This window comes from Triticum urartu, chromosome 1A, assembly GCF_056163025.1.
Source record: "Triticum urartu cultivar PI428250 chromosome 1A, HENAU_Tu73, whole genome shotgun sequence".
In the NCBI taxonomy this organism is placed as follows: domain Eukaryota; kingdom Viridiplantae; phylum Streptophyta; class Magnoliopsida; order Poales; family Poaceae; genus Triticum; species Triticum urartu.
This window is the reverse complement of record NC_141873.1, coordinates 12,466,133-12,526,047: the sequence shown is the minus strand read 5'-3', so window position 1 is coordinate 12,526,047 and position 59,915 is coordinate 12,466,133. Positions and strand designations below refer to the sequence as shown.

At 43.7% G+C, this 59,915-nt stretch overlaps 2 protein-coding genes, 1 long non-coding RNA gene and 1 pseudogene across 21 annotated transcripts; all 4 read left to right on the top strand.

Moving 5' to 3' along the window:
* Positions 1-36,779: 36,779 nt before the first annotated feature.
* On the top strand, positions 36,780-37,509 carry LOC125534903 (defensin Tk-AMP-D1). Its single transcript, XM_048697979.2, has 2 exons — positions 36,780-37,063; positions 37,165-37,509. Exons 1-2 carry the CDS (start codon positions 36,991-36,993, stop codon positions 37,341-37,343), a joined length of 252 nt encoding a protein of 83 aa, XP_048553936.1. The 5' UTR covers positions 36,780-36,990; the 3' UTR covers positions 37,344-37,509.
* A 2,596-nt stretch (positions 37,510-40,105) lies between these two features.
* On the top strand, positions 40,106-45,458 carry LOC147988362 (uncharacterized). 18 transcript variants are annotated; one of them, XR_015616572.1, is made up of 9 exons: positions 40,108-40,573; positions 40,667-40,729; positions 40,807-40,994; positions 41,503-42,832; positions 42,972-43,017; positions 43,318-43,455; positions 43,685-43,786; positions 44,725-44,816; positions 45,182-45,458. It is a non-coding gene; the product is annotated as an uncharacterized LOC147988362 (long non-coding RNA). The 18 variants fall into 18 exon arrangements; XR_015616582.1 differs by lacking the exon at positions 42,972-43,017 and having other exon boundaries at positions 40,111-40,573; positions 41,503-41,576; positions 42,396-42,486; XR_015616580.1 differs by lacking the exon at positions 42,972-43,017 and having other exon boundaries at positions 40,111-40,573; positions 41,503-41,662; positions 42,396-42,486.
* A 3,225-nt stretch (positions 45,459-48,683) lies between these two features.
* LOC125534795 (defensin Tm-AMP-D1.2-like) lies at positions 48,684-49,397 on the top strand (annotated as a pseudogene). The gene is made up of 2 exons (XR_015616544.1): positions 48,684-48,916; positions 49,015-49,397. The product of XR_015616544.1 is annotated as a defensin Tm-AMP-D1.2-like (transcript).
* An 8,086-nt stretch (positions 49,398-57,483) lies between these two features.
* Positions 57,484-59,129, top strand: LOC125534690 (glutathione S-transferase 1). The gene is made up of 3 exons (XM_048697860.2): positions 57,484-57,734; positions 57,908-57,956; positions 58,487-59,129. The coding sequence occupies exons 1-3, from the start codon at positions 57,492-57,494 to the stop codon at positions 58,933-58,935; spliced, it is 741 nt and encodes a 246-aa protein (XP_048553817.2). The 5' UTR covers positions 57,484-57,491; the 3' UTR covers positions 58,936-59,129.
* Positions 59,130-59,915: the final 786 nt, after the last annotated feature.

Here is a 59,915-nt window from a genome sequence, read left to right as displayed (position 1 = left end):
AATACCTTGTTCAATCTCGTTACCGGCAAGTCACTTTACTCATACCGTAATGCATGATCCCATGACCAGACACTTGGTCACTTTGAGCTCATTATGATGATGCATTACCGAGTGGGCCCGGAGATACCTCTCCGTCATATGGAGTGACAAATCCCAGTATTGATCCGTGTCAACCCAACAGACACTTTCGGAGATACCCGTAGTATACCTTTATAGTCACCCAGTTACGTTGTGACGTTTGGTATACCCAGAGCACTCCTACGGTATCCGGGAGTTACACGATCTCATGGTCTAAGGAAAAGATACTTGACATTGGAAAAACGCTAGCAAATGAACTATACGATCTTGTGCTATGTTTAGGATTGGGTCTTGTCCATCACATCATTCTCCTAATGATGTGATCCCGTTATCAATGACATCCCCATGTCCATAGTCAGGAAACCATGACTATCTGTTGATCAACGAGCTAGTCGACTAGAGGCTTACTAGGGACATGTTGGTGTCTGTGTATTCACACATGTATTACGATTTCCGGATAACAAAATTATAGCATGAATAAAAGACAATTATCATGAACAAGGAAATATAATAATAATCCTTTTATTATTGCCTCTAGGGCATATTTCCAATAGTCTCCCACTTGCACTAGAGTCAATAATCTAGTTACATTGTGATGAATCGAACACCCATGGAATGCTGGTGTTGATCATGTTTTGCTCTAGGGAGAGGTTTAGTCAATGGATCTGCTACATTTCAGGTCCGTATGCACTTCACAAATATCTATGTCTCCATCTTGAACATTTTCACGAATGGAGTTGAAGCGACGCTTGATGTGCCTGGTCTTCTTGTGAAACCTGGGCTCCTTGGCAAGTGCAATAGCTCCAGTGTTGTCACAGAAGAGTTTGATCGGCCCTGACGCATTAGGTATGACTCCTAGGTCGGTGATGAACTCCTTGACCCAAATTGCTTCATGCGCTGCCTCCGAGGCTGCCATGTACTCCGCTTCACATGTAGATCCCGCCACGACGCTCTGCTTGCAACTGCACCAGCTTACTGCCCCACCATTCAAAATATACACGTATCCGGTTTGTGACTTAGAGTCATCCAGATCTGTGTCGAAGCTAGCGTCGACGTAACCCTTTACGACGAGCTCTTCGTCACCTCCATAAACGAGAAACATTTCCTTAGTCCTTTTCAGGTACATCAGGATATTCTTGACCGTTGTCCAGTGTTCCTTGCCGGGATTACTTTGGTACCTTCCTACCAAACTTACGGCAAGGTTTACATCAGGTCGGGTACACAGCATGGCATACATAATAGAACCTATGGCTGAGGCATAGGGGATGACACTCATCTCTTCTATATCTTCTGCCGTGGTCGGACATTGAGCTGAGCTCAATTTCACACCTTGCAACACAGGCAAGAACCCCTTCTTAGACTGATCCATATTGAACTTCTTCAATATCTTATCAAGGTATGTGCTTTGTGAAAGACCTATGAGGCGTCTTGATCTATCTCTATAGATCTTGATGCCTAATATATAAGCAGCTTCTCCAAGGTCCTTCATTGAAAAACTCTTATTCAAGTAGGCCTTAATGCTGTCCAAAAGCTCTATATCATTTCCCATCAAAAGTATGTCATCCACATATAATATGAGAAATGCTACAGAGCTGCCACTCACTTTCTTGTAAACGCAGGCTTCTCCATAAGTCTGCATAAACCCAAACGCTTTGATCATCTCATCAAAGCGAATGTTCCAACTCCGAGATTCTTGCACCAACCCATAAATCGAGCGTTGGAGCTTGCACACCTTGTCAGCATTCTTAGGATCGACAAAACCTTCCGGCTGCATCATATACAGTTCTTCCTTAAGATAACCGTTAAGGAATTCCGTTTTGATGTCCATTTGCCATATCTCAGAATCATAGTATGCGGCAATTGCTAACATGATTCGGACGGACTTCAGCTTTGCTACGGGAGAGAATGTCTCATCGTAGTCAACCCCTTGAACTTGTCGATAACCCTTAGCGACAAGCCTAGCTTTATAGATGGTCACATTACCATCTGCGTCTGTCTTCTTCTTAAAGATCCATTTATTTTCTATGGATCGCCGATCATCGGGCAAGTCAGTCAAAGTCCATACTTCGTTTTCATACATGGATCCTATCTCGGATTTCATGGCTTCCAGCCATTTGTCGGAATCCGGGCCCGCCATCGCTTCTTCATAGTTCGAAGGTTCACCGTTGTCTAACAACATGATTTCCAAGACAGGGTTGCCGTACCACTCTGGTGCGGAACGTGTCCTTGTGGACCTTCGAAGTTCAGTAGGAGTTTGATCAGAAGTATCTTGATCATCATCATTAACTTCCTCTCTAATTGGTGCAGGCACCACAGGAACATTTTCCTGAGTTGCGCCACTTTCCGGTTCAAGAGGCAATACTTCATCAAGTTCTACTTTCCTCCCACTTACTTCTTTCAAGAGAAACTCTTTCTCTAGAAAGGATCCATTCTTGGCAACAAAGATCTTACCTTCGGATCTGAGGTAGAAGGTATATCCAATAGTTTCTTTAGGGTATCCTATGAAGACGCATTTTTTTGACTTGGGTTCGAGCTTTTCAGGTTGAAGTTTCTTGACATAAGCATCGCATCCCCAAACTTTTAGAAACGACAGCTTAGGCTTCTTCCCAAACCATAATTCATACGGTGTCGTCTCAACGAATTTCGACGGAGCCCTATTTAAAGTGAATGCGGCAGTCTCTAAAGCATAGCCCCAAAATGACAGCGGTAAATCGGTAAGAGACATCATAGATTGCACCATATCCAATAGAGTGCGATTACGACGTTCGTACACACCATTACGCTAAGGTGTTCCAGGCGGCGTGAGTTGTGAAACTATTCCACATTTTCTTAAGTGTGTACCAAATTCGTGACTCAAGTATTCTCCTCCACGATCTGATCGCAAAAACTTGATTTTTCTGTCACGTTGATTCTCAACCTCACTCTGAAATTCCTTAAACTTTTCAAAGGTTTCAGACTTGTGTTTCATTAAGTAGATATACCCATATCTACTCAAGTCATCAGTGAGGGTGAGAACATAACGATAGCCACCGCGAGCCTCAACACTCATTGGACCGCACACATCAGTATGTATGATTTCCAATAGGTTGGTTGCTCGCTCCATTGTTCCTGAGAACGGAGTCTTGGTCATCTTACCCATGAGGCATGGTTCACATGTGTCAAATGATTCATAATCAAGAGACTCTAAAAGTCCATCTGCATGGAGCTTCTTCATGCGTTTGACACCTATGTGACCAAGGCGGTAGTGCCACAAGTATGTGGGACTATCATTATCAACCTTACATCTTTTGGTACTCACACTATGAATATGTGTAGCATTACGCTCGAGATTTATTAAGAATAAACCATTCACCATAGGAGCATGACCATAAAACATATCTCTCATATAAATAGAACAACCATTATTCTCGGATTTAAATGAGTAGCCATCTCGTATTAAACGAGATCCTGATACGATGTTCATGCTCAAAGCTGGTACTAAATAACAATTATTGAGGTTTAAAACTAATCCCGTGGGTAAATGTAGAGGTAGCGTGCCGACGGCGATCACATCGACCTTGGAACCATTCCCGACGCGCATCGTCACCTCGTTCTTCGCCAGTCTCCGTTTATTCCGCAGCTCCTGCTTTGAGTTACAAATGTGAGCAACCGCACCGGTATCAAATACCCAGGAGCTACTACGAGTACTGGTAAGGTACACATCAATTACGTGTATATCACATATACCTTTCGTTTTGTCGGCCTTCTTGTCCGCTAAGTATTTGGGGCAGTTCCGCTTCCAGTGACCACTTCCTTTGCAATAAAAGCACTCAGTCTCGGGCTTGGGTCCATTCTTTGGCTTCTTCCCGGCAGCTTGCTTACCGGGCGTGGCAACTCCCTTGCCGTCCTTCTTGAAGTTCTTCTTACCCTTGCCTTCCTTGAACTTAGTGGTTTTATTCACCATCAACACTTGATGGTCCTTTTTGACTTCTACCTCTGCTGATTTCAGCATTGCAAATACTTCAGGAATGGTCTTTTCCATCCCCTGCATATTGAAGTTCATCACAAAGCTCTTGTAGCTTGGTGGAAGCGACTGGAGGATTCTGTCAATGACCGCGTCATCCGGGAGATTAACTCCCAGCTGAGTCAAGCGGTTATGTAACCCAGACATTGTGAGTATGTGCTCACTGACAGAACTATTTTCCTCCATCTTACAGCTGAAGAACTTGTCGGAGACCTCATATCTCTCGACCCGGGCATGAGCTTGGAAAACCATTTTCAGCTCTTCGAACATCTCATATGCTCTGTGTCGCTCAAAACGCTTTTGGAGCCCCGGTTCTAAGCTGTAAAGCATGCCGCACTGAACGAGGGAGTAATCATCAGCACGTGCCTGCCAAGCGTTCATAACGTCTTGGTTCTGTGGGACGGGTGCGTCACCTAGCGGTGCTAGTAGGACATAATCTTTCTTGGCAGCTATGAAGATGATCCTCAGGTTCCGGACCCAGTCCGTATAGTTGCTGCCATCGTCTTTCAGCTTGGTTTTCTCTAGGAACGCGTTGAAGTTGAGGACAACGTTGGCCATTTGATCTACAAGACATATTGTAAAGATTTTAGACTAATTTCATGATAATTAAGTTCATCTAATCAAATTATATACTGAACTCCCACTTAGATAGACATCCCTCCAGTCATCTAAGTATAACATGATCCGAGTTAACTAGGCCGTGTCCGATCATCACGTGAGACGGACTAGTCAACATCGGTGAACATCTTCATGTTGATCGTATCTTCTATACGACTCATGCTCGACCTTTCGGTCTTCTGTGTTCCGAGGCCATGTCTGTACATGCTAGGCTTGTCAAGTCAACCTAAGTGTTTGCATGTGTAAATCTGTCTTACACCCATTGTATGTGAACGTTGGAATCTATCACACCCGATCATCACGTGGTGCTTCGAAACAACGAACTGTCGCAACAGTGCACAGTTAGGGGGAACACTTTCTTGAAATTATTATGAGGGATCATCTTATTTACTACCGCCGTTCTAAGTAAACAAGATGAAAAAACATGATAAACATCACATGCAATCAAATAATAATAGTGACATGATATGGCCAATATCACATAGCTCCTTTGATCTCCATCTTGGGGCTCCATGATCATCTTGTCACCGGCATGACACCATGATCTCCATCATCGTGTCTCCATGAAGTTGCTCGCCAACTATTACTTCTACTACTATGGCTAACGCGTTTAGCAATAAAGTAAAATAATTTACATGGCGTTTCTCAATGACACGCAGGTCATACAAAAAATAAAGACAACTCCTATGGCTCCTGCCGGTTGTCATACTCATCGACATGCAAGTCGTGATTCCTATTACAAGAACATGATCTCATACATCACATATATATCATTCATCATTCAGCACAACTTTGGCCATATCACATCACAAATCACTTGCTGCAAAAACAAGTTAGACGTCCTCTAATTGTTTGTTGCAAGTTTTACGTGGCTGCAAAAGGGTTCTAGCAAGAACGTTTTCTTACCTACGTAATAGCCACAACGTGATTTGTCAACTTCTATTTACCCTTCATAAGGACCCTTTTCATCGAATCCGCTCCAACTAAAGTGGGAGAGACAAACACCCGCTAGCCACCTTATGCAACTAGTGCATGTCAGTCGGTGGAACCAGTCTCACGTAAGCGTACGTGTAAGGTCGGTCCGGGCCGCTTCATCCCACAATACCGCTGAAGCAAGATAAGACTAGTAGCGGCAAGAAAGTAGACAACACCTACGCCCACAACAAATTGTGTTCTACTCGTGCAAGGAGAACTACGCATAGACCTAGCTCACGATGCCACTGTTGGGGAACGTTCCAGAAAACAAAAAATTTCCTACGGTTTCACAAAGATCCATCTATGAGTTCATCTAGCAACGAGTGATTGGATTGCATCTACATACCTTTGTAGATCACGCGCAGAAGCGTTCAAAGAACGGGGATGAGGAAGACGTACTCGACGTGATCCAAATCACCGGAGATCCTAGCGCCGAACGGACGGCACCTCCGTGTTCAACACACGTACGGTCAGCGTGACGTCTCCTCCTTCTTGATCCAGTAAGGGGGGAAGGAGAGGTTGATGAAGATCCAGCAGCACGACGGCGTGGTGGTGGATGCAGGGCGTCACAGCAGCAGGGCTTCGCCGTATACTGCGAGAGAGAGAGAGAGAGAGAGAGAGAGAGAGATGTAGCAGGGGAGAGGGAGGCGCCAAGACTCAAGGTGTGGCTGCCCCCTCCCTCCCCCCCTTTATATGGGCTCCCCTAGGGGGGGTGCCGGCCCTAGGAGATGGGATCTCCTAGGGGGGCGGCCTGGCCAAGGGTGGAGTAGCCCCCAAGGCAAGGTGGGGCGCCCCCCACCCCTAGGGTTTCAACCCTAGGCGCATGGGGTGAGCCTAGGGGGCGCACCAGCCCACTATGGGCTGGTTCCCCTCCCCACTTTGGCCCATGGGGTCCTCCGGGATGGGTGGCCCCACTCGGTGGACCCCCAGGACCCTTCCGGTGGTCCCGGTACAATACCGGTGACCCCGAAACTCTCCCGATGGCCGAAACTGCACTTCCTATATATAATTCTTTACCTCAAGACCATTCCGAAACTCCTCGTGACGTCTAGGATGTCATACTGGACTCCGAACAACTTTCGGGTTACTGCATATTCATATCTCTACAACCCTAGCGTCACCGAACCTTAAGTGTGTAGACCCTATGGGTTCGGGAGACATGTAGACATGACCGAGATGGCTCTCCGGTCAATAACCAACAGCGGGATCTGGATACCCATGTTGGCTCCCACATGCTCCTCGATGATCTCATCAGATGAACCACGATGTCGAGGATTCAAGCAACCCCGTATACAATTCCCTTTGTCAATCGGTACGTTACTTGCCCGAGATTCGATTGTCGGTATCCCAATACCTCGTTCAATCTTGTTACCGGCAAGTCACTTTACTCGTACCGTAATGCATGCTCCCGTGACCAGACACTTGGTCACTTTGAGCTCATTATGATGATGCATTACCGAGTGGGCCTAGAGATACCTCTCCGTCATACGGAGTGACAAATCCCAGTCTTGATCCGTGTCAACCCAACAGACACTTTCAGAGATACCCGTAGTATACCTTTATAGTCACCCAGTTACGTTGTGACGTTTTGTATACCCAGAGCACTCCTACGGTATCCGGGAGTTACACGATCTCATGGTCTAAGGAAAAGATACTTGACATTGGAAAAACTCTAGCAAATGAACTTTACGATCTTGTGCTATGTTTAGGATTGGGTCTTGTCCATCACATCATTCTCCTAATGATGTGATCCCGTTATCAATGACATCCCCATGTCCATAGTCAGGAAACCATGACTATCTGTTGACCAACGAGCTAGTCGACTAGAAATGTTGGTGTCTGTGTATTCACACATGTATTACGATTTCCGGATAACACAATTATAGCATGAATAAAAGACAATTATCATGAACAAGGAAATATAATAATAATCCTTTTATTATTGCCTCTAGGGCATATTTCCAACACTCCCCCTAGTCCAATTCGGACTAGGCCTTGGGGGGCGCCCAACCTCTCCTCTCTCTTTCCCATAAAGCCCAATAAGGCCCATATACTCCCTGGCAAATTCCCGTAACTCTCCGGTACTCCGAAAAATACCCGAATCACTCGGAACCTTTCCGATGTCCGAATATAGTCGTCCAATATATTGATCTTTACGTCTCGACCATTTGGAGACTCCTCGTCATGTCCCTGATCTCATCCGGGACTCCGAACTACCTTCGGTACATCAATACACATAAACTCATAATATAACCGTCATCGAACTTTAAGCGTGCGGACCATACGGGTTCGAGAACTATGTAGAAATGACCGAGACACGTCTCCGGTCAATAACCAATAGCGGAACTTGGATGCTCATATTAGCTCCCACATATTCTACGAAGATCTTTATCGGTCAAACCGCATAACAACATACGTTGTTCCCTTTGTCATCGGTATGTTACTTGCCCGAGATTTGATCGTCGGTATCTCAATACCTAGTTCAATCTCGTTACCGGAAAGTCTCTTTACTCGTTTTGTAATACATCATCTCGCAACTAACTCATTAGTCACAATGCTTGCAAGGCTTATAGTGATGTGCATTACCAAGAGGGCTCAGAGATACCTCTCCGACAATCGGAGTGACAAATCCTAACCTCGAAATACGCCAACCCAACAAGTACCTTCAGAGACACCTGTAGAGCACCTTTATAATTGTAAGTGCATCTAGTGCCACCCCTAGTTGGTTTTGGAGTATTGACGACAAACCTAGTTGAGGGACTAATGTGTTTGTGAGAATTGCAGGATAGCACAGGTAGAAGTCCCTCATTGATTCGGTTTTACTACCAGAGATGACCCCTAAAAATGTATGAAGACATTGAAGTCAAAGGTGGTATATGAAGATATTCACATTGAAGACTATGACAAGAGAAGACACGATATGAAGCCTATGGAGCTCGAAGACTTAGATCTTTCGTAGTTCTTTTTCTTTTGTGTTGAGTCATAGGAACCACCGTACTGTTAAGTGGGGTCCAGGAGAACCAGTCAGAATGACTGAAGTGATGCCTAAACCAAAAACCTATGTCTTCGAGTGAAGACAATGAGAGCGAATCTTGTCCAGAGCCGGACAAGTCATCTTTGCTTGTAGCCCAAGTAAAGTTGCCATGAGAGTTTGAAATCTGACCGTTGAGACACGTGTCAGTTCCTTAGTGACCCAGGGTCATTTCGGACAAATCAGGTCGGGTTGCCAAGTGGCTATAAATACCCACCCCCTACAACCATAAATGGTTGGCTGCTCAGATTGAGAGTACGGCTTTTGTCGTTTGAGAGCAACCCACCTCGAAGCCTTTGAGAGAGAGAATCCCTTGCAAGGATAAAGCCCTAACCACCCAGAGCCAGAGAACATTGGGCATCACTTAAGTCTTCTTGTCTGTGTGATCTGAAGACTTATTACACTTGAGGACTGTGCATCCCCAGACGGTTAGGCGTCGCGTTCAGAGCATCCAAGAGACATTGTGGATTGCCAGTGAACGAAGTCTGTGAAGGTTTGGGAGTCTACCTTGAAGACTTACCAGAGTGATTGGGCGAGGACTATGTGACCTTAGCTCAAGGAGAATACAGTGAGGACTTGGTGTCCTGAGCTGCGTGTTCAGGACTGGGTGTCCGGGACTGTGTGTCCTAAGGTTTAAATACCTAGCCGCTCCAACCAAACGTACAGTTGTCACAGCAACTGGAACTGGTCCAACACATCATTGTCTTCAACGAGTAACTGGTTTCATCTTCACTTCCTTTTACTTACTGATCACTCATTGTAAAGTCATTGTGTGTCTGTTCTATCTTTTGTCTTCACAACGTGAGTGTATGATCTGTTTGGCTTCATAGTATCTTCCTACCTGATCCTAATTACACTACAGCTATTTGTCACTGTGCTTTCACTCTGATGATACTTGACCATGGCTTGCCTAGTGTAGTCTAACTTCCGCTGCATAGTAATAGGCATATCTCTACTGTTTGTCTTCATAACTTCCACGTTTTGAAGACTTTCATAAAAATCGCCTATTCACCCCCCCTCTAGTCGGTATAACGCACTTTCAATTGGTATCAGAGTAAGGTGCTCCCTTGTTCTGTGTGATTCGGTTTAACCACCTGGAGTTTTAGCTATGTCGACTGCAGGGATAATTAAAGTCTCCGCTGCGTGCCCCGTCTTTGATGGAACTAAATATCCCTACTGGAAGAATAAGATGCGTATGCATCTTGAAGCCACTGACGTCGACCTATGGTATGTCGTCGAGAACGGCGTTCCCAAGGCTGGAGAAGGTGTCACTGCTGCTGATGTCAAGAAATTCGTTCAACTGGACTCTACTGCCAAGAACATCATCTGTGGTCATCTGACCAAAGGACAGTATGGCCGTGTGAGTGCTTTGAAGACATCCAAGCTGGTCTGGGACTGGCTCTCCAAGGTCAATGAAGGCATCTCAACCCAGAGAGATCAAAGAATCAGTGTCCTTCGCAATCTCTTCAACCGCTTCAAGCGAAATGACAATGAGAATGTCCAGCACACATTTGACAGACTCACTGACATCACAAATGAGCTTTAAGCCCTCGGCGCCACTGAGATCACCAAACACGAAATAGTCAAGACGCTGCTGAGATCACTTGATAGTTCGTTTGACATCCTGGCCCTGATGATCCAAGAACGTCCTGATTTCAAGACACTCGATCCATCTGACATACTTGAGAGGCTCAATACACATGAGTTTCAGCTTTCGAAGAAAAGAGATATCTACGGTCCAAACTATGGGCGAACTCGTGCCTTGAAGGCAAAAGCTATCTCCTTATCTGAAGAAGAATCTGATAGCAGTTCTGATGATCCTGAAGACATTGGAAGGGAACTTGCTATGCTTGTCAAGAAGTTCCAAAAATTCACGAAGAAGAAAGGTTTCAGAAAGTCTTCCCGATCAAGTTCAAGGAATGATGAAGCTCCTGCTCATGACTACAAGAAGAAAACATGTCACAAGTGCAAGAAACTTGGCCACTTCATCTCTGAGTGTCCACAGTGGGACAATGAGAACAAAAAGAAGAAGAAGAGCAAGGAATATGACTCTGACGACAAGAAGAAGAAGAAGAAATACTCAAAGTCTTCTTCCAAGTCTTCCTCAAAGTCTTCATCACACAAGAAGAGCTCATCTAGCAAGGCACGTGCGTTTGTTGGCAAGGAAATGGATTCAGAGGAGGAGTCTGCTTCTGAGGAGGCAGAGGTGGAGTCTGAAGAGGAATCCGACTCAGGCATCGCAAGTCTGGCTACAGCATACATTGCCAAGTCCATCTTCAACATTGAAGACAATGACTTCATCACCGACACCGATGCAAATGACAAGGACTGCTCCGCTTCTACCTACTGCTTCATGGCACGCGGTGCCAAGGTAAACACATGCACTACTCACTATCAAACATCTAGTGACGATGACTCTGATTGTGTTTCAAAACCTAGCTACAAAACACTTGCTAAAATTGCAACTGAACAACAGAAAGCTATGGAACATATTCAAAAACTGTTAGGCAGAAGCGATGATCTGTTGGGTGCTGAAATGGCTCGATCTGAATCCTTAATTGAAGACATAAAAAATCTTCACGTTAAATATCAGGAACTTGAAAATCGTCATGAAACTCTCTCAACAACTCATGAAAAACTTTCCTATGATTATCTTCAAAGGAAGCAAGATCTTGAGAAATTGAGAGCGGTTCATGAAGATCTTCAAACGGAAAACGAGTCACTTCGCGCCAAACAGATCAGTCCCGCTCAGGAAGGATTTGAACCACCATGTCTAAAATGCATTGAGCGTGATAATGCTACTTCTGTTGCTGAATGTTCTACTGCTACTGCTGTTGCGATATCTTCAATTGTTGATGCGGTAACTAACCCCTCTGTTGAGGATACCACCGCTATTGCTGATGAGAATGCTAGGTTGAAGACATTTCTTGAAACAGGGATGTACAAAAGTCTTCAAGGGCATCAGACACTATGTGATGTCCTCAAAAAGAAGATTCTGAACCGAAACCCTAGGAAAGAGGGTGTTGGGTTCGTAAGGAAAATGAATGCAGATGACTCTTACTAGAAACCTGAGCAGTACCCTAAGACCATGTGGGTTGCTGCAAAGGAACCTTCAGCAGATCCATCCAATCTAACTGGCTTCACTTGTGCTAACCCCATTATCATTGATGAATCCTTTGATGCAAACTATATACTATTTAAGAATCAGAATGGTGAAGTGTTTGCCAGGTACATTGGTACTAACTGCAGGAATGGACCGCCTATGAAGAAGATCTGGGTTCCGAAAAAGTGTTTGGAAAATCTTCCTGTGAATGTCTTCATGACACCTCACTTGAAGAAGACAAACCTCAGACCAAAGGCTTCATACGGTCTAAAGGCTTCATACAAACAGAGGACTCACCTGAGTCGCACTAACGCAAATGTTTTGCAGGGAGACGATACTCAGTCATATGAATATGAGAGTGGTTCATCAAACCGCTATGTTCATAAGACCAAGAACTATTCTGCTTATTCTTATGAGTACTATTGTCCACCTGCAAGACTGTTTGCTAAGGCTTCAAAGCCAAAATTCTCAGATGCTGCACTTAGACTTATTGCTTCTAAGCCACCCTTGAAGATGTGGGTGGTTAAGAAGGCTTAACTCTCTTTTGCAGGGAATGGTCTCCAGCAGAAAACCAAAATCGTCTGACGCTATTGCTGGGGACCTTAAACATCTTGTAGGGCGCAAGATCAAATGCCCAAATGGTCTTACTATGTACTTCGTACCTGAATCGCTTGCTACTCTCCCTATTAGTCCTAACCTGGATCTAAGCTTTCATAACCCACTGGTTCGTCAAATGTTTTTGCTTCACAATGCTCTTGGTGAAGCCTATCCCCCTAACTGCACTGTAGGGTACGACACCAGCGTCTTCAGAATGGATTATTGACAGTGGGTGTACAAATCACATGACTGGCAAAAGAAGTCTTCTTATGGACTCAACCTTACGTCCATCCGACAAGAGTCACATCACATTTGCTGACACTGGTAAAAGTAAGGTATTGGGTCTAGGTAGAGTTGCAATCTCAAGGGATCAACACATGGATAAAGTCATGCTTGTTGAATCCTTTGGCTTCAACTTAATGTCTGTCTCAATGCTTTGCGATTTGAACATGATCATAATGTTTGGAAAATATCATTGCCTTGTACTAATGGAATCTGACAAGTCTCTAGTGTTTGAAGGGTATCGAAAAGATGATCTGTACGTGGTAGATTTCTCAGCAGGGCCACAGCTTGCAGTATGTCTTCTAGCAAAGGCTTCAGAATGCTGGCTATGGCATCGGAGGCTTGGACATGCTGGCATGAGGAACCTCCACACCCTCGCGAAGAAGAAGCATGTCATAGGCATCGAGGGCGTCAAGTTCAAGAAAGACCATTTATGCGGTGCCTGTGAAGCAGGGAAAATGACGAGGGCCAAACATCCCTCGAAGACAATCATGACTACTACTCAACCCTTCAAAATGCTCCACATGGATCTTTTCGGTCCCACTCATTACTCAACTCTAACTACTACTGCTTGCCTCTATGGCTTCGTTATTGTTGATGATTATTCTAGATATACTTGGGTGCACATAATCCTTTACAAGACTGAAGTGCAGGATGTCTTCAGACGCTTCGCCAATCGTGCTATGAACAATTTTGGCACCAAGATAAAGCACATCAGAAGTGAAAATGGCACTGAATTCAAGAACACTGGCCTTGATACATATCTTGATACCTTGGGCATCACACATGAATTCTCACCCCCGTACACGCCACAGCAGAATGGCGTCGTCGAACGCAAGAACAGAACACTAATTGAGATGGCCAGAACGATGCTAGATGAATACAAGACTCCAAGAAAATTCTGGCCTGAAGCCATTGATACTGCATGTCATACAATCAATCGTGTTTATCTTCACAGGCTACTGAACAAGACATCTTATGAGCTCCTTACTGGCAAAAAGCCAAATGTCAGTTACTTCAGAGTATTTGGCGCAAGGTGCTGGATCAAGGACCCACATCACACCTCAAAATTTGCACCAAAAGCACATGAAGGTTTTATGCTTGGATATGGAAAGGATTAGCACTCCTACAGAGTCTTCAATCTCTTTCATTACAAAGTGGTTGAAACAGTGGATGTGCGGTTCGATGAGACCAACGGATCACAAAGAGAGCAGCTGCCAAGTGTGCTAGATGAAGTTCCATCTAGTGAATCAATCAAGCTAATGGGAACTGGAGAGATTATACCTTCTGAAGCTCATCCTGAAGAAGAACTTATCATTTCAGCACCTGATCAACATGAAGACATTGCTCAGCCTGAAGACATTCCTTCCAACAACGACAGTGAACAGCAAGAGCAAAGTCTTCGCCCTGTACATCCTCGTGTTGCCAATGAAGTGCAGATTGAAAGAATAATTGATAGCATCAATGCACCTGGTCCACTCACTCGTTCAAGGGCAACTCAGCTAGCAAATTTCTGTGGGCACTTCGCATTCGTCTCAATATCAGAACCCAAGAAAGTTGAAGAAGCCTTCATGGAACCTGAATGGATTCAAGCTATGCAAGAAGAGCTTCAACAGTTTGAGTTGAATAATGTATGGGAACTGGTTAAGCGTCTTGATCCACGGAAGCACAACATAATAGGCACCAAATGGATATACCGCAACAAGCAAGATGAGCATGGTCAAGTTGTCAGAAACAAAGCTCGTCTCGTTGCTCAAGGATATACTCAAGTGGAAGGCATTGACTTCGATGAAACATTTGCTCCTGCGGCTAGGCTTGAAGCCATACGCATACTGCTGGCCTATGCAAATCATCATAACATACTTCTATATCAAATGGATGTGAAGAGTGCCTTTCTCAATGTCAAGATTGAAGAAGAAGTGTATGTTGCACAACCGCCTGGCTTTGAAAATCCAAAACATCCTGACATGGTATACAAGCTCAACAAGGCACTATATGGCCTCAAACAAGCCCCTAGGGCCTGGTATGACACACTCAAATACTTCCTGAAGAGCAAAGGCTTCATACCTGGTTCCCTAGATCCCACTCTTTTCACGAAGACATGTGATGGTGAACTGTTTGTGTGCCAAATATATGTGGATGACATTATCTTCGGCTGCACCAATCAGAAGTACAGTGAAGAGTTTGGATATATGATGCAAGAGCAATATCAGATGTCCATGATGGGGGAGTTGAAGTTCTTCCTTGGTCTTCAAATACGACAACAACGCAATGGCATCTTCATATCTCAAGAGAAGTATCTCAAAGATTGCCTGAAGAAGTTCGGTATGCAAGACTGCAAAGGCTTCACAACACCAATGCCAGCCAAACATCATCTAGGTCCTGACGACAATGGTAAAGAGTTCGATCAAAAGGTATACCGCTCCATGATTGGTTCTTTACTTTATCTATGTGCATCTAGGCCAGATATTATGCTTAGTGTCTGCATGTGTGCTCGATTTCAAGCGGCACCAAAGGAGTCGCATCACTTAGCTGTGAAGCGAATTCTTCGATATTTGGCTCACACCCCAACTCTAGGATTATGGTATCCAAAGGGCTCAGAGTTTGATTTGGTTGGATTCTCGGATGCTGATTATGCTGGTGACAAAGTTGATCGCAAGTCTACATCAGGCACATGTCACTTTCTGGGACGATCACTTGTATGTTGGTCTTCAAAGAAGTAGAACTGTGTATCTCTCTCCACTGCTGAATCTGAATACATTGCTGCTGGATCTTGCTGCGCTCAGCTTTTGTGGATGAAGCAAACACTCAAGGACTATGGCATTCATCTGAAGCAAGTGCCACTTTACTGCAACAACGAAAGCGCCATCAAGATTGCCAACAACCCAGTTCAGCACTCGAAGACAAAGCACATTGAAATTCGTCATCACTTTCTCAGAGATCATGTTGTGAAGGAAGACATTGATATCATACACGTCAACACTGAAGAGCAATTGGCAGATATCTTCACCAAGCCCTTGGATGAGAAGAGGTTTTGCAAGTTACGGTGTGAGCTAAATATCCTGGAATCCTCAAATGTCCTGTGATCAGGCACACATCCTAACACTTATGCATATGATGACTTAGATGTGCAACACACAAAGTAAAGTATATCTTCAATCAATGAAGGCATACATTCTAAGTGTGAATACATTAATGTGGAATTTGACTTCGGAGCGCCACGATAATTGTGCGCCGTGTCTAGGTCTAATACTTCCTATACGGTGGGTAACGCCACCACCAAACGTTCTATTTTGAAGTGTTTCACTCATGGCGTTACCTTGCAATGTCTTCACATTTGGTTTGGCTTCGAACTCAACATATTTTCATGATTATCTTCACTATGTTGATTATATATATATATATATATATATATATATATATATATGCTAGTGTTCTGTCCTCTACAGCATTCACTTATAGCTATATCTTCGTGTTGAATCTTTTGAACTAAGTGAATGTGATCGGACCCCAACTTCTCTATGCTTTCTATCTCAAACTCTATCTCTCCAAGTCATATGCATTCTATTGAAACTGTCGAATGTCTTCACTGCGTCCTTGTCAGCAGAAGATATAGAGACAACCATAAAGTCCGTTTTCAATGCTCATTCCTCCACATAAAATCTGGAGAAGCAGGAACGACCACCCAACAATCCAGGCGTGCATGGGACGTGGAACAAACCCCAAACTTTCGCAAACTGGCCACGCGTTCCTCAGATGCGAATCGCCAGGGGCACCTGTGTAATAGCACAGTGCCGCCCCTGTGCCTATAAATACACACTCACGGCGGTAACTATCTCTTCTTCCACCCTCGCACGAACCCTAGCGCCACCGCTAGCTCTCAACGACGCCGGCGACGAAGCGCTTCGCTGCCGCAACCTCTCCGACGCCGTCTTCACGCCGACCGCGGACATCGTCCTCTCTGCTGTCGCCGTAGGTCTCCTCTGTCGCCAAGTTAGGGCACGGACGAGTGAACTGCTCGGCCTCATCTCTCGCTCCGTCTAGCAGTTCTCAGTGTGGTAAATAAAACTGCCTTTTTACAGCACCATTGATCCTATTGATCTGTCACTTTCTACCACAAGCAGTTTCTGCTCACACAAACTAGATCTCTCTCAAACTGCATCTCATAACATGCCTAGAATATTCACTTGTGCTTCAAAAAGTAGTTAGATTCCTCACTTGTACTGATCTATGGATTCGTACAAATCTGGAACCAACTTCTTATCTATGAGTGAATGTCTTCGAACGATGAGGTCAATGTCTTCTAAACTGATTTATCTTCAAAATCTTCTGAGAATGCATATGACCTCTTCCCCTTCCCTCGCACCTTAATGCTGTCACAGGTACATGTCCGTGGGAGAATCCTTTGGTTCTCATAGTCTGCATTCATTTGCAGAGTTCTTACGGCATCACATAAATTCTCCTGAAGCCAGTTCCTGTTGGTCCAGCAAAAGAAAGCCCTTGAAGCCTTTGAACGTCTTGAAGCCTTCCAAGTTAAGGTTTATGGCTTCAGAAACAGCAGCAAGGAAGGGGGGCAGACAGCGACGTGGAGGAACATCCAAAGATCTGCCTGATGAACTGGCAGAAATGTATAAAACAGATCCTGAAGAGAATTATGGTCAGCGTAAGACCCGAATCCAATGGATTCGACGCTATTGGGCAGAACAATGGTTCAAATACCGCTTCACAACCCAAGAGTATGCTGAGAAAAGTGCCATAAAAAGACCGTGGGGAGACATCTTATACAAGAATCTTGTACCCAGGTCCAGAGATGAAGCTATTGCCCAAAGCTTCTATCCATGCATGGTCCGTGGGCCACAGCCAGATGATGCACATCCGTCGTCACTACTCTGGTGTCGTGACGACAATCTGTTCAAGCGCAACTTCCAGTTTGCTCAAAACTCAGTGAAGCAGAACAAGAAGAAATTTGGGTTAGACTTCAACCCTGGTCCCTCAGCACCAAGGGCAGATGGCACATGAGAAGCAGAACCCAATGTCATCGGTCCGTATGCCAACCTTGAAGGCCTCATCACCTACATCTTGGTTCAAGGGACTGCAGTGAATGAGCCTGCAGCTGACACTGAGTCTGATGAAGCGCCTGCAGTGCCTGCAGTGCCGAAGCCGAAGCAGTTGAAGAAGCCAAAAGCTTCAAAGCCAGCCCGATCACCAAAAATCTCAAAGGCGAAGCCATTGGCGACTGCACCTCCTGAAGACAGTGTGCAGTCTGAAGACTTATCACGCGTCTCAAGGCACCAGAAGGCCAAGATGCCTCTGTCTCACACTGACAAAGAGCTCACAGCTGCTGCCATCCTGCGCAGTGAAGCCATTGATCTGTCAAGTGATGAAGATCTTGGAGATGACGCTCTTGAGCAACTCATCAAGAGCAAAGAAGAAGCGGAAATCTTCAACAATCTGCCTCTCTTTGATGTTGCCATCATCCACAACTTCATTGACGAGTGGTTTGCCACACCAAACATCAGCTTTGAAGATCTACAACTGCCCGTTGGCCTCAGCGTCGCCTTCCAAGGCGCTATTGCTTCAGAACTTGCTATTGCACAGCGCATTGTTGAACTGAAGCAGAAAATTGATCATGAAAAGGCTCAGTTCAAGAAGAATATGGCCAAGCTCAGCGTGCAAGAAGTGAAGAGCTTCAAGATCATGTTGCATGAGCTAAAGGAAAACTTTCTGAAGAAGCGTGCAGAAGCTCAGGGTTCACGTGAGCGGATGAAGTCTCTGGCTGACATATGTGTGCAAGCCTACAATGAGGCTGAGAAGTGCAAGGCACTTGGGCGTCCTGGCATCGACCCCAAGATGGCCGCAAAGAAAAAGAAGAAGACTGTTCCAGCTGAACCAGAGGCACCAAGGGAGGAAGCAGTTCCGCTTGTCTTCCCAACTGCAACGACTGGCTCGAAGCCAAAGAGCCGATCAACAGCTTCAGAGCTCAAGAAGACAAGAACTGCTGAGGCTGAAGCCAGAAAGAGGAAAAGCTCTGATGCCTCTCCTACTGCCCCCAGCAAGAAAAAGAGAAAGACCAAGAAATCTCGGGCTGCTCCCACAGAGCCCTTGATAGTTGAACCAATTTCTATGGTTCACCCTGACGCAGAACGTCAACTGACGGTTCATGAGCCTGCTTACACAGAGGCTCCTGAAGCTGAAGACATTCCAGCAGCTGATCCCATCGTTGTTGAAGACATTGGTCATCGTGACAATGTCGAAGATGATGCAGCCCTTCCTCAGTTAGAACACAGCGAACTCATCAGCATTGGTCGTCCACTGACGTCAATTGCACAGGATGCTTCATGGGCGGATCGCCCTCAAGAGGAAGAAGACTATGAGGCCCAGCCCACTCCAACCCCACAGGCATCATCTGCATTCCGCAAGCTTCGCAAAGGTCCAAGGCCTCAAGTCTATGCTGAAGACATTCTGGCTGCATCAGCCGCAGAAGAAGCACCACAAGAGCCCACTCCTCTGCTCCACCACGAAGCAGTTCTCTAGGAGAACGTGCTTGTGACCGACCCTCCAGCTAGTCAAGCGGAGGATGAAAATCTTGAGGCTGCCACAACCAACAACGAAGCTAATGTGGAGCCCTCCCCAGCAAAAGCTTCAGAAGACAGCGAAGCCACTGAACCCACAACCTCTGTTCCTGAGTCTGTTGCAGGTCCCCAATTCAACTATCATGTTGAGCACAGGCCTCAGGTCCAGAAGCCCATCCCCAGACTGCCAAGGTTTCCAGGTCCTGCATCAGCACCTGGCTCCTTCAACATCAATGGCTTTAGGGCAGATAATACTTTCTTCAATAGCTCCAAGAACCCCTATTCAAGGGAAAGGATTTCATCAGATAGGTTCTGGAGCTATCCTCAGCGCAGCTACTACTCTTGCATACTGTACAACCAAGGTCGCATTTTCCCGCACAAGCGCCTTGATGTTGAAGCTATTGCTGGTCTGCCCTGTCTAGAGGAAGCGTTGGATTGCTTCAAACAAGTGGGTCTGCTACAGTTCATTACTGATGAAGAGCATTGGAATGAAGAGCTCCTGCTACAATTCTATGCCACACTGCACATCAAAGGATACAACAGAGATCCGAAGACTTGGGTCCTAGAGTGGATGACCGGCAACGTTCATCACGAAGCCAATGCATTTGATATCATTGAGCTCACTGGCCTGCCCACTCCAGGCGAATTCTTCGAGCAAGGCTGTCGGCTACACACTGAAGCTATTGAAAGCATATTTCAGAGGCCTGAACCGAATATGAGTCAGATGCTCTCCATGATGAAGCCATTGCCCCATGATGCTCCTTATCCCACAGAGTTCTTCGTTGAAGACCTTGAGTACCTGCCCAGGACCATCTATCACATCATCCGGTGGACTCTCTGGCCCATTAAAGGACACTCTCCAAATGCCAAGATCGAGGGTGCAATCAAGACTCTGATATTCTGTATCCTTCATGGCAAATGCTTCAACGCACAGGATTTCTTCATACGCCAACTAGCTGCATCAGGCTCAGATCTGTTTGGTTTAAAGATCTATGCTCCTTGGGTAATGAGGCTGATCAAACTTCACTCTGCCATCTCGTATCAGCCCTCAGCCCGCAACCATCGGATCTTCTTGCCTGATGTGGATACCTCTGCTGAAGCCATCTATCCTGAACCTGCCAAGCAACCTCTGAGTCTTCAGAATGCAGAACACCAGAGCTTCACTCAAAACGTTGAAGGTGTTGAAGCCATCTCCAGGGTGTATCCTTTGGCTGGCACTACACGTACACCACACCCTGCTTCAACTGAAGCCACTGACAGTGCCACTACTTCAAGACCCAAGAAGCGCACTCGTGTTCTCAATGACCAAGAGCTTCTTGTGGCCCTTCATCAAAAGCAGGATAGGCATCATGACTGGTTGAAGAGACCGATGAAAAGCCTCTTGGTGGATGTAAATCGCATCCGAAATCTTGCCACCAAGAACGCTTTCGTTGCCCATGAAACCTGTCGCCGCACATGGAAAGGGCTAACGATGATGCTTTCTGAAGCTGATCTTCAAGAGGATGGCTTCACTGAGAGATTCAAATTTGACTCCACACCTCCTCGAAGAGCTATGCTACTGGGGACTCCATCTCTTGAAGACTCTGAGTTTTCTTCCTCTGCTGCCACAGTCACTGCCAGAATCATTGAGGAAGAAGACGATGCTACCTCACCGCCACCTGCTTCAGCACCTCCAAGCTCTTCTGCACCGCCAAACAACGCCAACAACCCTGCTACTTCATCTACTCCTCATAGGAACGAGTAGAGGCTCTATGTCTTCAAACCTTTTTGGTCATTACTGACAAAAGGGGGAGAAGCATATGAGATTGATAGTCTTAAAGCGGGTTCATATGGGCGGGTGCCTTATATTTTGCTTCGTGCTTACAACTCTCGTTTTTGCTACATTTGGTTCTTATGAGTTGTAACACTTAAACCCTGTTTTGCGAAGATAAATTCCGCATGTGCGACGATAAATTCCGCACTTATCTCATTCTGCAGACGTCCATTTTCCATTATGCATGTCATTATCTTCATATACTTTCACATGCATAGTGGATTGTCATCATAAGCTGAAGTGGATCTCCACAAGTACAACCTGCCATGTGCATTTGCATTCCAAAAGCAAATTAACTTATATGCACATCTTCAGGGGGAACCCTTGCAACTTATGAAGACAATTCCTTATCCTTTACAATTTCACAGACTATATTCCCCATTGAAAACCTCAACTAGTTTGTCATCAATCACCAAAAAGGGGGAGATTGTAAGTGCATCTAGTGCCACCCCTAGTTGGTTTTGGAGTATTGACGACAAACCTAGTTGAGGGACTAATGTGTTTGTGAGAATTGCAGGATAACACAGGTAGAAGTCCCTCATTGATTCGGTTTTACTACCAGAGATGACCCCTAAAAATGTATGAAGACATTGAAGTCAAAGGTGGTATATGAAGATATTCACATTGAAGACTATGACAAGAGAAGACACGATATGAAGCTTATGGAGCTCGAAGACTTAGATCTTTCGTAGTTCTTTTTCTTTTGTGTTGAGTCATAGGAACCACCGTACTGTTAAGTGGGGTCTAGGAGAACCAGTCAGAATGACTGAAGTGATGCCTAAACCAAAAACCTATGTCTTCGAGTGAAGACAATGAGAGCGAATCTTGTCCAGAGCCGGACAAGTCATCTTTGCTTGTAGCCCAAGTAAAGTTGCCATGAGAGTTTGAAATCTGACCGTTGAGACACGTGTCAGTTCCTTAGTGACCCAGGGTCATTTCGGACAAATCAGGTCGGGTTGCCAAGTGGCTATAAATAGCCCACCCCCTACAACCATAAATGGTTGGCTGCTCAGATTGAGAGTACGGCTTTTGTCGTTTGAGAGCAACCCACCTCGAAGCCTTTGAGAGAGAGAATCCCTTGCGAGGATAAAGCCCTAACCACCCAGAGCCAGAGAACATTGGGCATCACTTAAGTCTTCTTGTCTGTGTGATCTGAAGACTTATTACACTTGAGGACTGTGCATCCCCAGACGGTTAGGCGTCGCGTTCAGAGCATCCAAGAGACATTGTGGATTGCCAGTGAACGAAGTCTGTGAAGGTTTGGGAGTCTACCTTGAAGACTTACCAGAGTGATTGGGCGAGGACTATGTGACCTTAGCTCAAGGAGAATACGGTGAGGACTTGGTGTCCTGAGCTGCGTGTTCAGGACTGGGTGTCCGGGACTGTGTGTCCTAAGGTTTAAATACCTAGCCACTCCAACCAGATGTATAGTTGTCACAGCAACTGGAACTGGTCCAACACATCATTGTCTTCAACGAGTAACTGGTTTCATCTTCACTTCCTTTTACTTACTGATCACTCATTGTGAAGTCATTGTGTGTCTGTTCTATCTTTTGTCTTCACAACGTGAGTGTATGATCTGTTTGGCTTCATAGTATCTTCCTACCTGATCCTAATTACACTACAGCTATTTGTCACTGTGCTTTCACTCTGATGATACTTGACCATGGCTTGCCTAGTGTAGTCTAACTTCCGCTGCATAGTAATAGGCATATCTCTACTGTTTGTCTTCATAACTTCCACGTTTTGAAGACTTTCATAAAAATCGCCTATTCACCCCCCCCCCCTCTAGTCGATATAACGCACTTCCAATAATCACCCAGTTACGTTGTGACGTTTGGTGGCACACAAAGTGTTCCTCCGGTAAATGGGAGTTGCATAATCTCATAGTCATAGGAACATGTATAAGTCATGAAGAAAGCAATAGCAAGAAACTAAACGATCAAGTGCTAAGCTAACGGAATGGGTCAAGTCAATCACATCATTCTCCTAATGGTGTGATCCCGTTAATCAAATGACAACTCTTTGTCTATGGCTAGGAAACATAACCATCTTTGATCAACGAGCTAGTCAAGTAGAGGCATACTAGTGACACTCTGTTTGTCTATGTATTCACACATGTATCATGTTTCCGGTTAATACAATTCTAGCATGAATAATAAACATTTATCATGATATAAGGAAATAAATAATAACTTTATTATTGCCTCTAGGGCATATTTCCTTCAGAGCCGCACACCCCCTCTGCTTCACGGACGAAGTAATGGAACAAGAATTTCTAGACGGGTTTAAACCCATTAACATCGAATCATATGATGGGACAACAAACCCCGCGGTATGGATCGAGGATTACCTCCTCCATATTCACATGGCCCGCAGAGACGACCTCCATGGCATTAAATACCTACCTCTCAAGCTTAAAGGGCCAGCTCGGTACTGGCTAAACATTTTGCCAAAAAATTCTATTGGCAACCGGGAATATTTGGAAGATGCCTTTCGAGGCAACTTCCAGGGAACATATGTCCGGCCATTATGCGCTGATGACTTAAGTCACATTGTCCAGGAGCCCGGTGAGTCGGCTAGGGAGCTCTGGACCAGGTTCTTAGTCAAAAAGAACCAAATTGTCGACTGTCCGGACGCAGAAGCCCTCGCGACCTTCAAACATAGCATCCGGGATGAATGGCTCGCGCGTCACCTCGGCCAGGAAGGACCCAAATCCATGACATCCCTCACCGCTCTAATGAACCGCTTCTGCGTGGGAGAAGACAACTGGCTTGCTCGTAAAAGCAACAATGCCAGTGGCCCGGGCACTTCCAAAATCCGAGATGGCAACGGCAAGCCACGACGAACCGAACATAACAACATACGCGACACAGCGTTGAATGCCGGATTTCACAATCCGAAGCCCGGTCAACGGAAGAAGACACTAAAGGCAAACCAGGATGGACCATCCACCCTTGACAGGATATTGGACTGACCTTGTCAGATTCACGGTCTCCCTGATAGGCCAGCTAATCATATGAACCGTAACTGTTGGGTCTTCCAGCAGGCAGCCAAGCTTAACACTGATCACAAGGGGAGGAGGCCACCGGGTGACAAAGACGACGGATCGGCTCGCCAGCAGAACACCAGGGGCCAGAAAAAGTTCCCCTCCGACGTTCGACCACTCCCGGAACATAAATAGCAGTTCGGCTCCCGCCACCCACCCACCGTACTAGTGAAATTTGCACCACGTGCACATCACTGCGCACTCAAGATACCATGGGCATCGGCGGAAGCACAACAAGGACAACCTTACAAGCATTCCCGTAACGTTTTTTATATGTTTTTCTCATTTTTTTTCTGTATCATGTTTAAAGAACAGGTGACCAACTGGAAAGCATCTACAGCGGAATCTATCGGAGTTCGGATCCATACACTCACCTAAGGGGTTACTTACGTTAAGGATCCCCCCCCCCCCGAGGATGGGCTACACAGACGTGCGACAGGAGGTCCAAAATTACCTTTTGTAGACCGCACTCTTTACTCCGAGCCTATACTATGCCCATTTTCCTCTGATCGCGACCACAAGCATGCCAAATAGCCGGGTCCATGGTTTCAACAATAAAGTACGCTATAAATTTATCATTGGCACATCGCTCTGTTCTCAGTAAGCCTCACCCGAGCCAAACTCTCATACCCTTTCAACAATAAAGTACGGCCTCAACGGCTGCTTTGCAGATGCACCTCGGCACACCCTGCCAGGGGCTCGGCATGGGAACAAATGAGTTGCCAGTAAAAGTCCGAACAGCTCTATAGCGTACTTCGGCGTCACAAGTTTGGCCTTATATGCATCAGCTCCGAATCATTGTCTTGGGTCAATAGTTGGGTTGCCCGGCTCCTATGTTTGCTACCCTACGTTCCACTCTATCGGCTAGGGTAGTAAAGGGAGAACTACTGCGATTGTGCCCTGGCCTAGACTGGATGAGCACCTCAGTAGAGAAAGCCAAAAACTGGCTGTCATGATGCGGCGAGAGCTGGTCAACCACTTGACGACTTATTGGAATCTTTAGCGATTCTCTGTGTAATACGAGGGATCTTTTTCAGATCAGATATGTAAGGCACCACACGCCGCATACATACCAAGGGCTATGTCATAGCCCCATCATAAAACTCCTATGGTTAAGTGAAAGTGTTAACGCCTTATAGTCCGATTGCCTGATTCGCCGCATTATCACCTCCTTCATGGACCAAGACATTGGATAAAAAGTGATTAAATGCTTTTCCGAACACCCCCGTACTTCCCACGAGGGGGCTGAAGCCGACGACTGGAAAACTTCCAGATTATATTAAAACGACCGCGTAGGAGGAATTCAAGCTTTTCGAGCAAAACATAAATAGATTAACTATAAAGTTGTCTTTTACAATCATCATACACCTCACTCGAACATTATTTTCTTCGAGCATTGGCCCTCAATCAAGCGAGCGGCCTCCAGGACGTCTTCAAAATAATGCTCTGGGTGTGGACTGTCCTCGCCTTTGGGCGGACCCTTCGTTGCGACATCGATGGCCTTCATCTTCCCCTAGAATGACTTGACTCAGGCAAGGGCCATTCGTGCACCTTCAATGCATGCCGATCGCTTCACAGCATCGACAAGCTTCTGCACCAAACCAAAATAGTTATTCGACACAGGATCGGTCGGCCATAGCCGGACTATGACATCCTTCATGGCAGCGCCAGATACCCTATGAAATTCAGCCCATTGGGACATCTGTTCATTGAGCAGCAGCGGGCACTTTGACACACCAAACTGTGACCAAAAAAACTTCTCTGTTGCATATCCAGCTTGCGCTTGGTAATACCATGCTGCATCGGAAGAACTCTTCGGCAAGTCCAAATACTCGTCTGAAGAACTCCACACTTGGTTCAGCTGAGCATAGTTCGGGTCACTGAACTTAGTCTGCAGCAGAAAAGGCTTTCCAGCCAATATCTCTTTCGCCTGTCGAACCTCCTCACGGAGTGCTCTGGACTCTGATCGCGCTTCTCTCGCCCCTGTCGGGCCTTGTCCAGTTCAGCCGTTAAGGCTTTATTCTCCTTCTCAAGAAATTTGCAGCGGCCAGTAGCATTCTCCAAAGCGAGTGTCATCGTGGATATCTTCTCCTCGCCCTGGCATCACGCAACTTGTTCGGCCTGCAGTTCAACCGATGCTCCTTCAGCAGCAGCATCACTAAACTGGGCCCGCTCCTTGGCCAGGATTAGCTCCACCCGAAGAGCTTCCATGGTGGCAGCACCATCTGCATTTCATGCACATTTCATATAAAGCTCTTTCCCGCATCAAGCACACTGGTGTAAAGAATGCTCGAAATACATAACTTGCGAGTCATCAAGACACCTGTTGATCAACGCAACATCATCCTCCGCAATATCCAGCTTACGCTGCAGTTCGGCCACTTCCGTATTCCGGGCAGCCACGGGAGGGGAAGCAGCCTGTATTTCAAATTAAACCAAGGTTATTACCTGAGCATATCTCTTTGATCCTCTGATCGCTCCCTTCGGAAGACAATCCGAGTCTCAGGGGCTACTGCGTATACAACAGGTGCATTCTGTCAATGAAATTCAATTGACAAAGCTACATCACAAACCTCAAACCTCTTAGAAGGCTCGTGAAGGCCTCGTTCAATCCACTCTTCGCGGATAGAACCCTTTCGACCACCATAAACATCAAGGAACGGTGCTCTTCTGAAATGGACGCTCGTCGTAGCATGTCCGTCAGCATTTCCGGCACTCCTGGATCTTCGGAAACCACCGTCGAAGTACGGCATTCCATTGAAGGAACCCGCTTGCTTGCCTCCAGAACCGCCTCCGGCTGTAAACCGGACGGTTCGGGGACGCCAGTCTCGATCCCGGAACCTCGAGTGACAGAGGCACCGCCTTCGGGCGCCCTTCGGGACGATACCTCAGTATCATCTCCTCTGTTGGGTGATGAGGCCGGAGGAGCGTGTCACTCTCCATCATCTCTGGAAGAAGATCTCCCGAGGAGGAGGACGATTGAGAAACACCAGGCGTTAACCTGCGTGGATGAACATACGATCACTTCACTAGTGGGAAAAGAACGAGGTACGTTCAAAATGCCCCAGCTTCACTTACGGTTTGCCTCGAGGTTCGTCCTCGTCATCAAGCACTATGGCAACCTTACTCGCCCGGCCCAAGCCGCTCGACGATGGCTTTTTCCTCTCTTGGAAGGCTTCCCCTCCTGATCTTCGGAAGCAACCCTTTTCTTGCCATGGAGGACTCCCTCTGCACCCTTTCCCTTGGGAAAAAGGATTTCGGTTTCCCCGAACGCAGCCACTTGGTACGATGCCGGATTCAACATTCTCGTCGGCAGGGCGGTCGCAGGGTCTTTGGGAAGAGGCGCCGGACACTAGATTAGCACTGCTTTCTTTATCCAGTCCTGAACAGGGACGGGTTGTTCAATATCTCGTTAAAAGATGCTTGAATGGAAGGTGCTCGAGTACTTACCGAAGTAGCTGGACGATTGCAGTCAAGGCCAACATCTTCGGTAGTGTCCGACCATTGCCCTCGTTCCCAAAAATACAATTTCCAGATTCCTTCGTGCGTAGTGCCGAAGAAGTGTTGTAGGGTCCGCCGCCCTTCTAGGTTAAACTCCCACATACGAAGAGGCCGCCGCTGACATGGCAGGATCCGGTGGACCAGCATTACTTGGACAACGTTCACAAGATCGATGCCCTTCTCGGTAAGGCTTCGGATGCGACCTTGCAGAGTCTGCACTTCATCAACGGATGCCCAGTCCAATCCCTTATTGACCCATGAAGCGAGCTGAGTTGGAGGGCCGTGTCGGAACGCAGGTGTGGCCGCCCACTTGGGGCCCCGCGGCTCGTTGATATAAAACCACCCCTGCTGCCATAAGATTGGAAGATTTGGCGAACGATCCTTCGGGCCAAACCGCGCCGGCCACCTCGCCTATTGTGACGCTGCCGCACTCTTCCTGCTCCTTCTCTGCCACCTGCAGCCTCACATCAAAGGTCTTGAGCCACAAACCAAAGTGCGGAGGAGTCCGGAGTAAGGCCTCACACGTGACGATAAATGTCGAGATGAGGAGAACAGTCCGAGGCCATATCGTGGAAATCTAGCCCATAGTAGAACATGAGCCCCCGGACAAAGGGGTTAAGCGAGAACCCTAGCCCGTGAAGGAAGTGGGATACAAATACTACCCTCTCACCAGTTCTGGGGGTCGGTATGACTTGCCCTTGTGCCGGAAGCCGATGAAAGATTTTTGGGGTCAGATACCTCGCTATGCGGAGCTTCGCAATATCCTCCTCTGTGACAGAAGAAGCCACCCACCGGCCCTGACGGCTGGATCCAGACATGACTAAGGCTGGTGGCGATTGGAACCCGAGGGTTGGAACTTGGGGTGGTCGGGGTTGAGGAAGCAGCGAGCGCAAGGGAAGAAGACGAGACTAGGATCTCTATATAAAGGTCCCGAATACCGAACGTTTCCCCCTGGGTCTCTAAACTTACCTGTCGCCAAGGAGTTGTACCCAGGGGACGGTTGGGTTACCTACGCCCGCATTAATGAGCATCCCGCAATAAGGGGGCACGATCTCTGTTTTGACAAGACGTGCTAGTAGCAACCATGCCTCGTAGCGTGGATTGGCTGAAGAAAAACGGTTCGAAATTATAACCGGACAGACGCGATGTCGTGTTGGAAAAAAGCTGTCAACAGATTAGATTCATGCGAATATTATATTCTCTCTGCGGTTGTGTGTGTGATAGGTGTAGGAGATATGCCCTAGAGGCAGTAATATCAGTTATTTTGTATCTCCTGGTTTGTAATGAAGGTTTATGTTCCATGCTATAACTGCAATGATTCTCGAGTCTGCAAATAAACGAGGCTTGGAGGGAAACTCATGTGCACGTGTGGGATAATAAACGGTAAAATGTATTCCTAGTCAAGCCTCTATGACTGGCTCAAGTATTGCATGATGATCCTGTTTTCCTGATCATGGGCATGACTATGCCGGCAATTTTGAGGGCACAATTATTAGTAGAACACTTGTGTTGTATCGACCCAATTTGATGTTATGCTATGAGATACATTCGTCACAAGTTAATGGTTAATAACACAGAGAAGTCAATGTTTGCATAATTCCTTAGACCATGAGAGTATCGAGTTCCTTCATACTTGCTTCGTGAACTTTGGGGTATGTTAAACGTCATCCGTAACTGGGTGGCTATTACGGCGGCTTACGGGTTCACGGAAAAGTATGGCAAGTAACGAGATAGCTCAAGATTGGGATTTTCTCCTCCGACGATGGAGAGATATACTCGGGCCCTCTCGGTGTAACGGTATCCATCATCGTCTGGCCAGACACATTGTGATTTGATCACTGGGATGCCGGAACACGGAAACGAGAAAAGAGAACAAAACCGGTAACGAGGTAACTTGCATGGTGGACAAATTGTTGATCCACAGGAATGCAATAAATCTCACCTCGGGTGTTTGTGACATATCGCGAAGCAACAGGAATAGCTCAAGGCAACTGGAGGTTCACTCGAATATTCATTCATGTGGGTATAGGGGTCAATACGGGTGTCCACGGCTCCGATGTTGATCATTGATCGGAAGAGGTTCCAGGTCATGTCTATACTTCACCGAACCTATAGGGTCACACGCTTAAGGGTCATCTATCTGCTGAATACTAGACAGGGAGTCTGAGAGAAAATCACCGAAAAAGTTTCGGACACCGGAAAAGTTTCGGACAGCGGAATCGTACCGCAGAGAGAGGTCATCGGATGAGTTTCAATGATACCGAAAAGTTGTTTCGGGATATACCATTAAGTCAAATTGGTTTCGGCAAATGCCTGATAATTCTTGGAGGGTGCCAGAATCATTCTGGAAGCTTTTTGGAATTTTCTGAGATAAAAACCGGAAATGTTCCGGAGCTGCCGGAGCCACTTCAGATGCGTTTCGCAGATGAAAATCACTAAAACCGGAATTGTTTCGGAACGCATTGAAAATTATTATGGTGGGTACTGGAAATGTTCTAAGCCCACATAAATATTTTCAGTTCGAACGGACGCTGAAAAATGTCGTCGTGAATAGTGAAAGTGCTTTTTGGGATATTTTATGGTGAGTCACCTTTTGGGATATTTCCAAAAGGCTTCTAGAAGGGCTTGGGGCCAAGCATGCTCCTCATGGGGCCCCCCAAGGGGGTTGGCCGGCCACATGTGTGGGGCTCCATGGAGCTCCACTTCCCTCCCCATTATGCCCTTCATGTGTGACATTTGCATGGGCATTTTGGGTTTTTGTGGGCCATCCCTACCCCTTGGCTTTCCTATAAATAGAGGAGGAGTGGGCAGCCCAAAGCTCATCCCCTTGCTCTCATACACATGCCATGCATTATCTGGCTTCTTCTCTCCCTCCCATGAAAAGAGTTTCGTAGAGCCGTAAGGCTGTCTGGGTTCCGGTAGGAACTAGTTCTGGACGGCGAAGCCCTACCGGATAGCTGGCACCGTATGTGTGCAACCCCGTAGAGAGGTCGTAGTATCGGTCTTTTGCCCGAGGGGCTGTTCGAGTGTCCTCCCGAAGGGCTGTCCGAGTCTCCGTTCGAGTTTCGAGGGTCCTCCCGGAGGGCTGTCCGCGACATCGTCCGGGGGACTGTCCGACCGCCTCCCGAAGGGCTGTCCGGCGAGGGAGTACATCCTTGCGGTTGGGAGGTTGTAAATCCTAGCTGCGGGGATCTACACCAACGATCTCCACCGACTCTTCTTCCGCTGCACTTCGAGTCGGTACGGAACAGATCAAACCTTGTATGCAGTCTCCATAGTGGTCCTGGGCGTGCTCGCTATACCGAAATTTTTCGTTTTCTGTCGCGTTCCCCAACAGTGGCATCAAGAGTCGTGCTATGCGTAGATGCAGGTTACGATCTAGAATACATGGAGATGTATGGGTATTGCATAATATAATTTTGGAATAGATGAGATCTATTGCCGAAAATTATTTATGTGGGTGACAGATGAAATCAGTTACCCGACGTTCTTGTTGCTTCCCTAGAATTTGCGTTTGCTCAATCTCGAGACAGCATGGTAGAATTTGACAAAGTTCTGGCAATCCGTGATCCTGATTGATCATGGAAGCGCTATCAGTTCTTTGGGTTCTGCCATAGTCAAAAGAAAGATGAAATTCGCAGATGAAAGGGCATTGCAGATATGATATGCACGGGGGTCATGCGTATGACGAAGTTTAGTATGGGGCTCGAGATTTAATTATCTCGTGTTTCATACACCCCGAGATGTTAATATAGCAACTTGAATAATCATACTTGATGATAAAGCGTTGGTAGCTGCGGTTTAAGTCAAAACCTTAGAAGCCACGTAAAATAAAATTTTGCATAAACCGATTAGAGGCGTCTAACTTGGTTTTGCAGGATGTGCATATGATGTGGTATAGCAATGCTCATATTCAATTTGATTATGTATGAGATGACTATATGATGTAATTAACATGACCTGCGTGTCATGATTCGGCATGATGGCTGGAGCCATATGATTGCACTTTAATGACATGCGTGTCAACCTTAAGTAATGCACTTATTTTATTAGCTATAGAGATAGCAATATTATCTGGTGCATCGACAAGGTGGTGGCAATCTTCGCGAAGGTGAACACCGACGCAAATGTCGAAGACGAAGAATTGAAAGACTTCTCCGTCAGAAAGGGCTATACCATATCATGCTAATTATGAATTGCCTGAGATGTTTATCCCCTATGATGCACCCTTCTTGATTGCGCGGTAGTCGCTTTTATTAGGGTGATCTCTCACTTAAAGATATCAAGTAGATAGTGTTCTCCCAAGTGTAGCACCGTCACGGCACCTATCTTTTCGGGGTGCGCCGTGTCACTGAAGGAAATATGCCCTAGAGGCAATAATAAAGTTATTATTTATTTCCTTATATCATGATAAATGTTTATTATTCATGCTAGAATTGTATTAACCAGAAACATAATACATGTGTGAATACATAGACAAACAGAGTGTCACTAGTATGCCTCTACTTGACTAGCTCGTTAATCAAAGATGGTTATGTTTCCTAACCATGAACAAGGAGTTGTTATTTGATTAACGGGATCACATCATTAGGTGAATGATCTGATTGACATGACCCATTCCATTAGCTTAGCACCCGATCGTTTAGTATGTTGCTATTGCTTTCTTCATGACTTATACATGTTCCTATGACTATGAGATTATGCAACTCCCGTTTGCCGGAGGAACACTTTGTGTGCTACCAAACGTCACAACGTAAATGGGTGATTATAAAGGTGCTCTACAGGTGTCTCCAAAGGTACATGTTGGGTTGGCGTATTTCAAGATTAGGATTTGTCAATCCGATTGTCGGAGAGGTATCTCTGGGCCCTCTCGGTAATACACATCACATAAGCCTTGCAAGCATTGCAACTAATGAGTTAGTTGCGAGATGATGTATTACGGAACGAGTAAAGGGACTTGCCGGTAACGAGATTGAACTAGGTATTGAGATACTGACGATCGAATCTCGGGCAAGTAACATACCGATGACAAAGAGAACAACGTATGTTGTTATGCGGTCTGACCGATAAAGATCTTCGTAGAATATGTAGGAGCCAATATGAGCATCCAGGTTCTGCTATTGGTTATTGACCGGAGACGTGTCTCGGTCATGTCTACATTGTTCTCGAACCCGTAGGGTCCGCACGCTTAAGGTTTCGATGACAGTTATATTATGAGTTTATGAGTTTTGATGTACCGAAGTTAGTTCGGAGTCCCGGATGTGATCACGAACATGACGAGGAGTCTCGAAATGGTCGAGACATAAAGATTGATATATTGGACGGCTATATTCGGACACCGGAAGTGTTCCGGGTGATTTCGGAGAAAACCGGAGAGCCGGAGGGTTACCGGAACCCCCCCGGGAGAAGTAATGGGCCATATGGGCCTTAGTGGAGAGAGAGAGGGGCAGCCAAAGGTGGGCCGCGCGCCTCCTCACCCTGGTCCGAATTGGACTAGGAGAGGGGGGGCGGCGCCCCCCTTTCCCTCTCCCTCCCCACTTCTTTCCCCCTCGGGCCCTCTCGGTGTAACGGTATCCATCATCGTCTGGCCAGACACATTGTGATTTGATCACTGGGATGCTGAAACATGGAAACGAGAAAAGAGAACAAAACCGGTAACGAGGTAACTTGCATGGTGGACAAATTGTTGATCCACAGGAATGCAATAAATCTCACCTCGGGTGTTTGTGACATATCGCGAAGCAACAGGAATAGCTCAAGGTAACTGGAGGTTCACTCGAATATTCATTCGTGTGGGTATAGGGGTCAATACGGGTGTCCACGGCTCCGATGTTGATCATTGATCGGAAGAGGTTCCAGGTCATGTCTATACTTCACCGAACCTATAGGGTCACACGCTTAAGGGTCATCTATCTGCTGAATACTAGACAGGGAGTCTGAGAGAAAATCACCGAAAAAGTTTCGGACACCGGAAAAGTTTCGGACAGCGGAATCGTACCGTAGAGAGAGGTCATCGGATGAGTTTCAATGATACCGAAAAGTTGTTTCGGGATATACCATTAAGTCAAATTGGTTTCGGCAAATGCCTGATAATTCTTGGAGGGTGCCAGAATCATTCTGGAAGCTTTTTGGAATTTTCTGAGATAAAAACCGGAAATGTTCCGGAGCTGCCGGAGCCACTTCAGATGTGTTTCGCAGATGAAAATCACTAAAACCGGAATTGTTTCGGAACGCGTTGAAAATTATTATGGTGGGTACAGGAAATGTTCTAAGCCCACATAAATATTTTCAGTTCGAACGGACGCTGAAAAATGTCGTCGTGAATAGTGAAAGTGCTTTTTGGGATATTTTATGGTGAGTCACCTTTTGGGATATTTCCAAAAGGCTTCTAGAAGGGCTTGGGGGCCAAGCATGCTCCTCATGGGGGCCCCCCAAGGGGGTTGACCGGCCACATGTGTGGGGCTCCATGGAGCTCCACTTCCCTCCCCATTATGCCCTTCATGTGTGACATTTGCATGGGCATTTTGGGTTTTTGTGGGCCATCCCTACCCCTTGGCTTTCCTATAAATAGAGGAGGAGTGGGCAGCCCAAAGCTCATCCCCTTGCTCTCATACACATTCCATGCATTATCTGGCTTCTTCTCTCCCTCCCACGAAAAGAGTTTCGTAGAGCCGTAAGGCTGTCTGGGTTCTGGCAGGAACTAGTTCTAGACGGCGAAGCCCTACCGGATAGCTGGCACCGTATGTGTGCAACCCCGTAGAGAGGTCGTAGTATCGGTCTTTTGCCCGAGGGGCTGTTCGAGTGTCCTCCCGAAGGGCTGTCCGAGTCTCCGTTCGAGTTTCGAGGGTCCTCCCGAAGGGCTGTCCGCAACATCGTCCGGGGGACTGTCCGACCACCTCCCGAAGGGCTGTCCGGCGAGGGAGTACATCCTTGCGGTTGGGAGGTTGTAAATCCTAGCTGCGGGGATCTGCACCAACGATCTCCACCGACTCTTCTTCCGCTGCGCTTCGAGTCGGTACGGAACAGATCAAACCTTGTATGCAGTCTCCATAGTGGTCCTGGGCGTGCTCGCTATACCGAAAATTTTCGTTTTCTGTCGCGTTCCCCAACAATAGGCCCGGATACTATCATTGCATCCGAAGACTATCTTGGAGTTCGGAGAAAGGGGAGCCCGCCTTGCAATGTCGAAGACAAATCTGCGTGCCGGACTCCTTGTCATTGAAGCCAGGTTCAGGGGCTACTGAGGGAGTCCTGGACTAAGGGGTCCTCGGGCTTCCGGCCTGTTATCTATGGGCCGGACTGATGGGCTGTGAAGACATGAAGGCCGAAGACTGCACCGTGTCCGGATTGGACTCCACTTGGCGTGGAAGGCAAGCTTGGCAACCGAAGATTCCTTCTTATGTAACCGACTCCTTGTAAACCCTAAATCCTCTCGGTGTCTATATAAACCGAAGGGGATAGTCTGGAAAGGACACCACATATACTCATTACCATACGCACATAGGCTAGACTTCTAGGGTTTAGCCATTACGATCTCGTGGCAGATCAACTCTTGTAACAGCCATATTCATCAATATCAATCAAGCAGGACATAGGGTTTTACCTCCATAGAGAGGGCCCGAACCTGGGTAAACATCGTGTCCCCCGCCTGCTGTTACCATCGATCCTAGACGCACAGTTCGGGACCCCTACCCGAAATCCGCTGGTTTTGACACCGACAGAGATATCTAGACATTTGACCCCTTTATGAATTGGACTATATCCAAGAGAAGCACATTGCTTCGAATGAAAGGCAAGTTTGCAGGCATTGATCTAAGATTGGGCCAACATGCACAACCAAATGCAAGAAGTGATTTATAATCAGGAGTAATGCCAAAAAGTCGTGGAATGGGAGTTTCAAACTTGATGACTCTGCTAGGAAGCAAATTTATGAGGTATGTGGGAGTCAAGAATGCTTCATCCAAAATTTTAGTGGCATGGATGGATTTGCTGGTAGGGCTAGCCCTACCTCAACAATGTAGCGAGATGTTTCCTTTCTGCAGAACCATTCTGTTATGTGAGATACCAAGTTGCTGAAAGAAAAAGAATTGAGTTTCTTGTATGCACCACCCCAGTTAGTTTGCATGGCGATGATCTTACTGTTTGGTTTTCGTTCAACAAGATTTTGAAAATTCTTGAAAACTTGAAACACTTTAGATCATTTTTTAAAGAGATAGATGCAAGTAAATTTACTAATCAATGAAGCTTACATAATATGAATGTCTACCAACTGAAACAGGAGCTGGCCCCTAAACATCTGAGAATACAAGTTGTAAGGGTGCGGTGGAGATACTGATAGAAATATGATATGGTAGCTGATGACTTTTACCTTGCTGACATGGATCACAAATTCACTCAATACTAGACTCATGAGTGTGAGGAAGCTTATTTCTACTAAGAATAAGTTTAATAATAACTGATGAGGGGTGACCTAATCTACTATGCCACTTTGAAGAGGATGCCTTGATGACAACAAAAGCTTGTTTATTCAGCGATGATGACGATGATATGAGTTGGTAAAGACCTCCCACGCACTCGCCCTTAAGAAGTATTCTTCTCGTGTCCAAGTCCTTAACAAAAAGAAGTAAGGATAAAATTCAATTAGAATACGGTTATCACGAGTAAATCTATGAACTGAGACAAGATTTTTTTGAAGTTTCAGGCTTATGTAGAATTTGATTTAGATGCAAATTTTGCATGGGGGTTCTAACAATTGAAGGACCAATATGATTGATTTCCATACCAGAACTGCTTGCAGTGTGAATTTGATCCGGTCCATGGTATTTGTTTCTTATTGTCAATTTGTCTAGCTCACCGGTGATATGATTTGTAGCTCTGGTATCCGCATACACGTTGGTGTCGATGCCATAGCCGTGATCTGCGTCTCTCGTCGCAACAAGTGAAGTGAGCAGGCGGCGGGCAAGTAAAGTAAAGCTGGCACAAACCGTCGATCCTGCACGCAGCGCCGCAGGCAAAAGCGTCGTCTCCTGCCGACACCTCCACTCACTCACTCACGTACCACATGTCGCCATGCATGCATGCATGGAGGGGATTCTTGACACCTGCCATGGCAACGTGGAAGTATATATTGGCCACCGCTCCTCTACTGCCAGCACGTAGCCGCGCCACCACCCAAAGCATAAAGCACCTCTCAACACCCATCGACCACCAACACCAATATGCACTGATCTCTCTCTGCCTGCCTATATAAACTCCTCCTTCTCTTTGCTTGGCTAATTAACACAGCCAGGCCCCGCAGCAGCAGCAGCAGCAGCAGAGAGCTCGGATTTGACACTCGGGTGAAGCAAAAGAGAAAGTGCAGAAGAGAGATGGCGTCCCCTCGTCGCATGGCCGCCGCGCCGGCCGCCGCCCTCCTCATCGTGCTCCTCCTCGTCGCCACAGGTGCGTCCGCCGAGCTTTCTTCCTTCCTCCCAGCGAGCATCTGTAAACTGTAATCAATCACCGGCGCTGGCTTAATTACTCGTACCGTGGCTGGATTGCAGAGATGGGGACGACGAAGACGGCGGAGGCCCGGACGTGCCAGTCGCAGAGCCACAAGTTCAAGGGCGCCTGCTTCAGCGACACCAACTGCGACAGCGTGTGCCGCACCGAGAACTTCCCCCGCGGGCAGTGCAACCAGCACCACGTCGAGCGCAAGTGCTACTGCGAGCGGGACTGCTGAGCTTAGGATGGCCAGAAATAAAGTACTCCGACTCCATCGGTGTTGCCTCTTCATCTTCATGCATGCATCCATGCATGCTGTTTAGGTGAAGATCGGTTTGCGGTTAATGTGTACTGGTGATGCATGTGGCTTCTCCTTGTTGTGAACTTGTGTTGTGTTGGATTCAGTCAGTTAGTTGGCTTGTCTCTTTTTTCTTTCCAAAAGGATTACAAAGCACCTCTAAAATACGGAAATTGCATTTGGTGACCGAGCTCGCTGGAGGCCTTCAGATTCAAAATTCAAATTTCATCAAAATTCATATTTTTACATTTAAAAAAAATTGAAAAAAAAAACTACAGATATACATGAAGGCATAACACACATGTGTGTACAATTTCAGGGCAAAACATGTTGAAATGAGGGCTGTGTAAAACAGACAAATCTAGGGTTGTTTAACACATGATAATATTCATCCTCTCAGGCCATGAATTTGTTTTTATTTTTTTACAGGTCACATTTCAATGTATTTCATCATGAAAATTTACACACATGTGGGTTTCATTCTTACATACACGCATATTTTTCAGAATTTTTTGGAATATATAGTTTCAATTTGAATTTTTAAAAAATAAGTTTTGAAATATATAATTTGAATTTGAATTTTTTTTAAATTAAAGACCTCCATGAAGCTCGGCCACCAAAACGCCATTCTCCTCTAAAATAATAATAATAAATAGACCATCGAATCAAACGCACTATTGCTGCCGCTAGAACGAGAGACACTGACGCGACGCTGGCCTAAACTTGTCGAGGGAAGCCTTCATGCAAGTGTCTCGAATTATCATCGCTATGTTGCCGTCGTTGATTGACTAAACGAATCTAGCCCACTTGTCTATTAAGCGGAGCAAATAATTTCTTTTTTATTATCTTTTATACTAGAGGCCACTTCGCCCCGCCATTCTTCATTCGTGGAATTTATTCATTCGTGGAATTTATTCTTTTATATCTAGTAGAGTGCCTCACTCGTGCCTAGTAGAGTGTCACGGTCGGTTGTTTAGATTTTATCAATGTTGTCTTATGTTTTAATTACATTATGAAGGTGTTTTTTCATTTGTATATCGTGTCGGGTTTTTCAGAATTTTACATATATATATTACATTCTTACATACATGCATATTTTTTTTTAGAATTTGATATTCTTACATCAAGAAATAAGAGATCCAGTGAACCTCCCGGCTCCTCACCGCTCGCGATCCCTGGCCGTCAGATCTGGTGGCTTGATCGGATCTGGGCCGTCGGATCAAGCCTTCGGACGACCTCGCCCGTCGGATCAAGGAGGAGCTCCTGTAGCAATGAACAGTTACCCCGCCGTAAAGATCTCGTGCCACTGCGTGTAATTCCCGTGTCCATGTCGAGGGCATTTTCGTAATTTCACTACTCTGTATAAAAATGCACCACCCATAGGGTTAAGATATGACTATGTACGAGTTACCCCTCCCCCTCCCCCGCGCCGCCCCTAGCGGGCGTCTCGGGGGTTGATTCCCCTTCCGCCGGCGTAACCTCCCTCTCTCTCCATCTCTCCTTGCCGCCGCACGAGGCTGCCGCCGGGCCATGCCTGGGGCGCGGTCTGGGACTGTGGCGGCGGGGCCGGCTTCGCTCCGATCTGCATCGGAGGGTCTCGAATCCGGGCGGCGGCCCCTGGCGAAGCCCCCTGTCTCCTGCGGCGGGCAGTGGGGTTGGCGTGGTGCCGGCGATCTGGTCGGGTGGCCGACGGATCTCCGGTGGCCTGGGGCCTCGCGTGGCTGCCTTGGCGGTTGGCGGCGCCAGATCTGGCTGCTGGCCTTCTTCCCTGCTCGGTGCGCTTCTCCTGCGAGGGTCCCTGGGTGTGTTGTATGGCCTGCCTATGGGATGCGGGCGATTTTGGTGGTCAGGATCCAGATCGGGGGAAACCCGGGTCGGCTCCGGCCGGCCGCGACGACGACGACACCCGCGGGCGCCGATTTCTTCATGGAGACGTCTGTCAAGGTCTGCCCTTCCACTCCCCACCACCTAGCTTCTCGGGTGAAAACCTAACTCCGGTGGGCGGCGGCGGCGTCTTTGGCGCCGCGACCTTCTTGAAGGCGCCGCCTTAAGGGCTGGGTGGTGGCGGGCACTGTTTGGGGGCGGTGACAGCTGCCGACGGCGTGTCCTTCTTCGCCCAAACTTCCGCTTTTCCTTCGACGCGTTCTGGTTCTCCTGGGGGCGTCGTTTTGGAGTAAGTGTTGGCTGGGAGGATGGTGGAGCGGTGCTCCATCTCACACATTGATGGCGGCGGATGTCGGCGGCATGGCGCTGTGGAGGCTCGACGTCCGATGCACGGAGATGGACTCGCGCAGGAGGAGGTTGCTGTTTGGCGTCATGGTGGCGTCAATGGCAGAGTGGCCAGACAAGGTAGAAGCCTCAATTTGATCTGAAGACGGACATATGGAAGATGGCAGTGACGACACACGAGTGCGTCTGACCGGATTATGCCCCAGACCCGGTATGTGGCTCGGCTGGGGTTTCCGAATGTGTTTCGGCTTCCGGCTTTTGATGTTAGGCTTACGTGAGTGGTCTGGATAGTGGCCCGGCTACCACCCCTTCATCATATTGGATAGAAGTAGTGACATATGTTGTCAAAATGGTGGATTCAGGCACATTGGTGTAATACTCTGTAAGGTCCTTGAGAATAATCAATAAAGTGACCGTATGCATCTTCCAGATGCAGAGGCCGGGGGTAATGCTTCTTTTCTAAAGAAAAAATAGGGTTTCTCCCCAATCGGCTTCCTCCTCTCGTCCTGTACACGCGAGGGAGAGCCGCCGCCTCCTTCCCTTCCAAACCCTCTTCCCCGGCTCCCCTCGCGCTGCCGCCACCGACCAGCCGCTGTGGCCGACGTCGGGAAGCGCCGCCGCTTTGGCGCTACCACCACCCGTCCCCTCTCGGCGCTGCCCCTCTGCCTCCTCCCCTCTCGTCGCCGCCCCTCTGCCTCCTCCCCTCCCGTCACACGACCTCGCCGCCCGGAAGACCACCCATGGTGAGCCGCCGCCGATCCACCCGCGCGAGGCGCCATCGACTATCCCTCGGACACGCTGTTGTGCGCAGACACGCCCCCGACTCCCCGGCTCATGCGCCGTCACGCCGACCACCTCCGGCCCTGACCTAGGGTTTGGTGGCCGAGCTCTTGAGAGCCGACCTCACGCCGACCCGAGGTGAACCGCGTCCCATCCATCACGTGAGCATCCTCTTCACTTGCCCCATTTCCTCCGTGTGTGTTCATCCACTCTGCTCGATAATTGATTAAATACGTCAGTTTGTTCATTTGCAGGGGGGCTGGATCCTAAGGGGCAGAGGTGCAATCCTGCAGAGCTGCTGGATCCGAAAATTAAAGGTAATTTAAGGCATGCTTTAGGTGATTTTTGCTGCGTCTCAGATTCATTGGTGACATTTTCAGTTACTGTTGTTCAGGTGTGATTGGCCTGACGGCAACTCGGGCTTGCTGAGAACTAAGAGGCAGCAGCAGGGGGGAGAGGGAAATGGGGAAGCCCCTATGCCGGCGTGAGCGACGGTTCCCCAACGAGCTGGTGGCTCATTACCTATGACTCGGAGGATGGCCGAGGCGGGGTTGTTCGACAACACGTCACCACCGAGCTGCTGTAAGTAAGGAATTTTTCCGGGTGGTATTTTGGTGGCCTTTCTTTGCTTGCTCCATCCTTTCTACATTATAAATTGATTGTATTGGCTGCTGCAGCGACAATGGATTTTGTTCTATCCCTTGTGATTAACTGATGTCTGAATCATGGTATAAATGCCACGATCCAGTCAGGATTTACATACAGCACTAACAGTGGAAGCATTATCTTTGTTCAGTTATGTACCTAAGAAAGCTCATGTAGGAATCTGAGGTAGATATGTAGGCGCACTCTCACACAAAGGAAGAGAGATGATAATTTGATGTCAAGGACTCATGGATGGAAATAAAAACACAAGCGGAAATTATTTACTCTTTTACGTAGTTTAAGTTATTGCTTTAGATGAAATTTCATCCTGCTATCTAATATTATACCCCTATGTTCTTTGCAAGAAATACATTATTTGGTTCTTAGCTTGCTTAAACTCGGTGGTACTTTATCTTCCTCATACATTTTAATTGATTTTGTGCAGGCCGAGATAATGCCGATGCTCAATCCGGATCTGGATGTCTCATCTCTGAACGTTAGAAACGCTGAGAAGTCCATGTAAGCTTGCCCATGCTGGTTCCGCGCAACATTATATCTCTGGACTTTCATACTTCCACAGCTCTAGACATGAACTTCCTGATATGGTAACAAAATTCTGGTGGAGAGACCTCCCATATTTATTAGACTTGCTTGCTTTGGCATGTTACTTCCCCTAAATTTTAAATAGGATATTCTTGGGAATGAGATGTAATTTTAGGAAATAATTAGTATTCAGCACTTTATTTTATCCTGAAACTATTGATCTCTCTCTCTCTCTCTCTCTCTCTCTCTCTCTCTCTCTCTACGTACATCTACATATATCGCACCAGCTGTTCCAGGTAGAGTAGTAGTGGCCACAAAATTTTACTGAAATAATCATGCGAGATTACCAACGAAGAAAATTCTCATAGAAGGATAGAATGCGGGTATAGATATAATAATATTTGGTGTCAGATATGTTTACTCAGATGATCCAAGAACTGAATGAACCATTGGAATATTTGGTGTCAGATATCTTTTTTTGTATAAGATAACTGGTTTATCTGTTTAGTTGATCCTTACTGTCGGTTGTCCATGACGGAAGTTTAAGTTACTGTCGAAATTGATTAAGTTGAGTTTTCTAATGTTTGCCTCTTTCTAATGTCAATTATCAGGTAAGGACTCCAGTCTAAATGTAATCTATAGTTCTAGGCTATGCAAATAAAATGAAGTACCTGCCTATTTTTAGTGAATGCCCTTGGTGGCTTTGTAGTACATTCGGTTGATCCATCTTCTGCTTTGCCATGGGCTCAATAGTTAACATATGTTCGTGATCTGGTAATGCTTTTATTTTTGTAGGCCGCAAAGGCCGTGCGTTGTGTGAATACGTGTCATAGTGGTCAGCAGTGGCAAGCCTCGCCGCGTCCAAACCAATGTTATTCGGCCTCATGTAACATATTCCCTTTTTAGTTTTCAGTCTCCTACTATTACTAATGAAATTTTAGTTATCAAGGGTGTATAATATCTTGGAAGCTTAGTGTCGTATTTGAATGTTCTTCTGCATTTAAGCTAAAATATGTTAATCTGCATTGATTTATTTTCAGTTGAGTATGAAGGAGCAAAGAGCTACATAATTCTTATTCTTTAGTATCCATGTGAATTAGTTTTCACCTCGGTTTGTGTGCTGAAAGCTATTGAAACATATCCATTGTATTGTCAAATGTTGTATTGTGTGAGTCATTTCTTTGTTGTGGATGTCCTCGGCAAGAATGAAGCATGGACCTTAACGTCCCTAGGTATAGCAGATCATCATCCCTTCCTTTTCTAATTTATTTTCGTAGAATAGGATCAACACCCACAGTACAGTCTGGGTTCATAAAGTGTGTGCATTTATCTCCAATGCATTTCTCACGATCTGAAACTTCTTGCTTACAGTTTGTTAAGGTGAAGAAATCTGCTTAGGCCACTGCTTCTTTTTTGAGTATGAGTTCATTTTCCTTTTCCATAGGATGGCTACGATTGAAAAACTCTCTTCAGCTTCTTTTCTCTCTCTATACAATTCCTTTTCACTCTGAACCGAATGAAAAATCTGACGGGACTGCACATATATCTTGCACTGAATCTGGCCATATGTTTAAGTAAAATAGTTCAGGTTATAAGCTTGGAAAGAAATTGAATATAAGATGTGCTTTTGAATTGCTGACGACCAAAGTCCGCAAGTAGGCTATAGTCTTCTGATCTTTCGGCTTATTGCAGTAATATTATTCCTTCTTTTCTCCAGGCAGAAAAGACATACTGATTTGAAGACCACCTCAATTGTTTGGGATCTGGATTGTCTATACATATTTTTTTGGTAGTTGGCAGATCTGGCCCATCATAATTTTGTCCTACTACCATGCAGTTCTATCCTCGACTACCGGTATAATTTGCTTTTGGTGTATCATCCTATCTTTGAACAGAGGGCTGCTGTTCTTACTCAAATTCTGCCTAATTTATATGTATAACTGATTTATATGGTTATTTTATGGCATAGCAGATTGGTTCTGCTATGAGCCAATCCCTAATTTATATGGTTCTTCTATGCCATCTTTTGAACTAGACGTAGGCGTTTGTCTGAAAAGAAGTGTTATGCTTTGGTGTTGTTGTAGGTTCCAGAGGGGGCAGAAGAGGAAGCCATTTGCACTCACCAGTAAGTTGGGCAAGGCTACAACCTTCCTTGGTGAGTACTGCCTCGGCTACAACCTCCCTCGGTGAGCTCCATCTTCCTCATGCTCCTCTGCTTCGGCTACTGTATGGGACATGGTCGTGGCTGTGTTGATGTGGTGCTCGTCTGGTTGATGCTCTGTCCTGCTCATGCATCGGTTCCTACACATAAATCCCCAAGACCAACTCTGGTTGATGCTAAAATGTGATGAGGTGGGGGTGCGGTCTGCATCCACGTGCTGCTCGGCGTCACGAGGTCGTTGGCACAGATCCTCGTGCCCATGCCGTTCAACACACCGCAGCTCTTGCCCACAGATCCTCGCGTATTGATTGGCATGCCTTTGGTAGCAGTAGCCCCCATTGGATAGTTTTCTATTCATAAACAGAGAAGCTTTCTTTTACTTGAGAACTGAAGGGATCATGTTACCTGGCGCAAAGGGAATTTTCTTTGTACATATTGATTTATTTACATGTATATGAGATCCACGATTTATGGCTCATACCTGATCCTTATGAACTGGAAGTTTTCTTTTCTTCTTAGACATATATCTATCCATTGATATGGCTTCTCCTTTTTCTTATTATTTAACATAGTGTTTTGCTAGCAGTTAAAATAATCCTAAACAATCTGGAAACATATAGTTTTGAATAGACATATTATTTTGCTGAAGAGTTCAGTCCATGCATGTTTGGTTCCTGTCAGTTTAGTTAGTGGCCTATATGAATTTGATTTGGCCCATGATATTTTTGTACAGTTATTGATTTGCTAGCATATATTCTAAACTTAATTTCGTTAGCTCTTATCTGGTGTTCTTTCTTATATTATCTTTTTATCTGACGCAAGCTTACTCTATTCACGAGAGTTTCTCCATGTGTATGAATAAAAGATTTGGGTTCAGAGCACCTTCGGATATATGAAGTTGTTTTCTAATTCTTGTTGGTCAGTCGCAAAGCATTAATTTTTGTTTGCTTTACAATTTTTCAGGAGTAATGGAATGTTAATTGGATGGTGGTTGCATGTTCAAGTATGGGAAATGATGAGCTCCTGCTTCTTTTTATGCCAGCTCTATGCCGTAGGTGAGTTGCGACCTTCTTCCCTGCAAGTTTGTGATAATCAATTATCCTCCAGAGGGAATTGTGATTGTGATTAGTATCTTTAGACATTGGCCATATTTGTCGGTACTCACCGTTTCTTTCATTTCTCCTCATTTTGTAAATGTATTGGACTCTGGTATATACAACTGAAATCGATGTGCCAAACAACGAGTAGTTCTGAAATGATGCCTCATCTTTTTTCCATTCGTGTTGTTTCTCATAGTTTTAAACTAAAAGGAGCTATAAAAATTGTCATGTATCTTTCATATTTTTTATGTTGAAGCGGCTACGTAATATCTATGCTACTCACTCTTTGATTGCCTGACCCACTTCATCCTCCCCTGTAGGTCTCAGACATAAAGAATCATCCAAGGACCATTTATGACGCATTCTGGTGCAAATAGTGGAAGTCTTTTAGTAAATATATATTCATGTGAAACTGAAATTCAGACAACCTTAGATGAACATTATTTCCTGTCAGTGGATTGATAGTTGTACTAAATCTTGCCCGAGGTACATGCCTACCCTGAAACATGTTATTAAGGAATGTATAAGTGTATATACAATGCTTGTGGTTATGGTTGCTATCTATTATGTTCTTAATTGTGTTTAACTGATGATTTTGATTTTGGTGTACTTCAAACATATATATTAGGTATTATCGGGTGAGCATACGTGTATATATATTCAATATGAGTATTATTCGGCTGGATACAATTGGATCAGGTGGGGCGCGGCAAGCTGCACTTGCTATCCTTTTTTAGTAATGCATCATAGCATCCGATCTTTACCCACTTGGCCACGTCGTTGGGACCGGCACCCTCGCGCCAAGGCGCGATCTTGATCTAGTATACGCATATTCTTAGAGAAGAATGAAGTTTTTTGGAAAGTTGTTGTGGTGTTTGTACACATGTCGGTCTCAGTGCCAATGGTGGTGGTCGTTTGAGCCTTTTGAGAGGTCCTATCCATGTTAAAATCATGGAATTGCTACTATAACACACATGGGTCGGCCCACGAGCTATCTGTCGCTTGCTTAGTTTGACTCCCTATTCCTCTTAGTCGGTTAGCTTTTTTTCGCTCACCTCACTGCGCGCTCAAAAAATGCACTATTTTTTAAAATAAATAGGTTAGTTTAAATTAAATATGTTTAAGGATTTTAAAAAATATGTGAACTTACAAAGGCCATGAATTGTAGAAAATGTTTATGAGTTTAAAATATATTCATGGATCAAAAAATATTTACAAATTAAACAAGTTTCAAATTTTAAAAATGTCCACGAACTTTAAAAACACCCGTGAACTTCAAAATGCTCATGAATGTAATAAATATTAATGAAGCTAAAAAATAAAAAAATGTTTGCAAATTTTAATAAACACTCATAATTAAAACATGTAAGAAAATAAAGAGAAAAAGAGAAATGAAACTAAGCAACAAACAACCTAACATGCAGGTCCCATAACGACCCCATAAACCCCGAAGCATCAGAGCGTTTCAAATCGTGAGACCTTAGTATCTCTATAGATGTTCGGAGTTTAGGACTATACCTGATCTAATTGTAGTATTTGTTTCATCTTCACGTGTTCTTAGTTTTGGAAATGAAAAGGGAAAGAAAACGAGATGTTTCTTAAGAAATACTAGTGTCGGGGGCTAGAGAATGCAATTTATTCGGGCCGTCTATTCTCCTTTTGTTATTTACTACTAGGACAATGCCAGTAGGGTTTTTTTTTGGGGGGGGGGGGGGGGGGGGGGTAAAGGGAGTTATATTTCTATGTAATAGTATTACAGTCAAGAGACCACAAATCCTCAATACAACATGGAGCCAAGACCAACCACACAACAGTTGTGCTCTCGGCTATAATTGGCCAACCGATCTACAACTAAAAGAATTTTCTAAGGATAAAACTCTACTGCACATTTAACTCTTTGCTCTACAAAGAATTTCCTGAGGATAAAATTCCCTAATGCACATTACCTCTTTGATCTCCCGAACCAAAGGGCCATATGCAGAACGCTCCAGACAAGCAAGATAGTGCTTTCGATGAGTCCGACTAAATGATAACCGGAAGTATAAATATTGCCAGTAGGTTACAACGGATATAAATAATCTATTATGTCAGATCGTGATTTACCTGTCTATAATACAATTGTTTTCTTAGGGGAGGCCATTAATACAATTGTGTAAATAAATTTTTGGGGTATAAATAATCTATTACGTTAAATTGTGATTTACCTACATATGTTAGTACAATTATGTAATAAATGTTTATCAAATCTTTTTTGTGATTTACCTTATTTTGATAAGAAGTTTTCTAAGTAAACTAAAGTTAAATTGGTTCAGAAGATAAGTAAATTAAAATGATTAATTATCGTACGGGAAGGTTAGACGAAGGGGTCAGGAAAAGAGAAGTGAAACATGAAACCTTTAGATTTAGATAGGTAGATATAGGCTAATTTTTTTTAAATAATACATTTCTTTATTAATTTTCATAAATATTACGCTGGGTAAATTTTTTTCAAAAATAATACACCGTCGGCCCGCTGCAGGCCAACTGGGCCTAGTCAGCCCACAGCAGGCCGATTGGATTCCAGTCGGCCTACAGCTGGCCGACTAGCCCCTGTCGGCCCACTGTGGGCTGATTGGGTTCTGTCGGCCCACTGTGGGCCGACTGGAGCTAATTGGCTCGCTGTGGGCTATTTGTTTTTGCAAAAAAAGTAGGCATAAAAAATATATGCTTTAAAAAATGTTAGTCATGTAATTAAAAAATGTTAAACGTGTATAAAAAAATGTTCCTGATGTATACAAAAAATGTACAATATATGTGCAAAAAAGTTGACTAAAAAATATGTTTCAAAAAGTGTTAATCACGTATTTAAAAATTGTTAAATGTATGTATAAAAATGTTCCTTATTTATGCAAAGAATATAGAATGTGTATGAAAAAAAGTTGACACCAAAAAAATATGTTTGAAAAAAATGTTAATCGTGTATTTCAAAAAATGTTCCTTATCTATACAAAAAATATAGAATGTGCATGAAAAAAAGTTGACACCAAAAAAAAATATTTGAAAAAAATGTTAATCATGTATTTGAAAAAATGTTCAACGGGTACACAAAAATGTTTCATGTATTGGAATGAAAGGTTAAACGTGTATAAAAAATGTGAAAGCTCCGGATCCGGTATGGGAGCATCACGGACCTAAGTATGATTGGTTTCTCTTTTTGTATGGAACTGGAACATTTTTTCAAACATATTTTTTTGGTGTCAACTTTTCTTCATACAAATTCTATATTTTTTGTATAGATAAGAAACATTTTTATACACACATTTAACAATTTTTAATCATGTATTTGAAAAAATGTCAACTTTTCAAAAATATTTTTCAAACATATTTGTTTGGTGTCAACTTTTTTTCATACACATTATATATTTTTTGTATAAATAATGAAAATTTTTTAGACACACATTTAACAATTTTTAAATACATGCTTAACACTTTTTGAAATCAGTCGGCCCACAGTGGGCCGACAGGACGCAATCAGCCCACAGTGGGCCGACAGGGACCAGTCGGCCAGCTGTAGGCCGACTGGACTCCAATCGGCCTGCTGTGGGCCGACTAGGCCCAGTCGGCCTGCAGCGGGCCGACGCTGTATTATTTTTGAATTTTTTTATCCAGCGTAATATTTATGAAAATTAATTAAAATGTATTATTTTAAAAAAATAGCTAGATATAGATATAGATATAATATAGATAGATACATATAGATATAGATATAGTATAGATAGATATAGATATAAAGATATAAAGATAGAGATGAAGACTATGAACTATGGACTTTTTCCATTCTAGTCAGGGATATTTTTAGGGCTTTCTGGCTAGGGCTTGAGAAGCTCACAAGGGACGCCCGAGTTATATCTATATCTCGCTTATAACAAGATGGTAGCTCCCCTCATCATCATCAGCAGCAGAGAGCTTTGATTTGACACTCAAAGAGAGCAAGTGCAGAAGAGAGATGGCGTCCCCTCGCCGCATGGCCACCGCGCCTGCCGCCCTCCTCGTCCTGCTCCTCCTCGTCGCCACGGGTACGTCCGGCAAGCTTCCTCCCTCCCACCGATCGAGCTGCTGTAAACTGTAATTAATCACAGGTGCTTAATTACTTTTTGTGGTGGTTGCATTGTAGAGATGGGGACGGTGAAGGTGGCGGAGGCCCGGACGTGCGAGTCGTAGAGCCACAATTTCAAGGGCGCCTGCTTCAGCGACACCAACTGCGCCAGCGTGTGCCACATCGAGAACTTCCCCCGCGGGCAGTGCCACCAGCACCACCTCGAGCGCAAGTGCTACTGCGAGCGGGACTGCTGAGCTTAGGATGACCAGAAATAAAGTAGCTCCATCGGTTTTTCCTCTTCATCTTCATGCATGCATTCATGCATGTTGTTTAGGTGACGATCGATCCTGGCTCCGACGTGTTTGCGGCTTCAATTAGTTTGTGCGGTTAATGTATACTAATAATGATGCATGCCACTGATGCATGTGGCTTCTCTGTGTTGTGATCTGTTCTATTTCTATATGTTGTGTTGTGTTGGAATCAGTCAGTTAGTTGGCTTGTCTCTTTTTTCCAAAAGGACCAGATCTACTACGCTAAAGATTCATCGGATTCCATACAAAGCACCTCTAAAATAATAATAAATATATCAAGTTCCATGGACCACCGAATCGAACGACCATTGCTGCCACTAGAACGGGACCACTAGTAGAAAACAGGGCTTTCATTCAGACCAGATAAGCCCATTAGTCCTGGTTCATTCACGAACCGGGACTAATGTGAGCATTGGTCCCGGTTCGCGCGCTAAAGGCATTAGTCCCGGTTCAAATGAGCATTTTAGTCCCGGTTTGAGGCACGAACCGGGACTAAAGGGTGTGATGCCCTTTAGTCCCGGTTCGTATCTCAAACCGGGACTAAAGAACCTTTAGTCCCGGTTTGGGACACGAACCGGTACTAAAGGGTGCAATGCCCTTTAGTACCGGTTCGTGTCTCAAACTGGTACTAAAGGTCCCGTTTTCAAACTCTACCCCTCCCCGGTGGATCGCCTTTTCAGTTTTGTAAAAACCAAAAGAAAATGATAAAAACTTTAAAAAATAAAATCCTTCGAGATGTAGTTATGTTACTACATCTACTAGTTAGGAAAATTTAAAAACATAAATTTGGACATGTTTTGCAAAAAGTGTAGGGAAAATGTAAAACGGCTGTAACTTTTGCATACGATGTCGGGAAAAAATGTATAATATATCAAAATGTTCAAAAAAAAAATCCGCATCGATTTTGACTGCCTACGACCTGTTTGCAAATTTTTAGAATTCTCAAATTCCAAAAGGAAAAAAATATGCTCAAATTTCAGTTTTTTTGAATTTTGGTTAAATCTGGTCAAACTATGGTCAAACTACTTATTCAAAAAGTATTAGTGTTACTAAATAATTATTCAAGAATATTAGTGTTACTAAATAATTATTTCATTTTTTTTGAATTTTGGTCAAATCTGGTCAAATTGTGGTCAAACATGGGTCAAACTATGGTCAAACTACTTATTCAAGAAATATTAGTGTTACTAAATAATTATTCAAGAATATAGTGTTACTAAATAATTATGTCAATTTTTTTGAATTTTGGTCAAATCTGATCAAACTGTGGTCAAACTACTTATTCAAGAAATATTAGTGTTACTAAATAATTATTCGGGACTATTAGTGTTACTAAATAATTTTTTTTGAATTTTGGTCAAATCTGGTCAAACTATGGTCAAACCATGGTCAAACTACTTATTCAAGAAATATTAGTGTTACTAAATAATTATTCAACAATATTAGTGTTACTAAATAATTATTTCAATTTTTTTGAATTTTGGTCAAATCTGGTCAAACTGTGGTCAAACTACTTATTCAAGAAATAATAGTGTTACTAAATATTTTTTTAGAATAATAGTTTCAAACTCAAACAGTGAAATGTGTGACTTCATGCTCAAGCTAAACTCTTGAGGGTTAATACGATTGACATCTTACTATTGTCAGGAAAACAACAAGTGCAGACTTGAAAACAAGGGGGAATAGAACCCGGAAGTTAAGCGTGCTCAGGCTAGAGTAGTGAGAGGATGGGTGATCGTCCAGGAAGTTAGATGATTTGAAATGATGAGGGGTGATTAGAGATTAGAGGTTAAATTGAGCAGTGATGAGGGTGATTAGTGATTAGAGGTTAAAATAATTCAAAAATTTGAAAATCAGGAAAAAAATCAAAAAAATCAGAAAATTTTAAAAAAAAATTCACAAAATTTCCTTTAGTCCCGGGGGGGGGGGGGGGGGTTGCAGTGAGATGAGGCTCTAGAGGTGGAGATAGGTGCCATGGTAAGAATTTCTTTTTGGAATATTCAAGCCACCAAGATACTTTCAATGTCGAACCAATTTTTTTGTGAGAGAAAAATTTAATTTATTCATCAATCATGGCAGTACAAAGAACACAGTAGAGGTAATAAAAATTACAACTAGGCCCATATGAACCAGGACTAAAGGCCCTTATTCTACTAGTGGACACCGACACACCGCAGTCATCGCTTCATAGCCTGCGCGGGCCTGGCCTTGTTGACGGAAAGTCTTCATGCAAGTGTCCCTAATTATCATCGCCATGTTGCCGTCGCTGATTGCCTAGTCAAATCTAGTCCGCTTGTCTATTAAGCGGAGCAAAAAAAATCTTTTATATGTTCAGAGTTTAGGACTAAACATGATCTGATGTAGTATTTGTTTCATCTTCACGTATTCTTAGTTTTGAAAAGGGAAGGGGCTAGAGAATGCAATTTATTCGGCCCTCCTATTCTTTGTTATTTAATAGGACAATACTGTTACAACGGATATAAATAAATCTATTGTGATAGATTGTGATTTATCTGCCTATATAATACAATTGATTATATAAATTTTTGGGATATAAATAATCTATTACGTTAGATTGTGATTTACCTGTCCATATTAATATAATTGTGTAAATAAATATTTATTAATCCCTTCCCGATTTACCTTATACTTTGACGAGAAGTTTGATAAGTAAATTGAAATTATATTGATTCAGAACATAAGTAAAAAAATTGATTCAGAAGGTAAGTGAATTAAGAAGATTAATTATCATACAGGAAGGTTAGACGAAGGGGTAAGGGAAAGAAAAAAGAAACATGAAACCTTTAGATAGAAAAAAAATAGATAGAAAGATAAATAGATATAGATAGAGTATAGATAGATAGAGAAAGAGTATAGATAGATAGGAATAGAGATAAAGATAGAGAATGTAGATAGAGTATAGGTAGATAGATAGATATAGAGACAGTGATAGGGACTATGAACTTTTTTCTTCTAGTCAAGGATTTTTTAGGGCTTTCTAGCTAGGGCTTATGAAATGAAGTAGTTAATGGGAGGATTCTCATTATATTTTTTTTCTTGTATGTGTTTCTAAGAGAAGTAATTTGCCTCGTGTTTCGAGGTCTCAAGCAAAGGGCGTGGAGACAGATAGAAACTCTTGAAAGACAATTGAAAAGAAATATAGCCCCAATTCCATCGAAATGGTAAGATCTTTGGCGCAAGAAGAAGCGGCAACCGACAAGCCTTCAAGGGACGCGAGAGTCTTTTTTTTAGCAACCGGGCGCAGGAGTATCTATATCTCGCTTATAGCGAGATGGTTAGCTCCCCTCATCACCCACACGAATGGGTCGGCCCAGTAGCATGTTACTCGGTGAATCACAAGTCCTCCTCGCTCACGCCTTTAGCGCTATTAAGTGATACAGGTGCTCACGCCTCGCTCAATGGGCCTGGTCAAACAAAAGCGAAGTGACCAGATTGCTCGGCTCATATCCATGCAGGTCTCTTCGACGACTAAACCATTTGACTTTTGTAAAACAAACTAATCTTTAAACCGTAAAATAAAAAAATGGAAAACCATGTGAATTTGAAGAAAGTTCATAGATTTGCAAAAAAAATCATGAATATGACAATTTTCAAAATTTTGAGAAGTATACGAATTTGAATTTAATTTGTGGATTTTGAAAAACAAAGTCCATAGGTTTTGAAAAATGTTCATTAATTTGAATATATATGTGCATTCCAAAAACAGTTCGTGGATTCAAAAACTCATGAATTTATAAAAGTTCATGACCTTTAAAAAATATTGATAAAAACAAAAACATTTTAAATGTGAAAAAATCACGAATTTAAAAAAAATCACATTTGACACACGTTCATGAGCTTTAAAAAATAATAAATTTGAAAAAAAAATCAGAAATATATAAAAAGTTCATGAGTTTTGAAAAAGTTGACCAAATTTCGAACAATTCACGAATTTGTAATTATTCATACATTTTAGGAAAAGTTCACAAATTTGGAAAACAAATCTCAAATTGAGAAAAAAGGTTCACAATTTTGAAAAAATGATTTTGGAAAACACGCATTGAAAAAATGAAAATGAAAAAAAAGGAAAAGAAACGGGCAAATGAAAGGAAAAAACGAAGATCGGAAAAAACAAAAGAAAAAACCATGTGTAGGTTCTGGAGGCTTCCCAAAACCATAGGGGCTATTGAAAAACCGAATACGAGAGACTATTATATGGGCCCGACCGCTAGGATGGTTGCGCCAGTTGTAAAGAACCCTTTATTCGGCGCTTAAACTGCTAAATAGGCTTTGGGCTGAATTGCTGATGTCATCATTTCATTATCATTTTTCATTTACTTCTATTTTTATTTCTTTACCTGTCATACCAATTTTATTTGTTCTTTCTAATTACACTGGGTTTTTTCCTAATATTCTTATTTTTTTTCTTTTTTGGTATTCATCAGTGTTTCTTCATTTTATTGGTTTCTGTCCTGATTTCACTGCTTTCATTTTGTTGCCCTGATTTTCTTTGCTTTTCCTCTTTTTTCATTTATTTCTATTTTGGTTTTCTTCGCTTTTCATTCTGTTTTATTTTTGTTACATCCATGGTTTTCTTTCCATTTTCATAAAGAACGGGAACGTCTTTTATACATGTTTAACATTTATTCAAATACATGAATCATGATTTTTGTGTACATGTTGGAAAAAAATCAAATACAAAATTAACATCTTTTTTGAAATTTACAATTTTCGTGTCAACTTCATTCACAAGCATTCTACATTTTTTGTATAGATCACAAACATTTGTATTGTATACACATGTTTGAACTTAAAAAAAATAAATGCTTAATGTTTCCTACAAAATTATATTTTTTGTACACATCAGGAACATTTCTTATACACATGCTTACATTTTTTAATACAAGATTAAGATTTTCAAAGCATATATATTTTATGTTTACTTCTTTTCGTACACATTATACATTTTTGTCATACATAGGGACACTAACATTTTTACACTACACTATTAACATACACATACAATTTTTGGTATACGTCAGAGAAATTTCTATATAGCCCATCCGTTCCCTTATCTAAGGTGCATGATTAATAATATTTATGTCTACTTTTTTCATTACACATTTTACAAAGTTGATATATATTAGAAACATTTTTCTGTCAATGTTTAACATTTTTCAAATGCAGTTAATATTTTTTAATTATGTATGTAAAGTGATTTTAATGGATATATTTCGAATATTTCATAATATAAGAAGAAATAAAAAATGAATTCAAAATGTGGAAAAAATCGTTCAAGTCCTTTGGTCCTCCTGGGCCATCCCATTCAGGCTGCTGCTTTGACTCGAGGCTGCGCTACGTCTCGCTATAAGTGAGACATAGTCACGCCCTCCAAGAAATGTGTCTATATATTGCTCAAAGTAATTTCGACGAACACCTACATGACGCGCGCAAGAGTCACATAATCATGAGCTAGTTACATATGAATGTTATTTTTTTCTTTTTCCTTTTTTCGATTCATTTTACATTTTAAATATTTTAAAGTGTATATTTTAAAGTTAAGTAAATTGAATTTATTTAAATATATAAAATATGCGCCACATATTTAAAAAAGTTAAAGCAGTGTAAACAAGTTTTTCTCAATTTCAAAACCAATGGTCACCCGTTTAAAACTCTGTTCACTAAATTAATAATAAATGTTCTGTTCTAGCATTTTTTTAATAATGTTTGTGACACATAAAATTGTTCACCATGTATTAAAAATGTTCACAATGCATTTATAAAATGATTACTATTTATATACAACTTATTCAACATGTATTAAAAAATCAGCGTGCATCCATCAAATGTTCAACGTGTATAGAAACATGTTTAACATTTGTTCGGAAAATGTTTAGCGTGTATCTGAAAATTTGTTTAATATCTATTTAAAATATATTCACCATTTACTCTAAACATGTTCATTGTTCGTGAAAAGTATTTAACTTGTATTTAAAAAATGTTGAATACAGTGAAACTGGGAGTACTGAAAAAACTCATGAATTTGAAAAATAAAAATATTAATGTTTAATGAAATAAAATTTAAATGAAAGATTGAAAACTAAATTGACGATGAACATTTCACAATTATTGTTTTCAATTTTCATAATATTTATATTTCCTTAAAGTATTTTTGAACATATTATTAACTAAATTGACGAAAATGAAACATGTTTTAGGTAATGTTTTTCCATTTTACACAACACATTTTTATATTGCCAACTGGTGTATGATAGTTCACCGTTGATGTTGCATAGATTAGAGTATACATAATTTTTCTGAGTATACATTTTTGTCTTTTCTATAAAGATCCAAATGCTATACATAACTAACATTCTGGGTTCCTTTTGGGATTTTTAGTAGTGATTAATATATTAATATTCCTTTTTAGATTTATTCATCTTCTGTGAAGGGTCTTTCATAAACCAGTGCAAACTTTGTGTGGAAGTATTGTAAAATGTATAAGCAGATTAGACAAGTCCCCGCAAATAATCATTATAAGCCCTAATTTCTAGGGTTTCTTTTCATGTTTCTTACTCAATAAAGTTTTCGCCTTCATCGCAAACAGAAAGGCATTGGTTTTGCATGTTCTGTCCATTTCCTTTGGTGTTTAGGTACAACACACTCCAAATAGTATTTCTACCAGTTTTCTTTAAGAAACTAAAAAGGGCATGGTTTGGATATTTGGTTTGACCATCCACATAAATATCCTCCTCATTTGACTTCATTGGAAATGTTTAACATGCTGACAGAGCTTGAAATCCAATTTTTGGGCAGGGAAGCTTGATGGAAATTGCTATTGGGGTAACATTCCATGACCCAGATTGGGTGGAGAATGCTTATGGGCTGGGCAGGCCACCAAATAGTTGGGCCTCACTTAGTGTGCTGGTTTCTTTAGCATATTAATGGTAACTAGAGGCTAACGCACCGTTCTCTTCACTGGTGGAATGTCATTTTCTCTAGCAGGTTATTGTAGTCGGTTTTTTGTTCTCATTTTATCTGTGTTGGCTTACGTTTTAATTATGTTCTGACGGTGTTTTTTTCATTTGTATACCATGAATCCATGATGGGCTGTCATTAGAGATGATATTTGTTCTGAAAAAAGAATGAAGTCGTTTGATGTATGGCTGTGGTGTCCTTACATGTTTCGCCTCGGCGTCAACCGGTGGTTGTTGTGCGAGCCACTTGGGAGCTCCTTTTTTATATATCGCCTCGGGAGTTCTTATTTCCACAGTGAAACCAGGGATTAGATGCTACAACGTTCACATGGGTTGGGACACGAAGCTCTCGCTCATTAGCTTGACTCCCGGCTCCACTCGCTCGCTCCACTGCTGGCTCATAATAAGCCAGCTACCTTTTTTATTTTTTTAAAGGTTCGCTGAAACCAAAAGATATTCATGGATTTTAGAAAAAAGATTTTTGAAACTTTGTTAATTAAGAAAACCATGATTTTTAAAAAATATTCATATATTTCAAAATATGTTTGAAATTTAAATTTGACTTAGAAAATTTAAGGCCCCAACGACCCCATAGCCCTCAACGCACCAGGAGGCTTCAAATCTAGGGAGCTTAGTATCTTAATTCAAATCTAGGGTGCTGCATATATGTTTTTTTTAGCAAGATCAAATTCAAATTCAAAGAACATCCCAAACAGATTATTCTTAACTACGAGCTCACTCTTCATACAAGGCAAGATGAGACACAAAATCTTATGCCATTGGGTGCATCCATTCTCAGATTGATGTACCTTTGTTGTTGAAAAAGTCTGACGAAATTAAACACATGTGGAGTATCAACTAATTAACTGTTCAGTAGCTTGGAGGTGTCACTTTTCATTTCTTCTTCTTCTTCTTCTTTTTTTTGCGAGTCACTTTTCATTTCTTCATGAATAAGGTAAACTTTCAGTCACTGCAAAAACTGTCAGTTTATTATAATCTAGTATATGCCAGATTCATTGTCTACTCGACAGGGCAAGCTAGGTGGCAATTAAGTTGTCAACTGCTCTCTCACATCCGGTAGCCTCGATCGTACTATTAATTAATTGTGCTTCATTGCCAAGTAAGTGTGACAATTGACCGGTGCTACCTGTGCATTACTTCGTTGCTAGGTAATGTCAAAACCAGATGGTATGCTTCGAACTGCATGCAATGGGTTGACCACTAGTTATCTATAAAAAGCACACCTTTGGCCTTTGGGTCAAGTATGTACACCACAAAATCCATCATTCCCAAGGATCTCCTTGTCCTTCGTCTTGGCTCCACAACATCACAACTGATACTAGTAAGTAAGAAAATAATGGCTCCGGTGAAGGTGTACGGGCTGCCCATGAACGGAAGCGTGGCGCGCGTTCTGGCATGCCTAGAGGAAGTGGGAGCTGAGTATGAGGTCGTGGCCGTCGACCTACACACCGGCGAGCACAAGAGGCTGCCACATCTTGCTCGTAATGTATGTTGCCGTCATGTCCCTCTTTGATTACATACACGCTATGTATCTATCTTCTTGCCTCTTTGATTATATAGTTGTGTTGTTGTAAGGTTAATTAGATGCATCAAGTTACATGGCTCAACACTTCGCGAAAGCTGATAGGGATTTCTTTTCCTTATCTCTGTTGTTCACAGCCCTTCGGCCAGGTCCCCGCGTTCCAGGATGGAGACCTGGTCCTCTTTGGTGAGTAGCTTGCTTGCTTAATTTGTGTGATGTTGTAGTTATAATATGATTTACACTATCATTTACTATTGGTTAGCGCCGTGGTTGATGTCTCAATCAAGATAGCTATTTTATCAGATGATGGTAGGTTGTAAAATGCCAAAGTCATGTCTCCTTTTTCAACTAGTTAAGCACATCCTCCAGGTCACTAGGCTAGTATATACTTCAGAAATTTTTCCTAGTTATATTGCTTGATATTTTTATTCTTTTTTATATAAAGATAAGATAATACTTCAAATAACTAGAACATCATGAGTGAAAGGGGGAAGGCCCCGTATTGTGCCACTGAATTATTCCAAATGTGCTATGTTTTGAAAAAAAAAGAGATAAGAAATGCCTTGCATTGCAAAGGATTGGCTATGTGGTAATTAAATTTTTTTGGCCCTTGATGCAAAAAAAATAAGAACGTGAATTCATATAATGTTTTTAGAAAATCAGATCTCTGTAACTCGTTGAATTGTTTGCATGTATAACTAGTTGATTTCTGACAGAATCACGTGCAATCTCAAAGTATATACTCCGGAAAGGATCATCAGATTTACTGAGGGAAAACAACCTCTCTGAGTCCGCAATGGTTGATGTGTGGCTTGACGTCGAATCCCAGAAATTTGACAGCGTCATGCTGCCAATCATCTTTCAAGGTCTCGTCATCCCGGTTTACATGGGTGGGACTAGCGATCTCAAAGTTCTTGAAGAAAACCTAGAGAAACTGAAGGAAATCATGGAAGTCTATGAGGAACGCTTGTCCAAGTACAAGTACTTGGCAGGAGATTTCATTAGCTTAGCGGACATTAGTCATTTCCCAATGGTTCACCTATTGCATGAAACTCCCTATGCGGCGGTGCTTGATGCATATCCACATGTGAAAGCATGGATTGCTGGCGTAATGGATCGGCCTACTGTGAAGAAGGTCATGGGGCTTATGAAGACATTTGGTTGACAAATAACTATATGGTAATTTGTGTGCATTAAAGATGAATGTTGTTGGAACATGATGTGGTTGTGGTTTCAAAATACTATGATTTCAATAAAGGGGACAAAATATGTAATAGATAGTGCCTCTTAGCTCTGAGTTAGTTTAATTGTCATGTATTGGTCATATTTCATTAATTTATAGTGTGTTTATTCTTCCCATTTTCCTATGACTGCATTTTAATTGAAGTGATTTAATCATTAAAATTGTAGCAAAACCGCATTGCTTTAAGTATAGAACGTGTATTTGGTAGGATCTTATAGTTCTAGCTGCCTCTTAACCACCGAGATGTGGGTGATATGTAGAAGCAGAATAGAGAGGCCTTGAAATCATTAATTTGGTCTATATATGGACATAGGTTGTTGAGGAAAAGGTGAAAAAAAAAGCAAAGAAACATTCTAAATTGTTGAGTATCGTGACTATTAGGAAAGTTAGGATAGTGTAGGATATTATTCTACCTTCTCTTGTATACTCTAAGCAGCTCATGTACTCACTATATATACGCCCACGAGGCTCAAGCAATACAACAACGATTTCACCAAATCCCTCTCTCCCTTTTAACATGGTATCAGCCTAACTGATCCAAATCCTAGCCGTCGACCGCCACTTCCACACCGCGCCGCCATAGGGCGGTTGATCTCCATGCTCGCCACCGGGGGCCACGCCGCCCGTACCTAGGGTTCGTTCGTCGGTCGTGTTGATCGGCTGCCCTAGAGAGTCTTTTTCTCGATCCGTTGATTAAGGTTTTCTCTTTCGCCGATCTCGATGTTCTTTTTTGGTTTTCCGATCTAAGATCAGCCTGCGTCGCCCGCCATAGTTCGTCTTGCAGATATCTCATCGTCCGTCTCTGAGTATGTGCTTCCGATCGAGCAATAGGGTGCAGTTGCATCGTCCGTTTCATGATTTTCCCAGCGACTGCATCAACCCGCGCGCTATCGATGCGTCGC

Bases quoted from the DNA above. Each gene is read 5' to 3' on its own strand.
- LOC125534903 (XM_048697979.2), top strand. From the start codon at position 36,991: ATGGCGTCCCCTCGTCGCATGGCCGCCGCGCCGGCCGCCGCCCTCCTC. The intron at 37,064-37,164 runs GTGCGTCCGCCG...GCTGGATTGCAG, and splicing joins GCTCCTCCTCGTCGCCACAG to AGATGGGGACGACGAAGACG.
- LOC125534690 (XM_048697860.2), top strand. From the start codon at position 57,492: ATGTACACCACAAAATCCATCATTCCCAAGGATCTCCTTGTCCTTCGT. The intron at 57,735-57,907 runs GTATGTTGCCGT...TGTTGTTCACAG, and splicing joins TGCCACATCTTGCTCGTAAT to CCCTTCGGCCAGGTCCCCGC. The intron at 57,957-58,486 runs GTGAGTAGCTTG...GATTTCTGACAG, and splicing joins TGGAGACCTGGTCCTCTTTG to AATCACGTGCAATCTCAAAG.